This window comes from Electrophorus electricus, chromosome 8 (assembly GCF_013358815.1).
Source record: "Electrophorus electricus isolate fEleEle1 chromosome 8, fEleEle1.pri, whole genome shotgun sequence".
NCBI lineage: Eukaryota > Metazoa > Chordata > Actinopteri > Gymnotiformes > Gymnotidae > Electrophorus > Electrophorus electricus.
In genome coordinates this window covers 1,373,707-1,426,088 of record NC_049542.1, presented here as the reverse complement: position 1 = coordinate 1,426,088, position 52,382 = coordinate 1,373,707, and the positions used below count along the sequence as shown (strand labels likewise).

The 52,382-nt window shown below is 40.6% G+C and overlaps 9 protein-coding genes across 9 annotated transcripts; 1 reads left to right on the top strand and 8 right to left on the bottom strand.

The window, feature by feature from the left end:
* Nucleotides 1–389: 389 nt before the first annotated feature.
* On the bottom strand, nucleotides 390–1,657 carry taar1b (trace amine associated receptor 1b). The gene has a single exon (XM_026995859.2). The coding sequence runs from the start codon at nucleotides 1,655–1,657 to the stop codon at nucleotides 608–610; it is 1,050 nt and encodes a 349-aa protein (XP_026851660.2). The 3' UTR covers nucleotides 390–607.
* A 2,320-nt stretch (nucleotides 1,658–3,977) lies between these two features.
* Nucleotides 3,978–4,964, top strand: taar11 (trace amine-associated receptor 11). Its single transcript, XM_026995860.2, has one exon. It carries the CDS (start codon nucleotides 3,978–3,980, stop codon nucleotides 4,962–4,964), a length of 987 nt encoding a protein of 328 aa, XP_026851661.1.
* Nucleotides 4,965–9,266: 4,302 nt separating this feature from the next.
* Nucleotides 9,267–10,307, bottom strand: LOC113567761 (trace amine-associated receptor 1-like). Its single transcript, XM_026995863.2, has one exon. The coding sequence runs from the start codon at nucleotides 10,305–10,307 to the stop codon at nucleotides 9,267–9,269; it is 1,041 nt and encodes a 346-aa protein (XP_026851664.1).
* A 7,091-nt stretch (nucleotides 10,308–17,398) lies between these two features.
* On the bottom strand, nucleotides 17,399–18,451 carry LOC113567764 (trace amine-associated receptor 1-like). Its single transcript, XM_035529137.1, has one exon. It carries the CDS (start codon nucleotides 18,449–18,451, stop codon nucleotides 17,399–17,401), a length of 1,053 nt encoding a protein of 350 aa, XP_035385030.1.
* Nucleotides 18,452–23,499: 5,048 nt separating this feature from the next.
* On the bottom strand, nucleotides 23,500–24,898 carry LOC118241832 (trace amine-associated receptor 1-like). The gene is made up of 2 exons (XM_035529136.1): nucleotides 24,849–24,898; nucleotides 23,500–24,574 (listed from the first exon to the last, which is right to left on the bottom strand). Exon 2 carries the CDS (start codon nucleotides 24,559–24,561, stop codon nucleotides 23,500–23,502), a length of 1,062 nt encoding a protein of 353 aa, XP_035385029.1. The 5' UTR covers nucleotides 24,562–24,574; nucleotides 24,849–24,898.
* A 4,175-nt stretch (nucleotides 24,899–29,073) lies between these two features.
* Nucleotides 29,074–30,890, bottom strand: LOC113567758 (trace amine-associated receptor 1-like). Its single transcript, XM_035529030.1, has 2 exons — nucleotides 30,881–30,890; nucleotides 29,074–30,128 (listed from the first exon to the last, which is right to left on the bottom strand). The coding sequence occupies exons 1-2, from the start codon at nucleotides 30,888–30,890 to the stop codon at nucleotides 29,074–29,076; spliced, it is 1,065 nt and encodes a 354-aa protein (XP_035384923.1).
* Nucleotides 30,891–32,481: 1,591 nt separating this feature from the next.
* On the bottom strand, nucleotides 32,482–33,528 carry LOC113567763 (trace amine-associated receptor 1-like). The gene has a single exon (XM_026995866.2). It carries the CDS (start codon nucleotides 33,526–33,528, stop codon nucleotides 32,482–32,484), a length of 1,047 nt encoding a protein of 348 aa, XP_026851667.1.
* Nucleotides 33,529–36,953: 3,425 nt separating this feature from the next.
* LOC113567762 (trace amine-associated receptor 1-like) lies at nucleotides 36,954–39,501 on the bottom strand. Its single transcript, XM_035529135.1, has 5 exons — nucleotides 39,287–39,501; nucleotides 38,897–39,059; nucleotides 38,368–38,402; nucleotides 37,660–38,004; nucleotides 36,954–37,587 (listed from the first exon to the last, which is right to left on the bottom strand). Exons 1-5 carry the CDS (start codon nucleotides 39,499–39,501, stop codon nucleotides 36,954–36,956), a joined length of 1,392 nt encoding a protein of 463 aa, XP_035385028.1.
* Nucleotides 39,502–44,727: 5,226 nt separating this feature from the next.
* LOC118241812 (trace amine-associated receptor 1-like) lies at nucleotides 44,728–45,744 on the bottom strand. Its single transcript, XM_035529038.1, has one exon. It carries the CDS (start codon nucleotides 45,742–45,744, stop codon nucleotides 44,728–44,730), a length of 1,017 nt encoding a protein of 338 aa, XP_035384931.1.
* Nucleotides 45,745–52,382: the final 6,638 nt, after the last annotated feature.

The window sequence follows — 52,382 nt, the reverse complement described above, 5'->3', positions numbered from 1 at the left end:
TGGAGATGTTTACACTGCATTTAAGACAAGTGCAAAGCAGGCAGTTTATATCAAAGTGCTCCTAGATCGTCTACTCTGTAGACTAACAGTGCAATCCTGTTTTTGACCGAAGGCCCTGTACACCTTGAGCAAATACAGTGGAACAGAACGACACAAAGAGTCACTCCAAAAGTTTTTCAAAGTGGTTTTATATGTACAGCACATTCACATACACAATATCGGGGGACAAGGATGTCATATTCTTGAGGGCACAGTATACATTTTGCAATGTATTACATTTGCTTTGCTCTTTGACTTCAAAGCAGTATTGGTCTTTAGGAAGCTTGCTGGACTTACCCTCTTATAATCTCCAGAACTACATGTCTCATAACTTGAATCTACATGTTACTTTTATTTAGTTGCAGTCAAATCCTTCTTCTGTGTTGCCATTAGCTCTAAGGAAACTGAACAACACACAGCACCAATAACAACGAGGCAGCATGAAAAGGGTCAAGTCAGTGGTCTCCTGCATTTTAATCACATGTTAACACAGGGACATAAGACATATTAACACACGGACCAACCTAAATGAATTTGCATGTCTAGAGCTGTTGTATAGCTCACTTGATCATGAGTGCAGCTGTATTCTGCAGCTATTCCTGTGAAAGACCTCCCCACTTACAATAATCCTGAAAGCCTTTCTGAACCACGGGTACAGAAAAGCATAGATGAAGGGATTCAGAGTGGAGTTCAGATATCCAAACCAAACCAGGGCATCCGTTAGCTCTGGAGGTATACTGAAGCCGATAAAGGGGTCTACGATGTTGCAGAGGAAAAATGGGGTCCAGCAGATGAGGAAAACTCCAACCACAATGGAGAGGGTCATGGTACCCTTCCAGGCTCGGTTTCTGAACCCTCCTGGCCTGTGACTGTCCATCCGCAGCTGACCGGCTAGAAAGTCAATTGATCTCGCCTGCCCCCTGACCACCACATAAATCCTGGAGTAGATTCCAAACATGACCAGGCCGGGGATGAAGAAAGAGACCATGGAAGTGACGACCGCCGAGCCGCGGCTAAAGAATACAGGACAGCCTCCCACACAGCGCAGGTGGGAGTTGTAGAAGGTCTCATCACCCCGGAGGTTGAGCCCACTGAAGATCATTGCATAGCCGAATACAGTGGAGATGAGCCAGCTGGCGCAGACCATGCAGAGCACGGTGGCTGAGCGCACACGCATGTGGTACGTCAGCGGGCAGCACACAGCGCAGAAGCGCTCTGCTGACACGCACGTGAGGTGAAAGATGGAAGCTGTGCTCAATGTCATGTCCATGCCTGTGTGCATCTTGCACATGAAGTCAGTGAGGTACCAGCAGCCGTACACGGAACACATAGCACTCAGGGGCATGACGAACACAGCCAGCAGGAAGTCACACAAGGCCAGGGACAGGATGAGGTAGTTGGTCGGTGTGTGGAGCTGCTTGAAATGCGCAATGGAACCAGTTACAAGCAGATTCCCCATAATGGTCACCATGGTGGTAATCGCCATGGCGATGAACATACAAATCTGTATGTTGGGAGGTCTCTGAATCTTCTGGCAGGAGTCATTAACGGAGTCATAACAGAAGAATGATTCCACCAGATCCTGTGAACTGAGGTCTGAGAAATTTAGAGAGACCATTTTGCTCCTGTGTGAAAAAAAAAAAAAAAAAACATCACTCACAAACCCACATCATTTCCAAGCCTACTAGAACAGACATAAGAAAGACTTACAGTTATCAGGTGGTAGAATACTTCTCTTTTTTTTGTTTGGTTCCGTATGTTTGGAAATGTTTAATGCTTTTGCAGGATCCCCCGTTTGTTACTGTGAGGGAATGCATTTATTTCTTCCGAGAATATATAAATATTGTTATCGTGGGGGTTGGAGGGGTATTCCATAGATGGCTTTTGTCCAAGAATGCCTTCTCCCAAGGGTGTATAACTCTTGCGGAAATGATCCTTTTAAGGAGTCTGGCTTAAAAGAAAGCTTCTGAAAAAGAAGAGTTTAAGACTCTTTAATACTTCTTATAAAAACAAGCAAACATACACAAAAACAAAAAAACAAAATAAAAGTCTCTTATGTAAATGTGTGATAAAGTGCTTGTCCTCTTGAGCGTCCGTCTCTCTTCCCGTCTACGTCCAACACTGACTGGCCCTGCCACTATCAAACATATTATAACTATAAAAAAAGCAATTGACTTGCCTGATCACACACGTTTGTGCTGTTGTACAAACAGTTTGTACATGCGAGCGGTCATGAATCAGACAGAAAACCAGGGCAGCCTTAATCCTTACAACTGCCGCTTGTGTACAGTTTGTCTGCGTGAGTCTGAATCTTCCAACCAGTGCAAACATGTCCGTGAATCCCAGCAATCATCTGTCTGGCCCTGTACCCTGGAAACTATGCAAACACATGCTCACAATGACAGCCAGATGTCTAATATTGACACTTAAAGGCCAGATACTGATACAAAGGCCTCTATTCAACACATTACATTTTACCCTGCATGTTACTGAGAAGAGTACTAATGCACTTAGTAGAGGTGTTTCAGCAGTTCACATATTCGTACTGGGTCACATCATTTTATCTTCTTAATGAAATGGTACTTTAAACCAATTTAGGGTAAAAACGTAAACATGCTGGTGAAAACAGTCCTCTCATATCTTTCTTTTATCTGCCCATTTCTACCCTGTATCATTTAAACACCTACCTGTTCTATTTGATTGTGGGTATTTGTTTAAGTGTTTGCTCTCCTGAAGGTGCCGTATAAAACAACATATTAACTGGTGCACAGAGGCCTTAATGCTTAATGCAGACCCTTTGATGACACAGAGTGTGGAATATTATCTTACTAAAATCTCTAGTGTTACTTTACTTTGCTCTTAACATTGCATTAAAGGATAATGTCACGCTGGAAGTCAGCAATGTTGCCTGACATGTATTCAGATGAGAGAATTGCCCTTGACACCTAAAATGTCCAGGTACATTTACAGCATATAACTGATACTTTTATCCAAAGTGACTTACAACATACATTTAAGACTGATTACAACTTGACCAACTGAGGGTTAAGGGCCTTGCTTAGGGGCCCAACAGTGGCAAGTTGGCAGTGGTGGGCTTGAACTGGCAACCTTCTGATTATAAGTAAATTGCCTTAAGCACTGATCTAAGTGTTAAATATTGCTACTGAATGATATGGAAGTCAAGCCTCAGCATTATCACCTACTCCCAGGGTCTGGCCAAATAAATTGTATTGTTAAGTAACAAATGTGTCTGTTATTCATTTATGTGCTCTTCTGGTCTAAACTTTCTTACAGGTGAAGACACACATGACTAGCCACAGGCCAATCAAGTACCATTAAATTCACATGAGGGAAAAAGTGAGTGAGTGATTGGTTTAACTATGCTCTAAACGGCAGTAGCAAAAATCTCTATCTATATATATGTTTTTAGATGTGTGCAGGATCAGAAGGCATCAAGCCATTCTGAGGTAATGTACAGGGCATTTTATTTTATTTCTTTGAATAAAAAAAATTCAATGTTTGAATTCAATGTTATAGAGCAGTATAAAAGATATGGCCTTTTCGTATTGAATCTTAAAAATGTAACATTTTGGACTACCTTGGAATGGAATCATTGTCATTGAATTCTTCAGAATGCAACAAAGACTTTATTAACTCTATTTTAATGGGATTTTTTACATATCATAATGTCTTAACATAATGTCATCATAATGTCATATCATAATCTTCGAAGATATAGGTATCTAAAAAAGAGAGGTTTTGTTGAGAAATGTGTCATTACAAAGGTGTCATTACAAATGCTCAGTCAACTTTTGTAATGTTCTTGCTACAATTAACCCTGGTCATTTTCCTGTGTAAACGTGGTGGTATGTTTCTGTCTCTCTGCAGAGGTGGTGGTGATATGTTTCTGTCGTTCTGTAATCAGGCGTGCTGTCATAATGAACTCGAGTCCTCCAGGAGTGGCTGAGGCTCTGGTGTTGTGTTTCCAGTCTCTGAACGAATCGTGTCCTCGCGTCGTCTACTCCTTGGCCTTTCGTGCGCCTCTCTACCTCCTATTCACTCTGGTCATCACGCTGATCATCAGCGGTAACCTGCTGGTCATCTGCATCATCGTCTGCTCCCAGAACCTGCAGACGGCCACGCACAACCTCATCCTCTCGCTGTCTGTGGCCGGCCTGCTCCTGGGAGTCCTGGTGTTGCCGCCCAGCATGGTGCGGTCCCTGGAGACATGCTGGTATTTCGGCAAAGCTTTCTGCAACTTCCACTCTGTCGCCGACATCATCCTGTGCAACACCACAGTGTGGCACCTGACGTTTATATCCGTTGATCGCTACCTGGCCGTGTGCTGGCCCCTGCACTATCAGAGCCGAGCGACCCACAGGCTCTGCATTACCATGGTCACGTCCAGCTGGGGGCTGGCTGCAGTTTTTGCATTCGCTATCACATTGTCGAATCCACAAATTAAAAACAAAGACAGTTTTCACAAGGGTTGCGTGGGGGGATGTTTCGCTCTCCATACAAAAGAAATTGGTATAGAATACTCCATCATGTTCTTCTTCATACCTGTGTCAATAATAGTAAGCCTCTATAGTAAGATTTTTTTCATAGCACAGAAACATTCTAAGGTTATTCACAGTTACACCAATAATTCCAAATCTTGTGTACCGATGGCTACTAAAGACCTCAAAGCTACCAAGACCCTGGCTCTAGTCATTGGAAATTTCATTTTTTGCTGGACCCCATTTTTCATGTGTAATATTGTAGACCCTATCATATATCATTCAATACCATCACTTTTGTATGAAGTGCTGATGTGGGTTGCTTACTTAAACTCGATGTTTAACCCTTTAATATATGCATTGTTTTACAGCTGGTTTAGAGAAACTGCTAAGATCCTGGTAACCAAACTGTTAAAGAAGTTTTAATCCCAACGTACTAATGAAGAACTTCAGTTTCTTGGATATGCAAGCACTTAAATTCCTATGTTTTTTAAATTTTTCCTGTGCTTGCGTTCCCAAACACACTCTATTTACTCTAATTTCAGTGTGTAAAGGTCTGGTCTCAAATATGAAAATGTAATATAAGACATATTCATATTCATATTGAATAATAGTCAAGATATGTGTTGAAAAGCAATGTATTCCTCATATTATTTATCTAAAACTATATAGTATATATAAACATAGTACAGTAATGTTTACAGTGCTCACAAACAGAAGCTATTCAATCAGGTGAGTCACTGAATTTGTTTGAAAGGCAATTCCCCATAGACCACATGCACGCAGCATTATGAGCTATAACACTCTGCATAATGTTACAGCTGAACGATGTAATATGCCTGTCTCTCCGGGGAGCATCACAGCCTTACATTGTGTTAACACTATAAACAGCTGTTATGCACTTTCCTTATATCAGAACTTATATTTAGTTGGCTAGGTGCCTAGCATGGTTAGTGCACTCTGTAAGCTACATCAACTTTTACTTTTCTCCCTCTCTCTCTCCCCCTTCTCTTCTCTTTCCTTCATTCATTCATTCTCTCTCTCTCTCTTCCTCTCCCTCTCTCTTATAAATTCTCTATTTGTGTTTACACAGCAGGGCTTCCTAGAAGGTTTTTAATTTTTTTTTTTTTTTTTTATCAAAAGCATTGTTTCATGTGCTTTAGATTTAGAAATATAGTTGTAAATGTTAAAATAACTAGTGCATTTTAGATTTAATTATCCACACAGCTATTACCTGTCCTACACAAACATAATAATTGCTCTGTGGTCAAAACAGACCATGCATTGGAATATAGTCACTGACTCTCAAGGGCTGACCCTAGATCCTCACTGACCAATCCCTAGCTCCTCATTGACTGACCCTAAATCCTCATTGACCAACGCTAGATCCTCATGGGCTGACCCTAGGACCAATGGCCTAAGAAAGTGCATTGCAACATATAGCTTGTTGTATCTAGCATATTACCCCAGCAAGCACTAATTATTTATATGTGTAGTGCTTAATTTTACATGCAGGAATGAAATCACATTTTTGGCATTGTATGCATTTCAATGATTAAGAGTAAATTAAAATGAATAAAAGGACTGATGATCTTATTGACTCCCATCATGTAAATAAACACAACAAAACCCTTAGTGCTCAATTTACACCTGTAGTTATTACATGGGTGCAGCTGGACCTAAATGAACATGGTAAGAGTTTATTTACAGCTGGGGATTTTCCTATGATAAAGTGAGCTGACCTAACATAACAAAGAAGGTAACATGACAGATGTTAAGAGCAGCTACCAGCACCTTGGAATCCCACAGGCAAATGGTAATCATGAACAAGCCACAAGGAAAGCACTTGTGCTCTGCCAGTCATCAGACACCCCGCTGGCATAATAAGCTGGCCTCAGGGGAAAACAAAAGCCACCGACATTAAGACAAGGAAACTCCTCATAATGCACAGAGGGTTTTATCCCAAATCCAGCACTCTGAGACTGTACACTAAGCGGGAGGAGGGGGGCCTCCTAGACAGTGTCAGAGCCACTACCCAGGATGAAACAAACAAGATCCAGGAGTACACCAGGATGACAACCCTGACTGATGAAGTGCTTAGTGCTTAGTGAGTACCTCAGACAACAGAAACCAAAAGAGGATGAGAATGAGGAGGGAAAAGGACCATCATTGGAAGAAAAACCCCTGCCTGGTATGTGCCACCAGCAGATAGTTGAAATGGCTTATATGGAGAAACCCTACCAATGGCTGTAAAAGGCTGGACTGAAAGACAGCACAGATGCACTATTCATGGCAGCACAAGAACAATCTCTGAACACAAGCTCAGTAGAGGCTGGGAGGTACCAGACCAGACAGAAGCCCAGATGCAGACTGTACAAAGATGCCCCTGAGACAATCCAGCACATAACAGTGGGGTACAAGATGCTGGCAGGCAGAGCGAACATGGAACTACATAACCAAGTGGTTGGCATAGTGTACAGAAATATCTGTCCTGAATACTGGCTGGAAGTTTTAAGGTCAAAGTGGGATACACCCCCAAAGGTGGTGGAAAATGACCATGCTAAGGTTCTGTGGCACTTCTAGATACAAACTGACAAGATGTTAATGGCTAACCAACCAGACATAATAGTGATGGATAAACAGCAGAGGAGGGCTGTAATGATAGATGTGGCAATACAATGTGAGAGCAACATCAGGTACAAGGAACACGAAATGTGGAAGGTGAAGACAACAGTGACCCCAGTGGTAGTCAGAGCGCTATGGGCTGTGACCCCCAAACTGAGAGAATGATTCTAGCAGATGCCAGAAACAATATCCAAGATCTCCGTCCAGAAGAGTGCAGTCCTTTGAACAGCTAAGATACTACTCAGGACCCTTAAGCTCCCAGACCTCTGGTAGAGGACCTGAGCTTGAAGGAAAAAGAGAGACGGCCGGTGGAGTTTCTAAATATAATCATGTATGATATACTAGTGGAATATTTATATGGAATATTTATATGGAATGTGTGTGTGTGTGTGTGTGTGTGTGTGTGTGAGAGAGAGAGAGAGAGAGAGAGAGAGAGAGAGAGAGATTCATAAATATGATATTATTTAAATATGAATATTGCAAGAATGCAGTCTGTGGTTAAGTTAGCTGATAAAGGAATTTGAGGAACATTTAATTTACTTTTGTTTTAACTTTCTGAATCCAGTTATTTGAGAGAGAGAGAGAGAGAGAGAGAGAGAGAGAGAGAGAGAGAGAGAGACACACACACACACACACACACACACACACACACACACACACACACACACACACACACACACACACACACACAGAAATACAACAGAGCTGAAACTGAAGTGCAGTGTCCCGACTCATAAATTACACAGTGGAGGATAGATAAGCAGACTGGTTACACTTAGCTATGTATTTCTTTGGCCGTTTCTCACCACCTAACGCTAACTGCTGAGGTAATACCAGATGTGATTTTCCATCATTTTATTGATACTACTGGATGCAGGATCTACAGTAATGTTAAAGATATCTTTTTTTTTTTTACTTGAAGATTAGTTTGAAGATGGTCAGCACATGAATAATGCTGCAGTAAAAGATACAGTTGTGTCCCACTCAGGTAATGAGGGTTTAGTAATGTTAGCATGCTATGCTATGAGAAAATGTGCTTTATGACCATCTCTAATTTGGCATGCTTTGCAATGTGTAGGTCAGAGGTCAGATGTCAGCGCTCTTTCCCACAGAAGAGAGGGGGTGGAATGACCCTTATCATTTAAAGGAACAGGCCCTTAAACTGGCTGTTCTGAACAAGGCCATTTAGACAGGATAAAAAGGGTGTTGCCTACAGACATTTCATTAAAACCCCAGTTTTAACTTAAGTAAAGGGGGTTGAATAGGTCCCTCTACTTCAATGCCAGAGCCAATAAAGATGCAGAGAACATTAAAGCATAATAATTACTGCATCAGTGTTCATTAAAGTTCACCTAGAAGAGATGGGCCTTCTAACTCTGGTCTGTTTTTGAAAACAGCAATTGACTGAACTGTTCTGAAAGCCAAGGCAAGATCATTCCATCACCTGGCCAGCAGTACAGAGAAGACCAGCTCCAAAGGAGAACCAGCAGTGGAGTGATCTGGGAGAACGTGAGTAGGTAAGGGCATGTGGGGGTGGGGGGCTATGTGACTAGCAGAAATAACAAGGGCTTTAACCAACCCCCTGAGTCACCTCCCTGCAGAAACATGGTTGAATCCTCCTGAGGGTACATGGGAGAAATGTACATGATAACTGAATACCCCAAACTACCCCCCTGCTGGGTCTGTACAATCCCTAGCTGGATAAGGGACGGTGCAGAAGCAGGCAGAGTGTAACTGAAACACTGTAATGATTCCACATTTCTAAGTGCAATTAAATATGTTGAGCTTTGCATTGTGACACCAGTGGCACACATAAAGGAAACAGTACTGAAACACTTCAATATCAGTTGAATTGATTTATTAACATAACAGTTACAGCAATTATGTTTTTTAAAATATATTTAAAAATATTCAAGCTATTTTTTAAAACTATTTTTTCTTCATTTCTTAATGTGGTCAATACCTAATGTATTTGTATAGATCCAATATATGTAAATTAGAAATGGTAGTCACCCCAGAGCTAGCTCTGACATTTTTGAGAAAACCTACATGCAGCTATGATTTAGTATTGTTGTTAATCTGCCAGTCTCACTGGGGGATGTTTTAAAGCAATTTGGTGCGTGAAGAATTGCTCTGAAATATCCTACCAGAGAGAATGACTCTGAAAGCATGTCTGAACCAGCTGTAGAACAATGCATATATTAAAGGATTACATGTGGAGTTGAAGTACCCGACCCAGAGGAGCAAATCAAACAACACTGGTGGTACTGAGTACCCAGTGAAAGGGTCTATACAGTTACAAAGGAAGAACGGCACCCAGAATGTGAGAAAGACCCCCATGATGGTGGCCAGTGTTTTGGTAGCCTTCCTCTCAGACTTGACCACGGTGGCCTTCTCAGCATTTTTCATCCATGCAGCAGTGCCCTGGATCGCACGTGCTTGTCGCCATGCAGCATGTAGGATTCTCACATACACACCGAGCATGATCAGGGCAGGGATGTAAAAACAAAACATTGAAAACACGACACCACCCACTTTAGTCTGAAACACCATACAGGCACCCATGCAGGCAAAGTTATTGATGTAAAAATCTTCATTACCTATTATGTTCAGCTGTAGAAATATCATCCCAAATCCTACTACAGCAGAAATACTCCAACAAGCAAAGATCATAAACAAGGTTGTATTAGTAGTCATTTTACTGTGGTACAGAAGGGGGTGACAGACTGCATAATATCGATCTAGAGAAATTATACACAGATTTAAAATTGAGGCAGTGCACATTGTGACATCAAGACTGCTGTGTATTTTACAGAACAAGTTTCCCAAATACCAGCAAGTTTCCACGGAACGTAACATACTGGGAGGCATCACAAGTCCTCCTACAAGCAGATCAGACACAGCCAGAGACAGAATGAGGTAGTTAGTTGGAGTGTGGAGCTGCTTGAAATGAATGACAGTTATGATCACCAGAAGATTCCCCACCACTGTAAGAAAGGATGAAACACTGAAGAGTATGTAGAGCAAAACCCGGACTTCCAGAGGATAGGTCAGCTTCACACAAGAGCTGTTAAGAGAATCGAAACAGAGCTGAGGCTTCTCCAATATTCCATTTTGGCCAGTGATGATGTTTACTTGATCCATCTACAGCACAGTGATCTCCTATTCTGAGACAAGTGAATAGAAGGTTAAATGGTGCCTTTGACAGACTTACAAAAAGAAATTTGTTCAAACATAAGACAGTTCATGACAAAATCACATTAGTCCAATGAACATTACCAGATTAACTTGCATAGAAAAATGCTAAAAAATTTTTTTTTACATTGCATTACATTCCATGTGATGCATTTTGTTTTGTTCTATTACCCTTAAAATAATTTTACATAAATCACGATTTTAAGCATTTCTTTCACAGAGTCCTTACAAAAAAGATCTTGCTCTAGTCATGGCGAATTGGCATGTGCATCACCCTAGAAACATACCTCTTCCTGCCTCATGTAGCTGAGACAGACTACAGGGAGAAAAGCCTTAATTTATAGTCCAGCATAGCCAGTAGCAAAGCTACGTCACACAAGATCTGTTCAGGATGTCTAGTTACTCTTCCCAGAGGGTGACAAAGGTGGGCTATGAAGCCAAAATGGCAAACAAGAAAACCCTGGCTCTCTGTCTACTTCATGTAGTCGTAGTCTGCAGCAGAAAAAGTGGCCCTGCACTCATATATGCGTTGTTATTTAGCTTCAGCTCCAGAAAAGTTGTAGTGTTTGCGCACTATGGTTTAAAATGTACTTTTAATACGAATTAGTTGTCATGCCTTAGTTTCAGTCATAATTTGTGGTCTGTCATACTTCCAAAATGTACACTATACTCACAGTATATGTGATTATTACACTGACACTGAAGAGCAAAGATATCTTTAAATAAAAGGTGATAACTTTATTTAAAACCTTACAGTTTAGAACAGATGACAGTTTAAATACATATTGTTGCTCTTTTTCTTAGAAATATTTGAACACTAAAATAAAATTTTAAAAAAGCTTGCAAGCTAAATGCTAAAGCTTGCTCACAAAACATTATGGGAGTCAGACATTTTTGACACTGAAATGCCACAATATACATAACTGTCATGAGGAATTGATCTATTGTGGATTTTACTGTTAATGTAAGTATGATTTCTACTAAATAAGTATTTTCATACAGTTAGAAACAGCAGAACTTAGACTGCCAACTTGTCATTAAGACTGGCAAGAACTGAACTTATTGTTTGCTAGCCTGCACGTTTTTAGTTAAAACACAGCACAGTGGCATCTCACTGGCAGCCAAGTCAACTTGAGAGGGAGTAAGCAGCTCCCGATTGTTCTGGGGGGTTTCAGCAAAGTGCCCAGTTCCTAGAAAAAACATGCCCATACTCAGCTTGTTTTGGCCAAGCATTGACCTTGAGAAGGAAATACTACGTTTAAAGAAGAGACTAATGTAGCTGTCCACAGCAGCGGTGTAGAGACAGAGAGTTGAGTACAGGCAGAGAGTCGGGGTTCCCTCTGGAAGAGTCAGTTGGTGGAACTCCAGGGACAGGAGGCATTGATGGTTTGGAAGCATAACAGTTTTTTGCACGTGTGAAGCCACCAGTGCTGTAGGAACTGAACATGCAGTACTAATGCTGGTTGACAGATCCCCAAGGTCCATGGGCAGTGTATACAAGCAGCACCCTCGTTAGCACCAGTGAGAAAACAAAAAGCAGTTGTGGCAAATAAAGGACCTGGGTGAGACACTGGAGGTGGTGCGTGAGCAGTGGCAGGTCAGGCTTAGTGGAGAAACAGAAACAGTGACTATGGGAGCTCCCTGCATCATTACAGTGACATCTTCATGGTCATAGAGAAGGACTGTTCACAAGCCAACATAGCATTAACACCATTGATGTTGCATTGATTCAGAGCCACCAGCCCCCTTACCTAAAACAGAAGCTACAGAACAACATAAACTAACATAAAGTAAAGCAAACATAAGTAATAGACAATAGGCAAACCAAAAACAAACAAACAAAAAAAGAGTACGAAAGATAAATCTAAGAACATAGCCAAAAACCAAAAGGCATGGCAAGAAAACAAAGTGCAAGGTAACCTAATGTTCAGATAACAACAGCAACTTTGACAACAGTAGTGAACAGAGAAAGGATGGTGACAATAACAATGGTAGCATAAAAACAAAGACTATATAAATGCAGTAAATGTAAATGGTAATGACGATATATATAGTTAAAGCCAACAGGAAACACTTGGGGAAGATAACACAAGTGAGGGGTAACAAAGCTGACACAGGTGTAACAAATCTAGGGCTGGGAAAACTTAAAAAAATAGGCGCAACTAGGGAACGAAACCTAGACAATGGAACACATGCGAGGTTGCCAAGGGAACTGCAACACCAGTACAGGAGAACAATGACACAATGGTGTCACAAAGCCCAACTGAAATCCACTGTCATACATTGATGGCACCCTAGATCATTGGTTCAGCTTGAGCCACCTCAATGGATATGCAGAGAATGTCGTAAGTAGCACTTTTTTTTTTCAGATGCCAAAGACAAGTGTTCACATCACAAACTGGACTCTGGCAGTTCAAGCAGTAGCTTTGGCTGCAGGACAGACTAGTGCATGGCAGTTACTGCTGCTATGCAGCCTGAGGAAGCCTGTACTGCGTGCGGTATCTGGGCTGCTTGGTGCTGCAACCAAGGTGAAGAGGGAATGTCACAGCAGTCGCACACACCATTTCAGGCCCTCTGTTCTAGTGCACCCATGGAGAGGGACACCATGGACGTCTTGGGCCTCTTCCTCACCACCGGCAGCAGGAGCTACATCCTCTTGGCTATGAAGTGGCCAGAGGCGCATGCAGATCACAACCACAACAGCAGAATGCCTGATGGAGATTTTCTGCCAGTATGGGCTACCCGAGGAAATCAGGGTTGCAGGTTCGATTTGGCGGCCATGGTTGAGCTCTGCAATTGGCTGGGCAACCCGAAGACTCGGGCTATGCTGCTCCACCCCCAGAGTGGCAGTCATGTGCAGGGTTTGGGTCAGATGCTCATGTCAGTTGTCACCACTCAACACAAGCGTGACTGGGACCACCACTTACCCCTGGTCTGGCTGGCATGTCACTCCGCTGAATTACTGCAGCCGAGAGAGTCCACCACTACCTCCCCACTCTGTGTCAGACCACCAGGAGTCATGAGTTTGCAAGTTTGCCATGCAAACGTATTTCCTTGAGAGCCTGGGAATCAATGTTAGCCTCACTTCTGGATATCATCCTCAGAGAAACACAGGTGGAGAGGGTTAATCAAGAACTAGGAAATTTCTTATATATTATATCGTCGCGACCAGCAACAAGAATGGTTTAAATACATCATTTGGGCAAAATGGCTCAAAACTTAGTGCATTTTCAGTGAATTCCAGGTTAACAGCCACCATTTGTGCCATGGGATCCAGATACTTCAGCATATGTTGCTGTGGATGAATGGATGCAGAAGAGCGAACAGGTGCAGGAGCACACCCATCAGAAACTCCAGATTGCCATCAACAATACCAATGCCATGCTGATCATAGGAGGGCTCCAGCACCGCATTACTCTCCTGGTGAAAGGACATGGTGATCTACCCAAGATGTGCACATTAAGGTGTGCAGTAAGCTAAAGCCATGGTATATGGGCCCCTTACTAATAAAGAAGAACATAAATGATGTAGCATACAGTCTGCAACTGCCAACGTCTTGCTGCATTTCCCTGTCCTTTCACGTTTTTCTGTTAAAGCCATATGTTATAGGTCCTTTAGCCACTCCGATCTCTGAGGAGGCTCCGCCACCCCTGGATATTGCTAGCTCACCATCTTATATGGTGAAGGAGATTTGGGATTCGAGGCAAAGAGTTTCAGCATTTCATAGATTGGGAGGGTTAAGTGTAACGGTGAGTGGTAAGGAGGCGGACACATATGTGGAGAAGAGCGAGATCTATTACGGGCAAATCCAAAATCAGAGTCGTTGTAGCAGTCGAGGGTCATAGAGCCAATACAGAGATTACGGGGATACATGATCAAAAAAATGCACGAACGCAAACAGGGAAAACAGGCTATAACGAAGATACAATGAAGAACTCTGAGACTAACAAACATGAAGGCTAGGAGTAACATGCAGGCTAGGAGTAACAGACAGGCTAGGAGTACAAAACTCACATACATGCATACACAGGCTTTCAAAAACATTCACCAAACACAAACGCACGGAATCAACGAAACAACCACAATGAACAGCCAAGACCAAGGGCACACAACAGGGTTTAAATACATGAACTTAAGGTAGAAGCGAGGGACAGGTGTAAGCAATCAAACGAGAGGCGGAGAAAATGAAACTAAGGCATGGAACTAAAATACACACGACAGGGAAAACACGGAAGCTGGGAGGGACTAATTGTGACATTAAGGACAGGAGGAGAGGTGTTGGGTGCCTAAGAAAGATGTACTGGATTTGTCGATGCTGTTGGACTTGCACCGTGTGCATCCCAAAAACCCTGCTCCTTATCCCAGAGGTCATCATCTCGGCAGTCTGACTAAGCCAGTCGACTCGGACTATCGGGCAGGGGGGTACTGCCACACCCTCAGTACCAGCTCAGTCTACTGTGCACTACACATCCCATAAACCTCCTGTACGTTTCCAGTCACCTGAGTTTTAACCACACCTGTGTCTCATTCTTCTTATTGTGTTCATTATATAGACCCTCTTATCTCTATCTGTTGTTGCCAAGTCTCTTTTGCTGCCTTAAGTTTCTGAGCCATAGTTTGTCATCTCGATTGCTGTTTTGGCTCACTGGATTACCTGCCTGTTTTTGGATCTTTTCTTGTCTATATCCTTTGGATCTGTTTGCTCTATGCCTCTAATTGTATCGACTCTTGCAAGTATTTGACTACTCTTTGGACAGCCCCTGTTAAATTGTATATTTTTACTGTAATCGACTCTGTCTCTGTTCACCTGACACATGCCAAGGTGGAATTTTGTCCCTGCATCTGCCTTCGTATCACTCAACATTACACTTTGGTCCAGACCAAAGCAAAAAAATAATACAATATTGCATTTAGTCTTGGTGCACTCAATGTTCACACTGACATATTTATCATCAAACCTAAAGATGTAAACAACAATAAAATGGATACGTAACACCCATGACAATTCTGACACACTCCATTTTGTGTTTTTACCTCCCTGCTGCTGCAATGCTCAGTTTGTACTTAAAAATATTTACTGTTGCAAAGATGCAGTCACGTTCCATTCACAATGCCCTTTATGACAGTTCTGATAAGAAACATTCTACATGGAAAAACTCCAAGAATCCAACCATCAGCAAATCAGAGATCAAAGCCACTAAAACATTATCCATAGTCATGGGAGTTTTTTTTTTTTTTTTTTTTTTTTTTTACTGTTTTATGCACCAATTTTTATCTACAGCATTATGATTTCAATTTCTGGTAATTTTGGTCCACCACAGCTGTATGATGTGCAGAGTTGGATTGGCTATTCAAACTCAGCATGTAATCCTCTTGTTTATGCATTATTTGATAGATGGTTTAGAAAAGCACTCAGAATGATTATATATGGTAAAATATTTCAGGAAAACTCTTGCAGAATAAATTTGTCCTCAGAATAAATTTTTAATTCTATACATAACCCTTACAAGATGTTTACTATATATAACCCTTACTAGATGTTTAGTATACATAACCCTTACTCGTTTTTTACTAGTTACTTACTAGTTATACGACTGATTTTCCACACCTGTCCCTCATTTCTAGCCTTGTTATGTTCATGTATTTAAAACCTGTCTTGTTACCTTTGTCCGGGCTGTTCATTGTTTAGTTTATTGAATGTTTGGATATTTGTGAAAGCCCATATCTGTATGCCTGTTTCTTTCTACTCCGGGTAGCCTAATCTGACTGTTTATCCGAGCCTTCATGTTTCCTAGCCTTCATGTTTCCTAGCCTATGTTATAGCCTGCTTCCCTTGTTTGCCTTTGCGTGTTTTTGGTTCATAATTTATCCCCGTAATCTCCATATTGGCTCAATACCCCTGGACTACTCTGACGACTTTGACTTTGGATTTGCCCCTAATAAATCTCGCTCTTCTCCGCACTTGCGTCCGCCTCCTTACCGCTCAACATTACATAATGTGTGTGTACGTGTGTGAAATGTGCCATTTTCTCTGTAGTATGTTAGTGCTGGAAATATCTACCAATATCTACCAATATCTACCAATATCTACCGAGCAGTGATTCCCTCAGTCACGGTTCCCTCATTTTCTGTAGCTGTGCTCAATTAATTGAACAGTGTGTGTTTGAAAAATGGAGTCTTCTTTTGCGCTGATGCTACAATTAGTACCAACTCTATTTATTATTATAGCTGAAATGCTGAATGTGTTTTTTACATTTACTTTTTACTGTCTGATACTCCACTCAAGCCAGGGCTTTAGCTTGATGTAATTCTTGACACTGACCTATATATGTTCATGTAAAGATATGTAGTTGTTACAGACTACAAAGCACTCCAGGAAGTCACTCTGGACAGGGATGTCTGCCAAATGCTCTAAATGTACTATTGCATGTTTTGTACTACAGATGTCCTATATATTTTTTGCTGTTCTGTGTAATTTAAACATTATTTCACATATTGTTTTATCTTGTCTGTGCTACATATATATATATATATATATATATATATATATATATATATATATATATATATATATATATATTCTAGAGAAAAAGAAAATAGGTTGCTGTTGTCTTTTTTTGTACTATTAGAACAGACTTTATTTGTTTGTAAGTACAGTACACATCCTGTTGAACCTATAGACATGCAGGCCATAGCAGGGTTAGTATAGTTTATTTGAAGAAGCAGGAATTCTACTGTAGTAGCTTTGGAAATGTCTAGATTTGGTAACTACTGCTTGCATTTCTTTCTTGGTCAAACAAATTTCTGTATGGTGTTGAGTGAATCTACAGTGAATCTATGCACTACAACAAGTAACAGGTCTGCTGTTTTGTGGCAAACCTTTTAATTTAGTTTACTGGATTAAATGTTGCAAGATAAATGGAAATTAATTAAAATGCAAATTCAGTTGATTCACTCCAAATGATGAATTACAGGAATAATGCAAATTAGTTAATATGAGAAGTATACAGTAAATGGCATGTAAGGATTATGTACATATTCTATTCTGAGGACATCTTTATTCTACAAGAGTTTTGCTGAAATATTTTACCAAATACAATAATCTTGAGAGCCTTTCTAAACCATCTATAAAATAATGCATAAACAATAGGATTACATGCTGAGTTTGAATAGCCAATCCAACTCAACACGTCATACAGCTGTGCTGGACCAAAATTACCAGAAATTGGAATCATAATGCTATACATTAACAGTGGTGAATAAAACAGTAAAAAAACTCCCATGACTATCGATAATGTTTTAGTGGCTTTGATCTCTGATTTGCTGATGGTTGGATTCTTCTTGGAGTTTTTCTTATCAGAACTGTCATAAAGGGCATTGTGAATGGAACGTGACTGCATCTTTGCAACAGTAAATATTTTTAAGTACAAACTGAGCATTGCAGCAGCAGGGAGGTAAAAACACAAAATGGAGAGTGTTAGGCTTGTCATGGGTGCTAGATGCACCACACAGAGTCCTTTGCAAACTGCATTATCCTTGTAAAAATCTTCACTGCTTTTAGCATTGAAATATGGAAACATCATCACAAGGGCTGGAAGAGTAGCAAAGCTCCAACTTGCAGCTATCAGAAACACAGCAGCAAGAGGGGTTATCTTAATGTGATACATAAGGGGGTGGCACACAGCATAGTATCGATCAACAGCAATGCACATAAGATTCAGCAGAGAGGCAGAGCACAATATAATGTCAAAGCTGCTGTGTATTTTACAGAATAAGGTGCCAAAATACCAGCAGGTCTCCACAAAACGTATCATGCTAGGAGGCATCGCAACTCCACCCAAAAGCAGGTCAGTTACAGCCAGAGAAAGAGTGAAGTAGTTAGTTGGGGTGTGGAGCTGCTTGAAATGAGTTATGCTTATGATCACCAAAAGATTTCCAAATAAAGTAAGAAGTACAATGACTCCAGTGACAAAATAAATCACAATTCTAACAGTGAGAGGATAGATAAGCTTCTGACATGAGTTAGGATGATGTTCATAACAAAGATAAATGTTTCCTGTGCTTCCATTTTCTCTTAGGTCTTTGTATGCCATGTTTGTCCTTTATCTGCCAAGAAATATGACAAAGTAGTTATGAAACAATCATTCATTTAAACAAGTGCAGAACACTAATGTCTTTTTAAGTTATTTCAAACAGTCATTTATACAGTCTCATGATATTGCATATATATGTAAGCTAGGGCTATATTAAGGCAGTATCATTGGTAAACTGAGCACTAAACATGGTCTCTTACTCAGCTGTAATTAATAGCAGTTTTAGTACAATCTCTTATTCAGTATTTTTTTTCTTTATATCTGTCCTTTCATTTCTGCCATTACCTCTCTCTGCATGTCAGGGTAATGACAGTGCTGATCAGAGAGCTGCTTTCATTTATAGTCCCACAGTCCTGCAGAAGAAACACCTCTCTACTAAATCACGCCTGCGTACTGGTCATGTGACACTGTCACAAGATACAACACCCAACAAACAGTGAATCAGATCAATATAAGAATCATAATCACACCTCTGACAAAAAGAGTAAAAAAATAATTAATATGTAGCTGGTGCTTCACATTTAACTTCCATTTGTTCATATAATATACATAAAACAAACCAACAGAAAACATTACCTGGAGAAAGGGAGGGGTAATTATGTTAAAATGCTGTTTGCCGACTACAGTTCAGCATTTAACACTATCATTCCCTCCCTACTCACTACTAAGTTGGAGGATCTAGGACTGCATACATCCCTTTGCGACTGGATCTACAACTTCCTAACAGACAGACCACAATCAGTACAGGTGGGCAACTGTGTCTCATCCACCCTCACCCTCAGCACTGGACCTCTTCAGGTTTGTGTCCTAAGCCCCCTGTTCGACTCACTGTACACCTTCGACTGCGTGGCCACTTCCAGCTGTACCATCATTGTCAAGTTCGCTGATGATACCGTCGTCATGGGCCTGATTTCGGACAACGATGAAAGGCACTACCTGGAGGAGATTAAACACCTGGAAAACTGTTGCCAGGGAAATCTCCTCCTAAATGTCAGCAAGACAATGGAGCTGATTGTGGACTACAGCAAGAAGCAGGAGCGGCACAACCAACCTGTAAGGATCAATAGAACCACGGTGCAGAGAGTAGACAGTTTAAGGTACCTTGTAGTTCACATCTCGCAGGACCTGTCCTGTTCCCACCACACCAACTCCTTGGCATAGAAGGCTCGTCAGCGTCTTTACCACCTCAGATGCCTAAGAGACTTCAGACTGCCCTCCAAAGTACTGCGGAACTTCTACACCTGCACTATCGAGAGCATCCTCACGGGGAACATCACAGTCTGGTTTGGGAACAGCACCAAGCAGGACAGACAAGCACTCCAGTGGGTGATGCGTTCAGCAGAGCGCATCACTCATACGGAACTTCCTGACCTGCAGACCATCTATTAGAAGCAGTGCCAGACCAAGGCCAGGAGGATTGTGAAGAACCCCACCCATCCCAACAACAGGCTCTTCTCTCTGTTGAGGTCAGGGAAGCACTTTTGCTCCCTGCAGACCAATACAGAAAGACTGAAGCGGAGCTTCTTCCCACAGGCCATTCGGCCCGAATCAGGCAACTGATTAACTGTGTGGACCACCGCCACCATGTGACTGTAAATCTGTAAATTTGTAAACTGGAATTGTACATTATGTACATACACATATATCCATATTGTCACGGGATGCTCGCCTCCCGCGAGTCACATGGTTTGGCCAGCCACATGCAGTAGGAGGACTTTCGTTTGTGGCCACGCCTGCACACACCTGCACCTCGTTTTGTCTGTGTGTATTTAAACTCACGTCAGGGTGTGCGGCGTCGTTGGTCATTGTAGATGTAAAGTCTAAATGTAACGTGTTCATGTTAGATGTATCCTTGTGTATTGTATTTGTTTAACGTCAATCGTTTCTTGTTCATGTTTATCGTTTGTAATACGTGAGTGCCGCTTTCGTTTGTTATTAAATGTTCGTCCCTGTCGAGGAAGTCTGTATGTCCTGCCTCGCGCCTTTCAGCACTCGGGCTGACACACGTTACACATAAATACATTGTACATTGTGTATATATACATATTATACATATACTGTACATACATTGTTATATATTTTTTGTATTTTTGTATATATATATTTTCTCATGCACCCCTGTTTCTTTCCTCAGTTTGGACCTGGCACTCACAAAACCATTTCACTGCAAGTTATGTATGACTATGTACATGACAAATAAACCAAACTTGAACTTGAATGCTAGTAAGATACCTCTTCTTGCCCCAAGTAACTAATAGCAGCAAATGTCATTGCCCCTGGACAGAACCAGTGGTCACAAAACCCGATCCCCATGCATAGAAGATGTCCTGGATTATTTGCTCAGCATGGCTCAGCATGCTGGATATGCAGAAAAGGTATTATCATGTAGCAGTATCCCAGATGTCTAATTGTTCACGTTAGACGCCGGACTCTTTCAGTTCAAATGATGGCTTACACGCGGTTTGATGTACCGGCATCATTTGAGTGTTTGATGGAGTGCATCCTTGTTGGTGGACCTGGCTGATGTACTGGTCCACATGTCTTGCTTTGACATTGTGCTCACCAGTCTGGAGGGTTCCAGATTTTTCAGTCATCAAACTGGTTGCATCTGAAAAAGTGCAACCTGTTTTCAGTGGTGTGTGAGCTTCCTGTATAACATCATGAGCAGAGCTGGAGTGGTAACTGGGGTCCATGCCGTGGAGGCCCAGTTGGTTACAGAGCTTCTGGTCCTGTCTTGCATCTACTAGTGCATTGTGCACAGGATAACTGACATAGCTGCTCCACTATACATGCTCAAAGCAAAGGGAAGTGCATTCCAGGAGTCTGAGAGTTCTCTTTGTGTCTTTTCTTTGCTCTCCATGTTCAGTCCCATGCTGAACGTCTGCAAAGTAATTTTGATGCCCTGCCTCATTGCTGGTGTACCAATGAAGAATCCTGGTTCTATACATGGCTGAATGAGGGATCAGAGCCAGCTGAGAGGAGTGCTTTTCCTGATGCCTTTAAGCCCAATGTCATTGTAAGGAGCTCCATTGTCCCCAGAAGAAGCACTCTCTTGGGTGTGAGGACAGCTCCAAACATGGCAATAACTTGACTGGTCTAAGATGCTGCTGCACTGATGTGGAGATCTAAGTAGACTAAGATGACCAAGGTGACGGTCATGGACATCTTGGGCCGCTTCTCCACCACAGACAGCAGAAACTGCTACATCCACCTGGCTATGAAGTAGCCCGATTCAGTTTATGCTGCTCCACCCCCCAAGTGTCAGTTTCATGAAACATATCAATCAGATGCTCACTGCTGGTAGCTGTCACCACTAATCACAAGTGTGACTAGGACCACCACTTACCCTTGGTCTGGTTGGCATGTCACTTCTCCACACAGGAGTTTACTGGATTTACTGCAGCTAAGGGACTCCTATACTACCACCACACCATGATCTAGACGACCAGGGGTCATCAGGGTCATGCCAACACTCACAAGAAGTCAAATTATGATATACAAAGACCAGAGAAAGGGACACTGCCCCAAACTTCAATTGGTGTGAGAGGGCCCCTACAAGATAAGAAAGCACTTAGGAAAGATTGTATACTGAGTGTCAGGACACCGTAGGCAGATGAAGGCACATCATGGTGCTTGAGCTGGCCAAGGTGGAAAACAAGACATGGACTTCGACTAGACCACAGTATTAGTTTTGTGCCCCTGTGCTTTGACAATTACACTCTGGCAGTTTCAATCATCGGTGTGATTGACAGAGAGGGGGTTGCTCCTGTCGTCAAGTTGGAGAAATGAAGAGGAGCATGGTGAAGACTCCCATAATGCAGTGCATTTTCACAGGTTTATTTACATCCAATTTGATGGTTAAATCATTCAATTTTCGAATTGTGCCTTTTTCAATGTAGTATGTTAGTGCTAGAAATATCTACCAATATATATCATGCAAAGTTTTCCTCAATCATCCTTCCCTCATTTTATACCATTAGGCTGTCTTTTTCTGTAGTTGTGCTCAATTAATTGAACAGTGTGTGTTTGAAAGATGAAGTCTTCTTTTGCGCTGATGCTACAATTAGTACCAACTCTATTTATTATTATGGCTGAAATGCTGAATGTGTTTTTTACATTTACTTTTTACTGTCTGCTACTCCACTCTAGCCAGGGATTTAGCTTGATATAATTCTCGACACTGACCTATATATGTTCATGTAAAGATATGTAGTTACAGGCTACAAAGCACTCTAGTAAGTTGCTCTGGACAGGGATGTCTGCTAAATAATCTAAATGTACTTTTGCATGGTTTTTCCATTCAGGGTGTTTTGTACTATAGATGTCCTGTATATCTTTTGATGTTCTGTGTAACCTCTGTACAGGCACGATGAACTGATGTTTCAAACATTATTTCACCATATTGCTATATCTTGTCTGTGCTACATATACATGTCATGTCTAGATACAGTAAAAGTAACAAGCTAAGTTTCCATTTGATTTCAATTTATCTAGTTAATGATGGATAACGACAAATAGTACTGGAATAAAATATTATAAAGTTCATGTTTTCATAGGCTGCTGTTCTCTTTTTTATACTACTAGAATAGACTTTTCTTGCACCACTTTTGTTTTCTAAATCTTAAATGTATTTGATTGTAAGCATAGTACACATCCTGTTGAACCTATTGACTTGCAGGCCTTAGTGGGGCTAGTAATTTTGTTTGAAGTAGCAGGAATTCTACTGTAGTAGCTTTGGAAATGTCTAAATTTGTTAGCTGCGTTCCTGCTTACATTTCTTTCTTGGACAAATCATTTGCATGGTGAAGTGTGAATCTACAGTGAGTCTATGCAGCACAACAAGTAACAGGTCTGCTTTTCTATGGCAAACATGTTTAGTTTATTTTAATGGATTAAATATTGCAAGTTAAATAGAAATTTATTAAAATGCAAATTCAGTTGATTCAGTACAAATGATTCAATACAGGAATAATGCAAATTAGTTAATATGAGAAGTATACAGTAAATGGCATGTAAGGGTTATGTACAGTGTAAACAAAATTATATTCTTAGGACAACTTTATTCTAGAAGAGTTTTGATGAAATATTTTACCAAATATAATCATTCTAAGTGCCTTTCTAAACCATCTATAAAATAATGCATACACAATAGGATTACATGCTGAGTTTGAATAGCCAATCCAACTTAGCACGTCGTACAGCTGTGGTGGACCAAAATTACCAGAAATTGGAATCACAATGCTATAGATATAAACTGGTGAATAACACAGTAAAAAAACTCCCATGACTATCGATAATGTTTTAGTGGCTTTGATCTCTGATTTGCTGATGGTTGGATTCTTCTTGGAGTTTTTCTTTCCAGAATGTTTTTTATCAGAACTGTCATAAAGGGCATTGTGAATGGAACGTGACTGCATCTTTGCAACAGTAAATATTTTTAAGTACAAACTGAGCATGACAGCAGCAGGGAGGTAAAAACACAAAATGGAGAGTGTCAGGCTTGTCATGGGTGCTAGATGCACCACACAGAGTCCTTTGCAAACTGCATTATCCTTGTAAAAATCTTCACTGCTTTTAGTATTGAAATATGGAAACATCATCACAAGGGCTGGAAGAGTAGCAAAACTCCAACTTGCAGCTATCAGAAACACAGCAACAAGAGGGGTTATCTTAAGGTGATACAGAAGGGGGTGACACACAGCATAGTATCGATCAACAGCGATGCACACAAGATTCAGCAGTGATGCACAGCACAACATAATGTTAAGACTGCTGTATATTTTACAGAATACAGTTCCAAAATACCAGCAGGTCTCTACAGTGCGCATCATCGTAGGAGGCATTGAAACTCCTCCAAAAAGCAAGTCAGCTACAGCCAGAGAAAGAGTGAAGTAGTTCGTTGGTGTATGGAGCTGCTTGAAATGAGTGATGGTTATAATCACAAAAAGGTTTCCAAATAAAGTAAGAAGTACAATGGCTCCAGTGACAAAATATATCACAGCTCTAACAGTGAGAGGATAGATAAGCTTCTGACATGAGTTAAGATGATGTTCATAACAAAGAGAAATGTTTCCTGTGTTTCCATTTTCTGTTAGGTCTTTGTATGTCATGCTTTTCCTTTTTCTGCAAAGAAATATGACATAAAGTAGTTATGTAACCATCATTCAAGTAAACAGAGCAGAAAACAAATGCCTTGTTAAGTCATTTCAAACAGCCATTTATGCAGACTTATAATATTGCAAAAATATGTAAGCTAGGGCTATATTAAGGCAGTATCATTGGTAAACTGAGCACTAAACATGGTCTCTTACTCAGCTGTAATTAATAGCAGTTTTAGTACAATCTCTTATTCAGTATTTTCTTTTATTTATATCAGTTCCTTCATTTCTGCCATTACCTCTCTCTGCATGTCAGGGTAATGACAGTGCTGATCAGAGAGCTGCTTTCATTTATAGTCCCACAGTCCTGCAGAAGAAACACATCTCTACTAAATCACGCCTGTGTACTGGTCATGTGACACTGTCATGTGATACATCACCCAACAACCAGCAAATCAGATCAATGTAAGAATCATAATGACACCTCTGACAAAAAGAGTGAAAATATTTAATATGTAGCTGGTGCTTCCCATTTAACTTCCATTTGTTCATATAAAACACATAAAACAAACCAACAGAAAACATTCACACTCCGAAATCTTATTAAACTGTACTTAATTTCTTTCATTTGAACATTTTACTGCATAATATATAGTCACAGTAATACGTGGACATATGGTTGCAAATTTTGCATTCATTGTCATGCTGTGTGTTCCAACCCTGTTCAATGAACAGCCAATGTCCATATGAAGTCTGCTGCTTTCCTGCAGCAGAGAAATTTCTCACCCCGAATGTATTCTGGTCAGTGCATTTACATTTACACCATTTGGCAGACACTCTTATCTAGAGCGACTTACAAAAATGCTTCGTCATTTACTCATAGAGTGCAGTGCAGCTCTTCTTTATACAAGTTTTCAGCAGATAGAAATATCACCCTAAATGCACAAACAGAGCACAAAGCAGAGCACTGTTGGCATTATCATAGTTATTATTGCAAAATATTCATCATACAAGCTGTTCAATCAGAAAGTGACCATATCCATATTACTTTTGTTTGTCTTTAGGTTTGATGATAAATATGACAATGTAAATGTTGAGTGCACCAGAAGTAAATATGTCAAATCAAATCAAATAAAAAATGTATTTACATAGTGCATTTTACACCAGATGTTTTCACAAAGCAGCTTTACAAATGTCCAAGACTATGCCCCCAGTGAGCTAGCCAAGGGTGACTGTGGCAAGGAAAAACTCCCTAGAGCATGAGATAGAAACTTTGAAAGGAACCAAGACTCAAAGGGGGGGCTCACCCAGCCCACCCGGCCCACCCTCCTCTGGCCGTCAATGATCACCACAATAATGATTTAAAAAGAAAAATGTAAAAAAAGAAGAAAATAAGAAATTACTGTCTAGTCCAACTTTCTAGAGGTCTTAGTCTTGTCCTAAGGTGTGCATGTGTCCAAGACACATCCCGCAAGAGAATGGCCATTAAGGGCAACGGAGAAGTAGTTGGCTAGGGTGGTGGTGTGGTGCGCTACAGGAAGGGACATCAGGGGGAGGTACAAGTAGCCATGGCAGCTGAGAGAGGTTGAGGCTCAGTAACATCACGACATCAGGGGAAGGTGAACCTCAGCAGAAAGAGAGAATAGATTAGGCATGTCCAGGTACGAGGGTGTGTAAATTAGGAAACTATAATGTGCAATGTTGGACTCTGGCAGATCTAGATATAGCAGCACAGCTAAAAGGAAAGAGCCAGAAAGAAACACAGGCATGAGGGCACCCTGGAACATCAGCACTCCACTCTCAGTCATCAAACTTGAGTGACTAAAGAGAGGTGAAATGACAACATCATGCCATCCCAGTTTACCAGAACTCTCAATGCCCATGGACCCCCAGATCTATACTTTACCTAAGATAGGAAGTAGGTAATAAAATGTTTGACTATAAAGGTTTTCAGCCTTGCCTTAAATATTGAAACTGTGTCTGAATCTCAAACATTTACAGGAAGGTTATTCCACAGTGTGGGAACTTTATAGAAAAAGGCTCTATCCCTGTGGTAGATTTTCTTATGCTTGGTACTAGTACCTTTTGATCTAAGCAGACATGGTGGATCGCAATGCACTAAGAGTTCTCCAAGGTACTGTGGGCCAAGACCACTCAGTGCTTTGTAAGTATTTAAAAGTATTTTATAATCAATATGAAATTTTACTGGGAGCCAAAGTAGTTAAGATAGGAGTGATGTGATCAAATTTTCTACTTCTAGTAAGCACTCTGGCTGCTGCATTATGAACTAGCTGGAGCTTGCTTAGGCAATTGTTTAGGCACCATAGTATAGCCTGAAAGTAGAGCATTACAGTAATCCTATTTTGAAGTAATAAATGCATGGACTAGCTTTTCTGCATCATGTGAGGAGAGCATGTTCCTAATCTTTGAAATGTTCTTAAGGTGGAGAAAGTCAGTCCTAGAAATATTACATGAGCTTTGAAATATATGTCAGCGTGAATGTTAAGTGCACCAGGACTAAATGCAATATTGTGTTATTATAATAATCCAAAACTGCAATTAAGATAACAAACTACAATGAAAGCCTTCTGGGTCTCCACCATAAACCTCAGGTGCAGCAATGTGGTAGGGCAGAAATCCTGAAGTGGGGAGCAGAAGCAGACCATAATGCAGTGCACATTTCCATGTGTTTATTTACATCCACTTTAATGGTTAACTTGTTGCCCTGGGTGAGTGCACATTTAAATTTACAGCATTTAGCTGACAATGATTGTAAGACCAACACGACTTACAATTCTGACTGAATACAGCTTGAGCAATTGAGGGTTAAGCGTCTTGCTCTGGGGCCCAACAGTGCCAACTTGGCTTGAACTGGCAACCTTCTGATTTCTAGTCAAGTACCTTAACCACTCAGCTTCTCTGACCCTCATTTGAGTTTCCACACCTGTCCCTCATTTCTAGCCTTGTTATGTTCATGTATTTAAAACCTGTCTTGTTACCTTTGTCCGGGCTGTTCATTGTTTAGTTTATTGGATGTTGGGATATTTGTGAAAGCCCAAATCTGTATGCCTGTTTCTTTCTACTCCAGGTAGCCTACTATGTCTGTTTCCGAGCCTTCATGTTTCCTAGCCTATGTTATAGCCTGCTTCCCTTGTTTGCCTTTGCGTGTTTTTGGTTCATAATTTATCCCCGTAATCTCCATATTGGCTCAATACCCCTGGACTACTCTGACGACTTTGACTTTGGATTTGCCCCTAATAAATCACGCTCTTCTCCACACTTGCGTCCGCCTCCTTACCGCTCAACATTACATAATGTGTGTGTACATGTGTGAAATGTGCCATTTTCTCTGTAGTATGTTAGTGCTGGTCATATCTACCAATATCTACCAATATCTACCAATATCTACCGAGCAGTGATTCCCTCAGTCACGGTTCCCTCATTTTATACCATTAGGCTGTCTTTTTCTGTAGTTGTGCTCAATTAATTGAACAGTGTGTGTTTTAAAGATGGAGTCTTCTTTTGCGCTGATGCTACAATTAGTACCAACTCTATTTATTATTATGGCTGAAATGCTGAATGTGTTTTTTACATTTACTTTTTACTGTCTGCTACTCCACTCTAGCCAGGGCTTTAGCTTGATATAATTCTCGACACTGACCTATATATGTTCATGTAAAGATATGTAGTTACAGGCTACAAAGCACTCTAGTAAGTCGCTCTGGACAGGGATGTCTGCTAAATAATCTAAATGTACTTTTGCATGGTTTTTCCATTCAGGGTGTTTTGTACTATAGATGTCCTGTATATCTTTTGATGTTCTGTGTAACCTCTGTAAAGGCACGATGAACTGATGTTTCAAACATTATTTCACCATATTGGTATATCTTGTCTGTGCTACATATACATGTCATGTCTAGATACAGTAAAAGTAACAAGCTAAGTTTCCATTTGATTTCAATTTATCTAGTTAATGATGGATAATGACAAATAGTACTGGAATAAAATATTATAAAGTTCATGTATTCATAGGCTGCTGTTGTCTTTTTTGTACCACTAGAACAGACTTTTCTTACACCAGTTTTGTTTTCTAAATCTTAAATGTATTTGTTTGTAAGCATAGTACACATCCTGTTGAACCTATTGACATGCAGACCTTAGTGGGGCTAGTAATAATTTTGTCTGAAGTAGCAGGAATTCTAGTGTAGTATCTTTGGAAATGTCTAAATTTGTTAGCTTCATTCCTGCTTGCATTTCTTTCTTGGACAAGCCATTTTCTGTATGGTGATGAGTGAATCTACAGTGAGTCTAGACAATACAACAAGTAGCAGGTCTGCTGTTCTGTGGCAAACTTGTTTAATTTAGTTTACTAGTTTAAATTCTGCAAGATAAATAGAAATGAATTAAACTGCAAATTCATTTGATTCAGTCCAAATGATGAATTACAGGAATAATGCAAATTAGTTAATATGAGAAGTATACAGTAAATGACATGTAAGGGCTATGTATAACATAAACAAAATTCTATTCCAAGGACAATTTTATTCTAGAAGAGTTCTGCTGAAATATTTGACCAAATACAATAATTTTGAGTGCCTTTCTAAACCATCTATAAAATAATGCATAAACAATAGGATTACATGCTGAGTTTGAATAGCCAATCCAACTCAGCACATCAAACAGCTGTGCTGGACCAATATAACCAAAAATTGGAATCATAATGCTATAGATAAAACCTGGTGCATAAAACAGTAAAAAAACTCCCATGACTATCGATAATGTTTTAGTGGCTTTGATCTCTGATTTGCTGATGGTTGGATTCTTCTTGGAGTTTTTCTTTCCAGAATGTTTTTTATCAGAACTGTCATAAAGGGCATTGTGAATGGAACGTGACTGCATCTTTGCAACAGTAAATATTTTTAAGTACAAACTGAGCATGACAGCAGCAGGGAGGTAAAAACACAAAATGGAGAGTGTCAGGCTTGTCATGGGTGCTACATGCACCACACAGAGTCCTTTGCAAACTGCATTATCCTTGTAAAAATCTTCACTGCTTTTAGCATTGAAATATGGAAACATCATCACAAGGGCTGGAAGAGTAGCAAAACTCCAACTTGCAGCTATCAGAAACACAGCAACAAGAGGGGTTATCTTAATGTGATACATAAGGGGGTGGCACACAGCATAGTATCGATCAACAGCGATGCACACAAGATTCAGCAGTGATGCACAGCACAACATAATGTCAAGACTGCTGTGTATTTTACAGAATACAGTTCCAAAATACCAGCAGGTCTCCACAGTGCGTATCATGCTAGGAGGCATTGAAACTCCTCCAAAAAGCAAGTCAGCTACAGCCAGAGAAAGAGTGAAGTAGTTAGTTGGTGTGTGGAGCTGCTTGAAATGAGTGATGGTTATAATCACGAAAAGGTTTCCAAATAAAGTAAGAAGTACAATTGCTCCAGTGACAAAATATATCACAGCTCTAAAGGTCAGAGGATAAACAAACTTCTGACATGACTTAGGATGATGTTCATAACAAAGAGAAATGTTTCCTGTGCTTCCATTTTCTGTTAGGTCTTTGTATGTCATGTTTTTCCTTTATCTGCAAAGAAATATGACATAAAGTAGTTATGAAACCATCATTCAATTAATCAAGTGCAGAACACATATGTCTGGTTGTCATTTCAAACAGTCATTTGTACAGTCTCATGATATTGCATAAATATGTAAGATAAAACTATATTAAGGCAGTATGTACACTAAATATACACTGTGCACTAAACATGGTCTCTTACTCAGCTGTAATTAATAACAGTTTTAGTACAATCTCTTATTCAGTATTTTCTTTTCTTTATATCTGTCCTTTCATTTCTGCCATTACCTCTCTCTGCATGTCAGGGTAATGACAGTGCTGATCAGAGAGCTGCTTTCATTTATAGTCCCACAGTCCTGCAGAAGAAACACCTCTCTACTAAATCACGCCTGTGTACTGGTCATGTGACACTGTCACATAACACATTCCCCAACAAACAGTGAATCAGATCAATGTAAGAATCATAACGATGCCTGTGACAAATAGAGAAAAAATATTTAATATGTAGCTGCTGCTTCCTATTTAGCTTGCGTTTATTCATACACATAAAACAAAGAAAAGCTTTCAGAGAAGCTTTACATTCGGAAATAAATCTCATGAAATCTTATTAGTATTTAATTACATTAATCTTCATATTTACTGCATTCTACATGGTCATGGTCATAGATGGTCATATGGATGCAAACATTGTATACATTGTTATGTTGTGTGTTATAAGCCTGTCCAACTAACAACTAATGTCCATTTGACCTCTGGTGCTTAGCAGGTTGTTTCATTAACATTTCTCCAAGTAGTTGTAGTATTTTAGATTTAAAATGCATATTGAAAAGTTTTTAAAACTCGTGGCGGAGGAATTTTAATAATAATTGTAATAAATTTTGCCAGCTTTTCTTTTTACCAGTTTTCAGCTTGTGGAAATATCACCCTACATACACAAACCCCACACATCATCAGAACAGTGCTGAGCACTGTTCTAGTTTGGTTGGTTTTATCATATTTATTAATGCAAATATACTTCATATAGCCTTTTCATTTAGGAAATGACCATATCCATATTACTTTTATGTCTTTAGGTTTTTTCTGCCTTTCTTTTTCTTTGTTAAGAAATGTCAGGGTGAACGTAAATATTACGAACAGATGGGGTTCAATTTTACCATCAGCATCGAATGCGGGCACAGTAGAATTTAGCTTGAAGTCTGTGGAATGGCCATATGTGTCAGAATCTGATGCAAAAATTCCACATGTATATATTGATGCCAAAGGCTTCTAAGAGTAAACATATGATGAACCATATCTGCTGAATACATTGACTTTTGTGCAGTTCATATAACATGGGCCTCTACTGATGATGGCTTACTGAGTTCATATAACATGGGCCTCTATTGGTGATGGCTTACTGAGTTAATTTAATATGGGACTCTATTGATGACGGCTTACTAAATTAATATAATATGGGTTTCTACTGGTGATGGCTAACTGAGTTTATATAACATGGGTTTCTATCAGTGCAGCAAATTTGTGCACTGCAATACACCTGACAAAGCACATGGAATTATAAGTTTCAAAATGTGAGTTTCGCAGTATAATGCAATACAAACACTGAGAGGCTTAACAGCATAATGCATTATAAACACTGAAAAGGACTTACTGATTCTGCCAGAACTGTCTACATGATGTAGCCATGTGCCATGTCACTCCTAACTGTGACTCTTTAATGAACAACCTACAGAAGGTGCAGCACAGCTCAGCACAGCTCTTCACGGTAGAGTGCAGATATGCCATGGATGTGGTGAGAAACTGACAGTAACTGTGACAGACATTGAAACCACTCCAGTCAGTGGAGTTAATAACAAAGATAATGGTGGTTAAATACAGCTTATTTTGGGAAGTGTGGTTTATATTGAACATTCTAGTTGACTTGGCAAACACGTATGTTTTCATGACATCACGGCTAGTTCTGTCTGAATCTGAAAGCATCAGACAGCTTCAAACCCACTGAGAATTAACTGGGGCCTTTACAAAGGTGAAGTAGACAGAAGATCATTCTGAATCTGGACACTTTCTAGACTTTTTTTGGTTTCATAAAAATGACATTAAATTGAGATGAAGCAGGGTTCTGGTTTTATTGTATCAGAAGGAAGCTGAACTCATTCACCTTTCCAGGATGATAGTTTTGCAAACAGGATCATAGTTAAGTCTGAACTATTTTTTTACAATAAGATGCCATAAGTGAGGACAATGAATAGAAATAACAAAAATTCTTTGAAACCTCACAACTTACAAGTTGCTTGAGAATCTATTAAACAGTCATTTGAATAAATTAAATACTCTACATTTTATTCTGAGCCCAGTTCTATACTTGAGGAATTATTCTTAAATATTTTGCCTAATAAAATAACTTTGAGGGCCTTTCTAAACCATCTGTAAAAGAATGCATACACAATAGGATTACATGCTGAATTTGAATAACCTATCCAGCCAAATATATCAAACAGTTGAGGTGGTCCATTGCAACCAAAGTATATCACCATTAGACTGTAAATTGAAAATGGTGCCCAAAATGATAGAAACCCTCCCATGACAATTCCCAAAGTTTTAGTTGCTTTTTTCTCTGCCTTACTAATGGTGAGCTGCCCTTTGGATGAGTTCAACCTCGAAAGAGTGTTGCGTATTGAACGCGATTGCCTCTGTGCCACAAGATATATTTTCAGATAAATGCTCACCATGACAATGGTGGGAAGGTATAAAGAAAAGGTGTTGACAGTCAAACCTGTCATGGGCCCTAGAATTACTGCACAACCCCCCTCACATGCAATATTACGGTAATAGAAGTTTTCATTACCTTCAATACTGACCTCCAAAAATACCATCCCAAACCCCACTGAAACAGACAAGGTCCAACAAACAACAATAATGAACACGGTAGTGAGAGGAGTCATTTTACTGTGGTACCGCAGGGGGTGACACACTGCATAATATCTTTCAATAGAGATAAATGCCAGATGTAACACAGATACAGTACACAGTGTAATGTCGAGACTGCTGTGTATTTTACAGAACAATGTTCCTAAATACCAGCAGGTCTCCACAGACCGTATCATACTGGGAGGCATCACAAGTCCTCCGACAAGCAGGTCAGACACAGCCAGTGAGAGAATGAGGTAGTTAGTTGGAGTGTGCAGATACTTGAAATGAATGACAGCTATGATTACCAGAACATTTCCAACTAATGTAAGTAGTACAATGGTCCCAATAATAAAATAAATTACAACTCTCAAAGCCAGTGCATAATTGAGCTTCTGACAAGAGTTTGGAACAATTTCAAAACAGAAAGAAATGTTTCCTGTGCTTCCATTTTGACTTAGGATTACATTTAAGTCCATCCTGTAAAAGACTAGTGTGGTTGAGTTGTTACTGGATGCTTCTGTAGAAGAATGGGATATCAAACATTTTTACTATAAAAAGAAACAATATTATACAAAAATGTAAAAATGCATTTAAACACAGCAACTTACTTTACAGGTATTCACTATATTCACTATATAGTCTGTACTGTAATTATAATGTTACAGATATTTGTTTAAAAATCTAAAATTACATCTATATTTCATGTTTGCACATTATACATTATACATATACTTTTTGACTGTACACATTATCTAAAACATAGATATTTTCATGATTAATTATGATAATGTATTGTATTGATTTTAGTCTTTTTTTGTATTATTTAAATTCCACCAGTGCATGCTGGACTTACCTGTGCCTGTGTATGAAGAATACAGAGTTTCTCATTTATAGGTCTACAGAGCTCCACCAGGTGATCTATCAACACCTTTACATCACTACGTCATACTGATCCCTGAAGAATCATCTTGATGGTGAGCAAATGTTTGATTTACATACTGTAAATTGATGTTGAACTGAAATAATCTCTTGCTTTGATAATAATTTCTTTATTTTACTTAATTATCTTATAGTAATTATCATTCTTTAATAGAATACATGGTGGGCTATAAATAAAGAGTATTGTAAGAGTATTGTATCCTGAGCCAAACCATTAGATCTTTACATAGGGCCCAGCCCACTCACTACATACTAGAAACCACATCATCACAAGCGCTTCACTTGGGTCATCAGGTAGGTGTTCTGTCGGAACACTTCGGGTATATCAATTATGCCACAAATAATCAGACAGACGATGAATCTGAGAGATGTTATCTACTGGCGTTTTCTAAGGTGTCCTCTTTCCATACAACAACAAGGAAAAAACAAATCCCAACATTCTGTGCACCACTTCAAGTACGGCATAACTGAAAGGTCAACATGTTAAAAAATACATCACCGTAGGCACCTGTCTTCATTGGTGTTTTGCAGAATTAAGCCCAACACCTCCAGAAGGCTCAACAGTGAGATATCCCTCCCCAGCACACATGCGCGCACACACACACACACACACACACACACACACACACACACACACACACACACACACACACACACACACACACACACACACACACACACACCACCAAGCATTCCCCAATACAGAACATCCATACTGGCCTCCCGGATGACTAAGGCCATACTCAGCCTCACTGGCAGCAGAAGAAAATTAGAAGAAACTATTTACATAAATACATTTTATTATTTATTTACATAAATACATTTAGCCAGGATTCTGCCTTTCTTTTGCTTCAGTGAACTCTGTTGATTCTAGGTTATTTGATAAAGGAAACATATAGAATCAGCTGGCATGCCAAGTGGGTTATGTGCAGCAGTGTACAACATTGTGTACACCTCTGGCAACTATGTAATTGGATAGTGTAATGGTTAAGACCGCACACAGAAGACAGTTGTTCAGTGTCTTTGTCTGGCAAGTGCAAAAAACACTGGCTAACACCATTAAGACTCTTTCATCAAGGCTTCTATAGTTCACCCTAAAATATGTGAGCATAAACAAAAGATGTTTCAGATGTTGCCTGGATTAACAAGTTCAGCATCAAATGTTGAGGAACCAGGATAGTTCAGTGGTGACTGGGTTACTGGATCAAATCAGATATTGATGAGATCAGATAAAACAGAACTAATGGAATGCTACAGACCCAGTGAACAAGGCTACATGAAGAGCACTGAAACAGTGTAGATGTTTACTCTAACTTAATCCACCCCTCCCTACTGAACAAGATGGGCATACACATGATGCTCTGCTGTTGTTGAATTTTTTCACAGGCCATGGCCAGACCTCTCTGAGGTTCCTCATCACAACTGTGATCTAATATTATTTGTAGATGATTCCTCGCTCATGAGATTAAATAGCTCTCCAGGAGTAGGCTATTTTTTCTATCATCACACTGGTCAGCTCAAATTCAGAGATGATTGTGTGTGACAATCATCAAAGATAGTTGATCTCACTGCCAAGCATGGAGCCCAACAAGGATGGCCTTGTCCTTCACCTCCTTTTAGATGCTCAAAGCTGCATTTCCTTTTCTATCCCAAGATGGAATTCTTGCAGCTCTTGTAGCACCAGAGGGCAGCAGAGGGCAGAAGAAGGGAAATGGAGAGAACACAGCAGGAATCTGGGTGAATGCATTAACCAAAATACCTTTTACCCAAATCCTGCTTTACAGCAGTAGCAACAATAACACATGGCCCTAATTATGCTGCAGTATCAACTGTGTGTACTGTAGTGTCAGAGAGATGGTTTGCTCTGCTGCCAATTTTCCTTCCAGGTGCCTTATCTGTTTTTGTGCCATTGTCTCCCGTGATGCCTGTGCCATGAGCTCATCACCCATATCCACAAATGCCCTTCCAGCATTTGCTGATGGACTTAACTGAGCTCTTCTCACTTACACATTTCAAATACTGCCTGGTCATACTAGACTTGTTCTGAAGGGAGATCGAAGCCTTGGCATGCTGAAAGGCAACTGTTATACAAGTAGTAAAGCACCACTGTATTTATTATACCAGTATGCTTCTCACCCACAGTCAGTAGTCTACAGGAGTTGTGGGAAGGTGCAAATGGGCTTAGACTGGGTGACAGGCATTCTACCCAAAAGCAGCAGGCATGCCGGCTAAAGAAAGTAGGACAAAAAGTATGGTTTAGGCCCTGCAACAACTATTCTCTGAGGCTGATGCAAAAGAATGAATATTAAACAGCAAAATATGTCCTGAATGTACTGATGTTCATGAAAAATGTTCATTTCAATTTATTAATGTTTGCAAAGCTTTCCATAAAAAGAGTGTATGTAATGATCATTGTACTGTTTCAAGATCCAGTGGGGTATCATGTTTGTGTGTGGATGTCACATTTATGTCATGAGTGATAGTGAATTAAGCATAGCTTTACGTTTTTATATTATTGAACGTTCTCTTTGTCTCCACTTTAGACTGTTCAGTTCTATCACAAAGAAACGTTACTTGTTATTCATTATGATGGATCTTGGATAGAAAATATAGATGGAAACCTTGTTGGAGTTTTATGCCAAAATCTTTTGTATAATACATCCAGGTTGACTACAGATAAAGAATTCCAATAATGTGTCAAAATAATCATGATGATAATGCATAAATATTTTAGGGTTTTTATTTATTGTATTACTAAGCAAAAGTTTAACAATGATAAAATTTAACAATGCAGTTTTAAAACACTGAATGGAAAATAAAATGCATATATTAAAAATAAACAGAAACTATGAAATAAAATGGTCATCTTACCTGCTTATACAGAGCTAGGGCCTGACTAAGCTTGTGTTACAAAGTGATCTTTGCTGGACTCACTCCAGTTGATTATTGTGAATGAACTGTTCTACTCTGAATTTAGCTGTAATCTTGAAGAATTACCCCTAAATATTTTGCCTAATAAAATAACTACAAGAGCCTTTCTAAACCATCTGTAGAAGAAAGCATACACCATAGGGTTACATGCTGAATTTGAATAACCAATCCAACCAAACACATCAAATAGTTGTGGTGGACCACTATAACCAAAGTATGTCACAACGAGACTGTAAATAGAGAGTGGAGCCCAAAACAGCAGAAACACTCCCATAACAATTCCCAAAGTTTTAGTTGCTTTTTTCTCTGCCTTACTAATAGTGGGCTGTCCTCTAGATGTGCTTAGTTGAGACAGAGTATTGAGGACTGAATGTGACTGTCTCTGTGCCACAAGATATATTTTCATATATATGCTCAACATAACAATTGTAGGCATGTACAAAGTGAACAGTGAAACTGACCAGCCCGTCACTGGCCCCAGAACTACTGTACACATCCCCTCACAAATAACATCATTAAAGAAATCATTGCCAAAGGCATTTAGCTCCAGAACAATGATTCCCACTGCAGCAGAATAGCTCCAGCAAACAGCAATCATGCACAGAGTAGTGAAAGGAGTCATTTTACAGTGATACTGCAGGGGATGACATACAGCATAATATCGCTCAACAGATATGAAGGATAAAGTTAAAACAGAAGCAGTGCACAGCATAATGTCAAGACTGCTGTGGATTTTGCAGAATAAGTTACCAAAATACCAACAAGTCTCTATAGATCGTAACATACTGGGAGGCATCACAAGTCCTCCTACAAGCAGATCAGCTACAGCCAGAGAGAGAGTGAGATAGTTAGTTGGAGTGTGGAGCTGCTTGAAATGTGTCATGGTTATGATTACAAAAATGTTTCCTACTAATGTAAGAAGGACAATTACACCAATAGAAAAATAAGCTACAACTCTCACAACCAGAGGATAGACGAATTTCTGACACGAGTTAGGATGATGTTCATAACACAGAGAAATGTTTCCTGTGCTTCCATTCTGCCTTAGGCTAATGTCCATTGGCTTGTGCTTTATCCTTTTCCTGTTGATTTTAACATTAAAAGGGTAATATTAGTTACGATAAAGTCGTTAACCAGGGCTACAAAAATAGAACATCTCATGTTTAACAGTATTTCAAATGACATAATTTATACAGTCCCATATTTATGAACATTAGGGAAGAATGAATTAAATAGAAAGCATACTCTTAAAACAACAATTAAAACAATTACATGTCTATTATTTGCTGCTTTTTAGTCATAATAGCTTTCTTTTGCTGCCTTACCTCATAGCAGGACAGTTCATCACTGGTCAAAGAGCTGCTTTCATTTATAACACAACAGTTCTGCAGCAGGAATGCCTTTCTAATAAATCATGCCCCTGTGCTGATCACATGACTCCCTACCTGACATTCACGTCACTTACACCAAGAAGGTGGACCTGCAAATGGGGATTATACCTGGGCACTCTGAAAGATTCACTTACATTTATGACATTTAACAAATGCTTTTATTCAGAGCCACTTACAAAAGTGCTTATTTTTCTACACCAGCTAATTCTAAAGAACAAAGAAGATTCCTAATAATATATATTTATTAAATTCTTGCATGCATCCCATATCATTATGTTGAACATGTCAGATATAAAGTTGCACAATATATTGCATTCGAACCCATGAGTTGTGTCTCTGCAAATCATGAGCTACATCCATCCCTGTTGCCTATGCAACACTGTGGGGAGGCGACATATTCAGGGAAATGTAACCTTTCCATAAGACAGCTCACTTAGATTTTCAGCCCAATCTTATCAATTACATCACCAGTTGTTCCTTGCATTTATGAAGAATTGGTCCCTGAAGGAGTGAGAAATAACTCGCATTTATGAAGAATGCTGCGTAAAGCCCTTTTTCTGCAGTGCAAGTTGCAGAGCGAGACCTGAACCCCTCGTGACAGTGAATTGAGTGCCTGCTTCGGGTGGGTACTGGTGATCTTTAGTGAGTGGGTATATGGCACGGAGACAGTGGCAGAAGCTCTCGGCGTACCCTTCCCTGGGCTTGCTTTACCCCACTGACTGATGGTGAGGCTCTTGACCCTGCGGCTGAACATCAAGAACACCGGAGCAAATCCTATGCAATACAGTGAACAGTGTGGCACACTAGCAGGACTAGGGGCAGGTCATGCTGATGTTGAATGGTGAGTGTGTGGCTGAAGCTCTCTACCAGACCAGGGTGGAGCAGTCTCTGGGTCTCCAGAACAGCCATCCAGTTGCCGACCTCAGCCAATACTGCCGATTGGAAGGGATGTGACTGGTCTGGCAGCTCCTACTTCACTTTGTACTGGTCGCAGCCTTGCTCAAGCTGAGTGGTTCCAGCAACTGTCACTAGCACTGCCCCGAGGTCTGGCTCCTCCCACACATGGCACAGCAGGAAGTTGTTCCACCCATTACCAAGCACCTTAGCTGTGGGCCTGTATGGTGTAACATCCACCGCCCTGCCAGGATGAAACAAGCGCTGATTCTCTCTCATCAGTACGTGCACCATAGGGGTATTTTTAGTTTCCACATGGGTGGTGAGACAGGACGTCAGTGTTTTTCTGCAGGCGTCCAGTGTGGTGATGTATAAGGAAGTGCTTTTCCTGTAATGCCACGCTCCACATAGGCACTGACTCCTCAGGCTCTTTAAACTGCATGAACCCTGTCAGCCTGCAGGATGAAGGCCAACCCAAAGATATAAAGCCAGAAATGACAGCTATCAGGCATGTATGTGACAATTGGAGAAGCCCTCTCCTCATTTCAGTCATCCCAGTACTCATATAGGTTGAGTGCACCGTAGTGCAACAATCTGATGATTCCATGCATTTTCCTGCAAGAAGGATAAACATAATAGAGCAGCAAGATAAAAATCATCAGTCCACAAACGTGCACATATTTGTGTAGTAACTACACTGAGAGCAATAATACTGCTCAGTTGGTGGGAGGGATGCCATTGCTCCACTTCACTCTCCACTGCAGCACTAGCCATTCATGGCCATCTGTGTAGTACCTTCAGAGTATTCATCAGAGTATTCATCAGAGTATTCATCCTTCAGAGTATTCATCAGAGTATTCATCAGAATATTCATCAGAAAAATGACAGAGTACATTTTGAAAAAAAATTATAATGCAAAAGCAATGTCTGCAATTTACGCTTATCAGTATGACAAACAGAGCATGTTATACTTACAGCATGTCAAACTGCTCATTAAGAAAAAGTTGTAACCACATGGTCATCAAAATACCACAGCTGCCCCACCCACAAAGACAAAAAACACACACCAGCCAGAACAAGAACCAGAACATTGGCATGACAAAACCAAAAAACAAGGAAAACAGACAAAGAAAGTCAGATTGGGTAAAAATGGAGAACAGCTAATAAGTGCGTCCCAATTCAGCTTGACTGAAAGGGTGAGTGGAAAAATAAAGGGTTGTCATGGACTAAATAAACTACTCATCCCAGCGCTGTCATACTCACCTCTTCCCACCGACATATCCAATCTGGTTTGCCGGAATATTAATTCAACAGACCTGTTGTCTATTCTCTCCTTTACAACCCTTACAACCCAATTTGTCTTCCTGGTTGTACAGACCTTGTCTCCTGCTTGACCCCTGACCAAGATCACCAGCTAACCCCCACTTACCTGACTTGCAATGCTCAAGACACTGAAACCTCTCCCTTCAAATCCCCCCTCCTCTGGACACTAAATAAAATTTCTAGAAATTGGATCCTCTCCTTCATCTGTGTGTGCCTTCATTACAGAATACTTCGCCATACCATGGATCCAGCAGAGGTTGAAGCCAGACTCACCCAGTAAGAGGCGACCATCACTGACCTATGAGAAATGGTTCAGAGACTGTCCCAAATGGTTCCTACCTTAGCTGCAGTGTTGTCCTCACCGTCCAAAGCTGCTACACTGAGAGCAGTGATTTCTTCACATTCTAAAACTGCTCCTCATTGTATCCCTTTAGCTATTCCAGAGAGGTATGATGGCTCACCAGACCATTGCAAGAACTTCCTCATGCAGTGCTCCATGTACCCCCCATCATGTTCCACAATTCATCTCTGAGGAACAATTCATTCATTTTGTGTTATCTCTGTTGACTGGTCAGTCAGGTGTGTGGGGACCATCCTGTGGGACAGTCAGGACCGAGTATTGCAATCTGAAACTGCATTATACAGTCTTTCAAATCAGTTTTCCAACATCCTGCTGACGGAAATGAGGTAGGAGCTGTTTTGTGTGAAATGCGCCAAGAGAAACACACAGCTTCCAAGTATTCAAGAAAATTCCATACAATTTCCGTTGGTAGTGGCTGGAGCACTGAACATTAAGTTTCATCATGGACAAGGGAACGTGCTTGCCGAGGGCAATCAGCCGTGCTAGCTGAACTTGCTCAGGTGTGTTTCTCTCTGCTTTGGTTGACTATGGAGCAGCAGGCAAGGTTTTAGATTTTGGGTTATCTGCCCAGCTAGGAATCAATACACTGTAGACACCCTTATGTGTTAATTTTCCTAATGGCCAACCTATTGGAGAAGGTGTTAATAGACAACAAACTTCCATTCACTCTTCAAGTTGACCTATTTCATAGTGAATTGATTCAATTCATGCTTCTCCCCATGTCTTGTAATTCTGTTATACTAAGCTTTCCCAGGCATTCTGCCCATGACTCAAGCAATTCTTACTGAACTGGTGTCCTGGAGTAAACACCATTTCTAACACTGTATGTCCATGTATTGAACGTGTCACAGCCATCTTGACACATCTCAGGCAGCATCACCTGTACTTCAAAGCAAAAAAATGTGAATTCCATCATCAATCCATCACTTTTTTAAATTGCATCATCAAGCCAGGCATCATCTACATGGACCTGAAAGTATCAGCAGACTTGAATTAGCCTAAACCAAACACTATCAAGGAACTACAATTATTTTTAGGTTTTGCAAATTTTTATAGAAGGTTCAAACGGGAGTTGGTACCATCTCAAGGAGCAGGGCACTAAGATCTATCAGTGGACTACGGTTGCCAACCAAGCTTTCCAAACCTTGAAAAAAGCTTTGACTTTGGCACATGTCCTCCATCAGGCTGACCCTTCTCTGCCCTTTTTCGCAAAGGTCAATGCATCAGAAGTAGGAATAGTGGCTGTTTGTCCAAAAGACATAGCACCCCACAATGTCTGTACCCCTGTGGCTTCGACGCAAAGAAACCACAAGCAGCCAAGGGGAATTATGATATAGTTAACTGTGAGCTTCTCGCCATCAAACTAGCTCTAGAATAATGGATATACTGATTGGAGATAGCAAAGCATCTCTTCTTGGTTTATACAGACCACAAAAACAAGGAATACCTCAAGTCAGCTTGGCGACCCATCCCAAGGCAAGCCAGGTGGGTATTGTACTTCTACTGGTTTCATTTTACTGTCTCTTACAGCCTAGGCTATAAGAATCAGTAGGCTCGTGCCAGAATCCAGATTCCATTCCAAATAAGTTGCTTCCTAGCTCCTATACATGGGAATTCATCACAGACTTGCCATCTTCTCAGGGATATTCTCCCATAATGGTAATGTTGCCTCATTCCTTTTCCACACTTACCAATTTTTGTCGAGGACCCATCCTGTGACTTCAAACAGTTCAGAGCATCTGTGTTTCCACTCGCAGTATGTGGCTCAGACTCAGTCCCCACTGACTGACTGCGGGGGGGTTCTTTCATGGACTCCAGAATCAGTGCTCATCCCAGCACTGCTAGAAGTTCATGAAGATGCATACATTGATGATGATGCATTTTCATTACTTTCAAACGATCAGTTGGAGACCCACATTTGCTTTCTGCCCTTTTCTGCACTCATAATAGAAAGAACAACAGTTTTAGGAAGCTGCAATCTCCCATTTGTTTATATTCCCCTCAATTTTTGTTTGTGTGTATGTGCACATCTTCTCTCACCCATTTCAGCAAGGTCAGCATCCTGTCGTATTCATGTGATATTCCTTTGACCTCTTTGGGGTTCGCTTCATCCTGAAGCACTTGGTAGATGCAGCTGGAGGGTCCGGGAGGCTCCATGAAGCAGATACAATTCTGTGACATTATCATGCAATTTGTACCTCTGATCTCACTAGAAGAAGAGCCAGGAAGAGCCAGGTTTAAAGCCATGCACACTATCTCTGGAGCGACTAGGGATTCCGGAATCCCCATGGCTCTGGGAGTTGGGCTCCCTGCCCCAAGCACCTGTCAGTCATTTCTGCATGTGTTCTTTTTTATATTTTCCACTTACCCCATGTTTCCCTCTTACCCATGTAACAAAGACACACACAGACGCAGGAGAGGATCCAGTCGCTAGAGGTTTTATTTAGTGTACAGGCTCGGGGGGGTTAATTGGCAACAAAGAGTCATGTAGTTCTGGAAGCCTCAGACCTGAAAATGCCAAACAAAATGCCTTGACTGGAGGCTTAAACAACGAAGGTAACATGAGGTGCAGTTGACAGTAATGATCATTAAGGGTCAGTGAGAACGTGGAACTGATCAAAGGATGTGATTCATAGATAGGCTGGTGATTGACAGGTTGGAGGAGTCTGATTGATAGGGGCTGGAGATGTGTGGATAATTGGCTCTGTGTGTGTTTGAGTGCTTGTGGGCTAGAGCATGACAAACATAGGTTGCCATGGACAGTTAAAATTAGCCATTGTCTGTCATTTCAGTTAGTGTCTGATCACAGGACAGCTTCTGCCTAAATGATTAGAATGGCAGAGCACTGTCAACAACACAATGTCATGTACAAAACCTACCAAATTGTATTTGTTCTGCATATTTAGTAGAAACTGACTCAGTAGGGATGACAAACTGTAGGGTGACAGGCAGATGTACAATTAGCTAAAGGGCTGAATGTACAAATATCACTTGCTTTAATATAAAACTTATAAAGCACCCTGTGATTATATGTGATTATGGCTGGTTCTAATACAGTGAGAGCTGAATGGACAAATTTCACCTCCTACACACATTCCAAATATTTTGTTATTCTATTTAAGACAGGTGCAGTACTATTTTGGAAATAATAATGAAGTCAGTGCATTTGATTGTTGTGGATGATAGGCTCTACTATGCCGATTTGTTTGAGTGTACACCTGTAAAATGTACATATAGGATTAGTATTGCTAATAAAGACGTCTGTGAGTGTAGGTGCAGGATAGGTGTTTCTAATAAAGTCAGCAGTGAGTGTAATATTTTCACATGTATACATCCTATATTTGTAAGCAAAACATTTCAGGACTATATTTTTAGACATTTTATACAGTACTGGAAATGTTTTTTATGTGTCTCTTCAGTTGATTTATGTAGATTATGCATGATTGTAACTGAAACACAACTTTATTTTTAAGGAATTGTTCATAAATATTGCACAAAGTAAAATGAAGTGAGCTGAGAGTGTACATCAAATACTGTATACATACCATATTTATAAGTTAAACCTTTCAGAACAAAATTGTTGTAATTATAGGGCAGCTTTATGCTTGAGCAGTATTTTCTATCAGTTTTATATAATAAAATAACTTAGTAAAATAAAGTCAGTTATTATAATTATTATTCACATTTATATAGGGCCAAATTGAAGGACACCTTACAGACAGTTGAGAGTCTACATCAAATTCTGTATACATGCAATATTGATAAGGAAAACCTTTTAGATAAAACTAAGTCATGCATTATTCTGATTCAAACAAGAGGGGCTTTAATTATTCTACTCAACACAACTTTATTCTGGAGGAATGTTTTGTACAAATTTTGCGTAATAAAATCACTTTGATGGCCTTTCTAAACCATCTGTAGAAGAAAGCATACACAATAGGATTACATGCTGAATTTGAATAAGCAATCCAACTAACCATTACCAACAACTGTGGTGGACTACTGGAAACAGAAAAAGTCTCAACTGTGCTGTAGATACAAAATGGTGTCCAAAATGATAGAAACGCCCCCATAACAACAGCCAGTGTTTTAGTGGCTTTTCTCTCTGCCTTACTAACGGTGGGCTGCACTCTGCATGTATTTAGGTGAGAGAGAGTGTTGTGGATTAATTGTGAATGTCTCTGGGCAACAACAAATATTTTCATATATATGCTCACCATGATAACAGAAGGGATGTACAAAGAGAACAGAGACAATATCAAAGCTGTCACTGGTCCTATAAATATTGTACACCCCCCCTCACATATAACATCACCATAGTGTTCAGTACCAAAAATGTTTAGTTCAATGACAATAATTCCCACTGAAACAGAATAGCTCCAGCAAACAACAATCATGAACAGTGTAGTCAGAGGAGTGATTATTTTGTGGTAGAGCAGGGGGTGACACACTGCATAATAGCGTTCAACAGAGATAAATGCAAGATTTATAACAGAGGCAGTACACAATACAATATCAAGACTGCTGTGTATTTTACAGAATAATGTCCCCAAATACCAGCAGGTCTCCACAAAGTGTGTCATACTTGGAGGCATCACAACCCCTCCTACAAGCAGGTCCGTTACAGCCAGAGAGAGAGTGAAGTAGTTGGTTGGAGTGTGGAGCTGCTTAAAATGAATGATGGCTATGATGACAAGAAGGTTTCCGATTAATGTAAGAACTATAACAAAACTAATGATAAAGTAAGTCACAACTCTCATAGGCAGGGGATAAATGACCTTCTGACATGAGTTAGGATGATGTTCATAACAAAGAGAAATGTTTCCTGTGCTCCAATTTTGTTTCATGTCCATCACTCCCTTTCCTTTATCTGCAGAGGAATATGGCATCATCAACAAATATTATTTATCAATAAAGAAACTTTTAAATGCAATGGTAACATGAAATACTTCTGCAAATTATTTTTAAAAACAGCAACCATCATTTATCATGTCCCTTTAACTCTAAGGATTCCCCCATAATGCCTTTCATGTCCATCCTTACCTCTCTCTGCACACCAAGACAGTTCAGCACTGATCAGAGAGCTGCTTTCATTTATAGTACCACAGTCCTGCAGCAGGAATGCCTTTCTACTTTATCACACCTCTTTGCTGATCACATGACTCCCTATCTGGCATTCACGTCACATACAGCAAGAAGCTGGACCTGCAAATGTGGATTAAAGTGGAGGAGTCTGAAAGATTCATTTACATTTATGACATTTAACAAATGCTCTTATTTCAGAGCCACTTACAAAAGTGTTTAAGTGCTCCAACTAATTCTTCAAGAACAAAGAAGATTCCTAATAATATATATTTATTAAATTCTTGCATGCATCCCCTATCAATATGTTGAACATGTCAGATATAAAGTTGCACAATATATTGCATTCAAACCCATGAGTTGTGTCTCTGCAAATCGTGAGCTACATCCATCCCTGTTCCCTATGCAACACTGTGGGGAGGCGACATATTCAGGGAAATGTAACCTTTCCATAAGAGAGCTCACTTAGATTTTCAGCTCAATCTTATCAATTACATCACCAGTTGTTCCTTGCATTTATGAAGAATTGGTCACTGAAGGAGTGAGAAATAACTCGCATTTATGAAGAATGCTGCGCAAAGCCCTTTTTCTGCAGTGCAAGTTGCAGAGCGAGACCTGAACCCCTCGTGACAGTGAATTGAGTGCCTGCTTCGGGTGGGCACTGGTGCTCTTTAGTGAGTGGGTATATGGCACGGAGACAGTGGCAGAAGCTCTCGGCGTAACCTTCCCTGGGCTTGCTTTACCCCACTGACTGATGGTGAGGCTCTTGACCCTGCGGCTGAACATCAAGAACACCGGAGCAAATCCTACGCAATACAGTGAACAGTGTGGCACACTAGCAGGACTAGGTGCAGGTCATGCTGATGTTGAATGGTGAGTGTGTGGCTGAAGCTCTCTACCAGACCAGGGTGGAGCAGTCTCTGGGTCTCCAGAACAGCCATCCAGTTGCCGACCTCAGCCAATACTGCCGATTGGAAGGGATGTGACTGGTCTGGCAGCTCCTACTTCACTTTGTACTGGTCGCAGCCTTGCTCAAGCTGAGTGGTTCCAGCAACTGTCACTAGCACTGCCCCGAGGTCTGGCTCCTCCCACACATGGCACAGCAGGAAGCTGTTCCACCCATTGCTGAGCACCTTAGCTGTGGGCCTGTATGGTGTAATGTCCACTGCCCTGCCAGGATGAAACAAGCGCTGATTCTCTCTCCTCAGTATGTGCACCATAGGGGTATTTTTAGTTTCCACATGGGTGGTGAGACAGGACATCAGTGTTTTTCTGCAGGCGTCCAGTGTGGTGTTGTATAAGGAAGTGCTTTTCCTGTAATGCCACGCTCCACATAGGCACTGACTCCTCAGGCTCTTTAAACTGCATGAACCCTGTCAGCCTGCAGGATGAAGGCCAACCCAAAGATTTAAAGCCAGAAATGACAGCTATCAGGCATGTATGTGTCAATTGGAGAAGCCCTCTCTTCATTTCAGTCATCCCAGTACTCATGTACGTTGAATGCAACCTAGTGCACCAATCTGAGGACTCCATGCATTTACCTGCAAGAAGGATAAACATAATAGAGCAGCAAGATAAAAATCATCAGTCCACAAACGTGCACACATTTGTGTAGTAACTACACTGAGAGCAATAATACTGCTCAGTTGGTGGGAGGGATGCCATTGCTCCACTTCACTCGCCACTGCAGCACTAGCCATTCATTGCCATCTGTGTAGTACCTTCAGAGTATTCATCCTTCAGAGTATTCATCAGAGTATTCATCAGAAAAATGACAGAGTACATTTTGAAAAAAAATTATAATGCAAAAAGCAATGTCTGGAATTTACTCTTATCAGTATGACAAACAGAGCATGTTAACCTTACAGCATGTCAAACTGCTCATTAAGAAAAAATTGTAATCACATGGTCATCAAAATACCACAGCTGCCCCACCCACAAAGACAAAAAAAATCACACCAGCCAGAACAAGAACTAGAACATTGGCATGACAAAACCAAAAAACAAGGAAAACAGACAAAGAAAGTCAGATTGGGCAAAAATGGAGAACAGCTAATAAGTGTGTCCTGATTCAGCTTGACTGAAAGGGTGAGTGGATAAATAAAGGGTTGTCATGGACTTCATAAACTACACTCATCCCAGTGCTGTCATACTCACCTCTTCCCACCGACATCTCCAATCTGGTTTGCCGGAATATTAATTCAACACACCTGTTGTCTATTCTCTCCTTTACAACCCTTACAACCCAATTTGTCTTCCTGGTTGTACAGAACTTGACTCCTGATTGACCCCTGACCAAGATCACCAGCTAACCCCCTCTTACCTGACTTGCAATGCTCAAGACCCTGAAACCTCTCCCTTCAAATCCCCCCTCCTCTGGACACTAAATAAAATTTCTAGAAATTGGATCCTCTCCTTCATCTGTGTGTGCCTTCATTACAGAATACTTCGCCATACCATGGATCCAGCAGAGGTTGAAGCCAGACTCACCCAGTAAGAGGTGACCATCACTGACCTATGAGAAATGGTTCAGAGACTGTCCCAAATGGTTCCTACCTTAGCTGCAGTGTTGTCCTCACCGTCCAAAGCTGCTACACTGAGAGCAGTGATTTCTTCACCTTTAAAAGCTGCTCCTCCTTGTATCCCTTTAGCTATTCCAGAGAGGTATGATGGCTCAGCTGACCGTTGCAAGAACTTCCTCATGCAGTGCTCCATGTACCCCCCCATCATGTTCCACAATTCATCTCTGAGCAACAATTCATTCATTATGTGTTATCCCTGTTGACTGGTGAGGCTGAGGCAGGTGTGTGGGGACCATCCTGTGGGACAGTCAGGACCCAGTATTGCAATCTGAAACTGGATTCTACAGTCTTTCAAATCAGTTTTCAAACATCCTGCTGACGGAAATGAGGTAGGAGCTGTTTTGTGTGAAATGCACCAAGAGAAACACACAGCTTCCAAGTATTCCAGAAAATTCCATACAATTTCCGCTGGTAGTGGCTGGAGCACTGAACATTAAGTTTCATCGTGGACAAGGGAACGTGCTTGCTGAGGGCAATCAGCCGTGCTAGCTGAACTTGCTCAGCTGTGTTTCTCTCTGCTTGGTTGACTGTGGAGCAGCAGGCAAGGTTTTAGATTTTGGGTTATCTGCCCAGCTAGGAATCAATACACTGTAGACACCCTTAGGTGTTAATTTTCCTAATGGCCAACCTATTGGAGAAGGTGTTAGTAGACAACAAACTTCCATTCACTCTTCAAGTTGACCTATTTCATAGTGAATTGATTCAATTCATGCTTCTCCCCATGTCTTGTAATTCTGTTATACTAAGCTTTCCCAGGCATTCTGCCCATGACCCAAACAATTCTTACTGAACTGGTGTCCTGGAGTAAACACCATTTCTAACACTATATGTCCTTGACAGTCCTGTCAATTTTATATAAAGCCCCGTGTCCCCAAATTCACAGTCCATCCCACCACCCTATAAGAACTTGTCAGATTTGTTCTGTAAGAATAAGACCACTGAACTTCCGCCCCATCAACTTTGGGACTGGGTGGTGAAACTCCTTCTTGGGGCTCCTCTACTATAGAGAGTCAAGCCCTATTCACTTTCCCAACCAGAGCAGGCCTCTATGGGCAGCTTATGTTTCTGAGTCGCTTCAACACAGATTTATTCAACGCCTGCATCTCTCCAGCAGCTTGTGGATTTTTCTTTGCTGAGAAAAAGGGAGAAGGATTAAGAGCTTGCATTGACTACTGGGCCCACAATGAAGTGAACCTCAAATACTCCTACCCACTTCCTCATTTTTATGACTCGTGAATGTCTGCAAGGAGCCACAATCTTCACTAAATTAGATCTCCATAGTGCGTGCAATTTCATATGCAAATATGAGCCTGACGAGTGGAAAGCAGCCTTCGTAACATTGTCGAGACACCAGGAGTACCTAATCATGCCTTATGATCTGTCCAATAGACCCACCCTGTTTTCCATGCATTTATAGATGAAATCTTTCAGGACATAGTAAGCAAATTCCTGATTGTTTATACTGATGAACTTATATTGATGTTCTAATTCAGAGGTAGAACATGTTGAACATGTCACAGCCATCTTGACACATCTCAGGCAGCATCACCTGTACTTCAAAGCAAAAAAATGTGAATTCCATCATCAATCCGTCACTTTTTTAGATTGCATCATCAAGCCAGGCATCATCTACATGGACCTGAAAATATCAGCAGTCTTGAATTAGCCTAAGCCGAACACTATCAAGGAACTACAATTATTTTTAGGTTTTGCAAATTTTTATAGGAGGTTCAAACGGGAGTTGGTACCATCTCAAGGAGCAGGGCACTAAGATCTATCAGTGGACTACGGTTGCCAACCAAGCTTTCCAAACCTTGAAAAAAGCTTTCACTTTGGCACATGTCCTCCATCAGGCTGACCCTTCTCTGCCCTTTTTCGTAAAGGTCAATGCATCAGAAGTAGGAATAGTGGCTGTTTGTCCAAAAGACATAGCACCCCACCATGTCTGTACCCCTGTGGCTTCGATGCAAAGAAACCACAAGCAGCCAAGGGGAATTATGATATAGTTAACTGTGAGCTTCTCGCCATCAAACTAGCTCTAGAATAATGGATATACTGATTGGAGATAGCAAAGAATCTCTTCTTGGTTTATACAGACCACAAAAACAAGGAATACCTCAAGTCAGCTTGGCGACCCATCCCAAGGCAAGCCAGGTGGGTATTGTACTTCTACTGGTTTCATTTTACTGTCTCTTACAGCCTAGGCTATAAGAATCAGTAGGCTCATGCCAGAATCCAGATTCCATTCCAAATAAGTTGCTTCCTAGCTCCTATACATGGGAATTCATCACAGACTTGCCATCTTCTCAGGGATATTCTCCCATAATGGTAATGTTGCCTCATTCCTTTTCCACACTTACCAATTTTTGTCGAGGACCCATCCTGTGACTTAAAAACAGTTCAGAGCATCTGGGTTTCCACTTGCAGTATGTGGCTCAGACTCAGTCCCCACTGACTGACTGCGAGGGGGTTCTTTCATGGACTCCAGGATCAGTGCTCATCCCAGCACTGCTAGAAGTTCATGAAGATGCATACATTGATGATGATGCATTTTCATTACTTTCAAACGATCAGTTGGAGACCCACATTTGCTTTCTGCCCTTTTTTGCACATTCTTCACTCAAAACAGAAAGAACAACGGTTTTAGGAAGCTGCAATCTCCCATTTGTTTATATTCCCCTCAATTTTTGTTTGTGTGTATGTGCACATCTTCTCTCACCCATTTCAGCAAGGTCAGCATCCTGTCGTATTCATGTGATATTCCTTTGACCTCTTTGGGGTTCGCTTCATCCTGAAGCACTTGGTAGATGCAGCTGGAGGGTCCGGGAGGCTCCATGAAGCAGATACAATTCTGTGACATTATCATGCAATTTGTACCTCTGATCTCACTAGAAGAAGAGCCAGGAAGAGCCAGGTTTAAAGCCATGCACACTATCTCTGGAGCGACTAGGGATTCCAGAATCCCCATGGCTCTGGGAGTTGGGCTCCCTGCCCCAAGCACCTGTCAGTCATTTCTGCATGTGTTCTTTTTTATTTTTTCCACTTACCCCATGTTTCCCTCTTACCCATGTAACAAAGACACACACAGACGCAGGAGAGGATCCAGTCACTAGAGGTTTTATTTAGTCTACAGGCTCGGGGGGGTTAATTGGCAACAAAGAGTCATGTAGTTCTGGAAGCCTCAGACCTGAAAATGCCAAACAAAATGCCTTGACTGGAGGCTTAAACAACGAAGGTAACACGAGGTGCAGTTGACAGTAATGATCATTAAGGGTCAGTGAGAACGTGGAACTGATCAAGGGATGTGATTCATAGATAGGCTGGTGATTGACAGGTTGGAGGAGTCTGACTGATAGGGGGCTGGAGATGTGTGGATAATTGGCTCTGTGTGTGTTTGAGTGCTTGTGAGCTAGAGCATGACAAACATAGGTTGCCATGGACAGTTAAAATTAGCCATTGTCTGTCATTTCAGTTAGTGTCTGATCAGAGGACTGCTTCTGCCTAAATGTTTAGGATGGCAGAGCACTGTCAACAACACAATGTCATGTACAAAACCTAGCCAAATTGTATTTGTTCTGCATATTTAGTAGAAACTGACTCAGTAGGGATGACAAACTGTAGGGGGACAGACAGATAGTCTGTTGGCTAAATGTACAATTATAACTTGCTTTAATATAAAACGTATAAAGCACCCTGTGATTATATGTGATTATGGCTGGTTCTAATACAGTGAGAGCTGAATGGACAATTTTCACCTCCTACACACATTCCAAATATTTTGTTATTCTATTTAAGACAGGTGCAGTACTATTTGGAAATAATAATGA

Coding starts and splice junctions, on each gene's coding strand:
- taar1b (XM_026995859.2), bottom strand. CDS start 1,657: ATGGTCTCTCTAAATTTCTCAGACCTCAGTTCACAGGATCTGGTGGAA.
- taar11 (XM_026995860.2), top strand. CDS start 3,978: ATGAACTCGAGTCCTCCAGGAGTGGCTGAGGCTCTGGTGTTGTGTTTC.
- LOC113567761 (XM_026995863.2), bottom strand. CDS start 10,307: ATGGATCAAGTAAACATCATCACTGGCCAAAATGGAATATTGGAGAAG.
- LOC113567764 (XM_035529137.1), bottom strand. CDS start 18,451: ATGGCATACAAAGACCTAAGAGAAAATGGAAGCACAGGAAACATTTAT.
- LOC118241832 (XM_035529136.1), bottom strand. CDS start 24,561: ATGACATACAAAGACCTAACAGAAAATGGAAACACAGGAAACATTTCT.
- LOC113567763 (XM_026995866.2), bottom strand. CDS start 33,528: ATGGACTTAAATGTAATCCTAAGTCAAAATGGAAGCACAGGAAACATT.
- LOC113567762 (XM_035529135.1), bottom strand. CDS start 39,501: ATGGTGCACGTACTGATGAGAGAGAATCAGCGCTTGTTTCATCCTGGC. Junction 38,005..38,367: donor GTAAGTGACGTGAATGTCAG/GTAGGGAGTCAT, acceptor TAAAATCAACAG/GAAAAGGATAAAGCACAAGC. Junction 37,588..37,659: donor TATTTTGGTAACTTATTCTG/CAAAATCCACAG, acceptor CATATCTGTTGA/GCGATATTATGCTGTATGTC.
- LOC118241812 (XM_035529038.1), bottom strand. CDS start 45,744: ATGGACATGAAACAAAATTGGAGCACAGGAAACATTTCTCTTTGTTAT.